Here is a 72,089-nt window from a genome sequence, read left to right on the forward strand (position 1 = left end):
CTCAAACAGAACGACAATTCATTTTTAGTTTAAATTTTTTTAAGGATCTCAATGTATCCTTTATATTTTGTGCATTTCTGTTGGAAACAACATACAAGCAAATATTATTTGTTGAATCATTTTTTAAAGAAGCTTTTGTTGCATTTAAAATGTAAATAAAATGGTAAAAACATTAAAATTTGACAAAATTAAAAATGAAACGAGAAAAAATAGAGTTGACCGTGTTAACTGTGTGATACCTGTGCGAATGTCTTCTATATAAATGATCTTTTATTCAAATTACTTTAGCCAATTGATGTATGAATAAATATTGTCTGTGGAGTTGTTTTGTAGCTAAGCTAAATAGCTGTTCAACTGCAACCTATTAGCAAACACGCTTATTTAAAATTTGAACATTGTAGTCCTTAATTTCCAATATTGAATCATTAATTTTTGAAGATGTATAACAGTTACAGAACGAACATACAGAAAGACAGACATAACTAAATCGACTTAGAACTCGATTCTTATCAAAAACATCTTCCTGTTCGTATACTTACCTCAGGCATCTATATCTTATCTAGCGTTACAAACGGAGTGATGAATTTAGTCTACCTTCTGAATATTCATTCCTGCGGGTATAAAAAATGATTTTATAAAATTAAATTAAAATTCATAAGCACGTACCAGTATAACATTTGCAATTTTGAATTCATTAAAATTTTCTTTAATTAAATATGACCGAATAAAGATGGTTTGTTCAAAACGAATAAATAGTATAAAATATGTTGTATAACAGTTGGTTGACATTCTGGTAACTTTTAAACTCTAATGTGCATTTATAAATGTAATTTTCTTTTAATATATTGTAGTTGAATTGGTTTTTTCTTTAGGTCACTTTGTTTTGTCATGCACAATATTTAAGAATTTTAATTAGATTAAAACATGTTTTTTTATATTTTGTCAAGAGAATTACGGTTTAAAAATCAAAGAGTACAATGTTGATGTCCAGAATTTTTGAAATAAGAAGTCCCGAGTTTTTATTTAATTTTCGTTATCTCATAATTGATGAAGGAAGAAAGTAGGAGAAGTGTTTAGCTCTCGAATATCAATGTGCTCTTAATAAGCAATGCATATGAAATTCGTTGTGATTACGATACCTCCCTTATTAATTCAATTCGTAAAATTTAACTACATACAGTATAATAGCTATAATTGTTTGATATCCCTTTTAAATAATTAATAAAATTTTTATATTTCGTAAATATTGTGATATTTTAAAAAATTAAAAATTATCATTTAAAATTTTTATGATTTTACATTTCCACAAAATTGAATTTTTAAACTGTTATACATTTTCACCTCTATAGTGGGACAAGCTTTATAAATTTCCATTGCCCTTGAAATAAATCCGATTTTTGCATACAAAAGTACCTCTTCAATCATGCCACCGACTTTATATTTCGTGTATCGGTCCACTATATTCCGTCATTTGCAATTTAAAGAAAACTCTTTTTATACTTGGTACGTGTTCGATGAAGGTTTTGTATGACCGCATGATTGCAGTTTTTAAAAAATTTTCAGTTTTTTAGGCTAAAATTTCATATTTAAGTGCAGTCATTACTCGAAAACATTATAAGTCTAATATCAATCAATTATATTACTGTTATAATATAGGGCTAGTGTCTGGGAAAAAAATTGTCAGCAATACAAATATTTTTTAATTCTAAAGAATCACCTCTCAAGAGCTTTAACGCCATAGTTCTGGACCATTTTGTGTTTAAAGCAACTGTATATGGTGACTATATTTCACTTGTGTTTGAGTAGTGGAAAAGAGTCACCTTATTGAGGTTCCACTGCATATAATGTACATATTATGCGTATGTGAATACTCGAAAATGTATAAAAAAAATTAATTTGCATAATAACAAATAAATTCTTGTTAATATAAAAAGAAATATGGTAGAAATTAAAAAATAGAATTGAATAGCCCCTAAAAATATGCAAAATTTTCAAATTTTTAATATCGTATAAAATATTTTCATAAAAGCAAAATTTTAATATTATACAGAGAAATGGCAAAATATAAAGGTGAAAACTTACTAAAACTTTTAAAATTGAATGATAACAGAAAAAATATTAAAACTTGTTTTAAAAAAAAAAGTTTTTTTTTTCTACAAAAATAATAAAAAATTTTTTAACACCTAGATAACGAAAAAAAAAGTCAATAAACTTTTTTTATTTATTTAGGGAAAATTTTTAAAAATAACATAGTAGAAACTATGAATAGGTTATGGTTTCCCTAAAAATATTCTCACATAAAGGGAAACTGAAATAAAAATTTATTTTTTTTCAAAAAACACGATTAATAATTAAGTATGAAGAGATTATAAACATTTCCCTTTAAATTCAGTGTTTTCTTTTTTTCATTCAACATTTTTATTATTTCGTCCTTTTTTAATAAATTATGCACGTACTTATAAAAGACACCATGAAAAAAAGGAGAGAAAAAAAGTATAAATTACACTCAACCGGACATTCTGTTGTTTGTCTTTTCTTTTATATATTTAGTTTTTTTTTGTGTAGTTGTGTTTGTAGTGCTACCCTCTATTATCTTATTTTTACTATATACATTAAAATTTTAGTGTTAACACATGTCAACACGTCAGTAACATTTTTAGATTTTCAGTGAGATATTATGAATAAAAGACTCTGGAACACAATAGAAAGCACATATAAATACCAAAAAGAAAAAATTCAAAATGACCAAAAAGACAACAAAACATTATTGTTAACTCTCTGATATCCTCATTTTTCTTCTATGCTAATTAATATGTTAGTAGATGCTACAGCTCTTTGTTTTTTTTTTTGGTGGCTTACTATAGACTATTTTATTATTATCTGCTGACCAAAAAAATCTATATGTAGCAATACACATATAAAATGAACAAATATATAGTTAAACGGAATATATGGAGTAATATTTATGGTAGACTCCAATATATTGGATCACATGCTTTAGAATGTACTTTGACAAACTTATTTTCATGTAGTGTTTGAAAATTAAATAAAATATAACGCTATAATAATTATAAGCAAGAAGATAAACTTTCATATATTATATTAACGTTAGACGACATATTTACAAATGTTACTGGTTGAGCAATGGGTGGTGAAGTAGTACATTTAATTTAAATAAATGAAAATATGTATTTTTTACTAATAATGCTCTACTTTATATTACTCACTCAGTATCATAACAAGTCGTTTAATTGCATACTTTTAGGATGAATATAGCATATTTTTGGGATGACTATTGCATACTTCTAGGATTTTACTAATTAAAAAAGGCATTTAACAATTAGTTATGATATTTTTTTGATTAATAGAATAGAAACTGGAGTAAAGTTAGGAAAAACTTTTGTTTCATCGAAGTGAACCAGCTCTTAATGACAAGGAGCTTCTCGAGTTTCATAATTTACTGATTAAGGGAAGAATTATGTTAAAAATCTTTAAAAAGAATTCGGCTAATTTGATGGTTATTTTGCATAACGACATGACAATACATATTTCTTTTTGCTTACATGATGGAGGAAGCAATCTTTTCATTTTTCTAAATGACATTTAAGTGTCAGAGCTTTCAAAGCGGTGTTTCTAGATAAAAATGTTCTTCTAGAGAAATAGATCTCTCGTTTTTATGTTTGAGTTTTTATTTTAAAGTTTACAGGATGTGGGAATACCTTCAACAGCCTAATATATAAAATAACTTACGGACGCACAGAATAAGAAACTATTCCAAAAAGATTTCCGAAATTTGTCGGAATTGCGGTAAAAAAAGGATATTATTTACAAGATTTACATACACACATTGTCTATATTTATTCATAATATACTCATAATAGCATATAGATAATTATAGCAGAAGAAAAAACAAACAAATAATTTTTTTCCTAAGTGAAATTATAATCCAAAAATTCTTAATATCCTTTGATAGAGCAACGTATTATTATAGAAATAACCTTGATTTATTATAGTAGATATGATCAAAAATTTAAGAATAATATTAAAAAATTTTCAATAGGGTGGGTTTACTCAGTTTATTTAATTTAATATTATGTGGGATGGTACGTACATGTAAATTAAGTAAATTTTTTCATAAATAATTAATTGAGCAATTAATTTTATATATTATGTACATATGTATGTACTCGTAATACCCCATATATTGCATTTTATTTAAAAATTTTAAAAAATATGAATGTAAAGAAAATAAATTTTTTTTTTTCTGTTTTAATGCTGTAAAAATAAAGTTGTAAAAAATTTATATTACCATTTATCTACGTGTTTATGAATAAAATCCTTAATTTCTATGAAAAAAATTTATGAGTTTTGTATTTTTTATTTAATTTGTGTAATAAATTTTTAATTTTATTTTAAATAATAATTAAAATTATGTTTGAGAATATAAAAATGAGGAATTTATTATAAAATATTTAGAAAATTTTATTTTTGCACGTTCTTAATAATAAAATGTTTAATTTTTTTTTGCAAAATATGAAATACTAATATGTCAGATAATTTTCACCGACCGCATTGCATATAATAAGGGAGGTTATGTGATGGTATCAAATTTCATATGAAGAGTTTTCAGTAGAAATTTGTTTCTCCATGATGAAAAAATGTAAATAAACAATTTTTAGAGGCATTTCGGTCTGTTTATCTACTTGTCTTTCTGTCTGCCTGTCTGACGGTCAGTCGGTCTGAGGTACGTCTACCTGTCGGTCGGTCTATCTGTCTATCGGTCTGTGTGATTCAAGATTCAAATAAAAAATTAAATAATTTTTTAGGCATTTTTTTCATTGCGTAAGTCTACTCCAAATAGATGGAATGTTATTGAATCTCGACCGTGGCAAAAAAAATTAAAGAATGTAATGGAATGAATTTCTCTTTTCTCCTTTTTTAGCACTTTTCCAAAAAATTTTTGAAAAAAAGTGCTTATTAGTTTCACTCTGTCCGTCCGTCCGTCCGTCCGTCCGTCCGTCCGTCCGTCCGTCCGTCCGTCCGTCCGTCCGTCCGTCCGTCCGTCTGTCCGTCCGTCTGTCCGTCCGTCCGTCCGTCCGTCCGTCCGTCCGTCCGTCCGTCCGTCCGTCCGTCCGTCTGTCCGTGTGTCTGTTTACAAAACTTCTACATTCTTAAAGATAGAAAGCCGAAATTTAATACGTATATAGATCTTTACTAGAAACTTATTTCCGTGGAACAAAATTTTTACCTATCTCCCCCCCTTTAGAAGTTATACCCCCCCCAAAACACTAAAAATGGCCTATTTTAACTATTTGTTGCAATGAAACCATAAGCATTTTTGAAATTTTGCAAACGCAGAAAGACAGTGGCTTGCTTCCCCTAACGCGGTATACTACAGTTAAACTTTAGAAAAACAAAATGGTCGTTCAAATTTACCGTTATCTTAAGTCGTTTTTTTTCCAAATTTTTGATGTCATTTTTCTTTAAGACCCCAGCCTGAAGAACTTTGAAATTTTAGGAGCTTTTAGACATTAACAAAAAATTCATTTCGTTAGAAGAAAATTTTTTTCCATCTCCACCCCCTCTCAAGTTATCGCCTCTTGAAATTCGTAAAATTTGAATTTTTGACACCTTATATTTCCGAAACCGCAAGCTTTTCCAAATTTTTATAAACGCAGAAAGCTACTGGTAAATTCCATGAAATTAAAAAATATAATTATTTTTCTTAACTCACACAATTAACCCTTAAAATCGAGCAACCCCTTTTTATATTAATTTTTGCTTTATTTCAAAGACTGCATGTATGTGTCATCCTAAATATATGCAATCCTAGAAATAGTACCGTTTATGAATGAAAATAATTTTAATAGTGTGGTAGATATACATAGAGTGTTTTTAAAAGCAGGATTTTAACTTGTTGAAGGGAAAAGTGCTACAATACAAACCATTGGTTTGACCCAACTTTATTTATTTCTCCATTTATTAGAGTATTTCAATTCTCTGTTGTTGACTGTTCTTATTGTACAAAATATTAAGAATAAAATCAATCGCATGTTCTGAAAATAAACAAAACAATAAATCAATCAAAACTTTTTGAAAATAACCTGATAAAATGGAAACTTTACAAGAAAAATTTTGAATATAATAGATAAAATAAAATTTTGAGGGCACTGTAAAGTGTCTTTCACTAAAAATTTTATTTTCATATCAATTCAATAACAAAAATCAAGAAACAGACGTAGAGATACAAAGAAATTTTCATAAAAAGAGAGAAAAATAATAAAATAAAATTCTTCATTCGCGTTTTTCAAATTTCAGTTTCTCAGGAATTTTCTTAAAAAAAAATATTTTTTAAGAACACTCACTTCTCACAGCAGACGTAAATACAAGCGCATATGAAAATTGTATAAAATGAAAAAAGGAAAAAACACAAGACAAAAAATTATTAAGAAAAATTTTCAATTTTTGATTTATACGCGTAAAACTTTCACTTTTCAAAAATTTATTGCAGAATACTTTGCTTGTGAAGTGTTATGAAGTGAGTACGTATACATATGTACACATTCAGTACTTGAAATGACATGAGAGGCAACGTGAAGTCTCGTTTTTATAGGATTGTTTGTCACAGTAATGTGATATGGAAGGTTTAGGACTGAGTAACACAAATTAAAAGCATCAGCGGCTTTCAATTTCTCACATGTTTGCACTCAGTCTGTTCTCTCTACTTTCGCAGAATCAATATTATCATTAAAATTCGAAACAATTTAATTTTAATTTTATAAACTATTATGAATTTTGCATAGCAAGTTTCAGTTTAATAATGGCCAAAATCAAATTTCAATATCTTCCCTACTTCTGTATTTCCCTACTTCTTCTGTATTGGAAACTAATATTAACGAATTCTCCAAATTTCTTATCTAAAACCATAAAATCTTGATTCGGTACAAACATTGAGTTCACAGTTTAAAAATTTTCATGAGTGAAATATAACATTGCGGCAATGGCTTTCTAATAGTAATTTCTCAAAACTATTTTTAAGAAATTAAAATAGCTAGAGAAGAGTAACACAAAAATCAAGAATTTGTAAGGAATTTTTTGTTTACCTTTATAATTTTGTTGTATTTTTTGTTGTTGTGAATTTTTTTTTACCTTCTCTTATAAATGTACAGGTATAGATGTGTGTGGTTAAATTTTTAGAAGAAATCGCCTATAGAATCGAAGCGCCTCGATTTTTCCATTAACTTGTTCGTTATATAAGCAGCGCTAAAATTATTTATGGCGCCAATGCAACATATTTCAATATAGAAATACAATTTTTTGGCATATAATTGGGTATGTAATGTGCCAATATTCTATTATGTGTGTGCAGGGATTAATTGAAAAATTACGGGTTGAGGGTAAAAGTTTAATTGTTTTTTTTTCGGCTTTCAATTACATTTTGTATAGGTATTGCTGCCAACATCCATTTTAAACTAAAAAAGCTATTCTCTTACTGGGTCCATAAAATAACTAAATGAATTGTCAAGGAAAATAAAAATTTTGTATTTAAAATGAAATTCAAAATGACATCAAATTATGAAATTACAATTATATAAGTACGTTCTTAATTCTAAATGTATATGAAATGCAATTTAAGGATCATCTGGGATCTCTTTAGCAACATTTTCATCACTTTCATTTCCAATAATAATTGTAGGGCGTATCAACATTCTTGTTTTTTTTAATGAATAATCACCATGCCAATGTTCCCATACAACACCAATATAATTATGTCCATATGGTGTATTATGATAAATACCATTTAAATTAGCTTCTGAGCAACTACAATAATACACTGTTTTAGTTTTTGACGCAATATTTATATTAATTTATTACTTACTTATCATACCACCATCCGCTACCATAACCAGTTGCACATGGACAACATTCATCAATTGATTTATCATTTCGACGATCATAAGTACTAAAATCTTGTGTATGATGATATAACATTGAATCTGTTACAGCGCCACGATAACCACCAATTATTAAATTATAATTATATTTTTCTGAATCAACTTGAAATATTGAATATTCAGCCCATACTTTAACATCATCAAAATCTTCAAGTTCTATTCTTAATTCATAGGTACCATTGTATGTTAAACGATTTATAAATTCATTACCAAACCAAAAATCTTTTGCTAAACTACCAAAACCATTCTTATAATCAATCCATGATCTATTAAAATTCTCTTGATGATCATATGGTCCACGTCTTTGTATAACTGTCCAACCAACACCATCAGTTGGAAATGCACAATAACGTTCATTAAAATCACGTCCAGCTTCATTAACATCAGTTGATCCAGAAAATTTATATACACCATCAGCACGTACTGTTAAATCGTGGCAACCATATTTTGATGGTTGAACATAGTCTGAATTGAAGAAAAAATTTAAAATTTAAATTTAAAGTTTATGAATTTTTTAATTTTTCAAGTTCGTATATTCACCTGGTTCAGCACTTTCAGTTGATTCCATTTCTTCAATTGTTTCCACTTCATACGATGGATTATTTGATGTACTTGTTGTCATTATTTCTTCATATGAAGTTCCCTCAAATACAACACTTACCAATTCTGTTGTACTAAATTCTTCAGAATTTCCATCTGTTTCTGTAAGTGCAGTTGTTGTATCACGTGCAATAACAACTTTATCAACTTTCTCTTGTATATTTAATACAAGTCTTTCAATTCGTTTCAATAATAAATCTGAACTTTCTGTAAATGTTGACAATTCATTCATTGTTGATGCACAACAATTCATAAATTTTTGACTATGTTCAGCTTCATTATTTGATAAAGTTCTACTTATTTGTGCGATATTTTGTGACAATACTAATATTTCATCTAAAGTTTTTGCATTTTTTCGTTCCGATGAAATAAACTGTAGAATAAAAAAATTAAAGCAGTATTAAAATAATTTTTTTTTAAAAATACAGTAAACTCTCTGATGGAAATTCGTTATTGTTTGTTTGATTTGATTGGTAATAAAACAAGATTTTTAGCTTTCATAATTCTACATCACAAAATCTGTGATATAGTTCTCTGTTTATAATCAATATTCGTGAAACTTCGGTTGTTCATTATATTGAGAATCTACTGTATTTAATTAAAATAATTTATACCTGCTTCATTTCTTTTGGTTTTAATGCTCCCATCAGTTCATCTAATTTTGATTCAATATTCCTTAATATTGAATCAGTATCTCGACCAACTGGTTTCATTAAATTAGCACTCTTTGAATTTTTATTTAATTTTGTTGATGATGACGATGAAGATGATGTTCGACAACTATAATTTTCAATACTAAGTACATGTCTTAAAACATTATTAAGTCTATTTGATATTTCCCTTTGAGTTACTTTATTCTCTTTTAACATTTTCATAATATCATCATAATGTTTAATATCTAATTGATTACCAATTTTAATATTTCGATTATTATTATTATTATTATTATTTGAAATACTACCATCAATATTTGTTCCATCAGTTTGTAATACAATTTTTGATAATATATGATTCATTAGAAATTCCATACTTGTTAATTTTGTTTCAATTATTTTACTTTCATCTTGATTATATTTTATTAAATCAATTTTATGTTCAAGTGATTTCATTTGATCATTCCATGCATCAATATGATGACGATATAAATCCCAAACATGAGCTTTCTCTTGTAATGCTTTAATATTAGCATCAATTAATATTACCAAATTATTAACTGTTGTAATTTTTTGATCTAAATCTCTACGGACTTCATGTAAATCTGATAAACTTATTGAATTTATTATAGTTGCAGATCCTGTATCTTTATGATTTAAAATAGAACTGATGCTCAAATTGATATAGAACAAGAGTATTATTGTAAGGCAATAAATTTTTAAAATCTGAAAATTTTATGTAAAATTAAAAAAATGACATATGTAAATTATTTTGACAAATAACATGATTTGCTCTTAAAATATTTTAAAATTTAATTACGTACCATAATGAAATTTTTTTAAATTTTGAATATTTTGTAGTAAAATTTGAATATGCGTTCCGATATTTTACTCAAGAATAATCGAATGCAACTGAAAAAATGTTTTGTATTTTCTTCGGGCAAATTAAGAAAGCAAAATTCTGCCTTTTTAAATTTATTTTTCTGTTTTAAACGCACAGTTTTATATAGATGCTGATTATTATGTAGATTGTAGATATAAATTTCTTTATCGGCAGTATTATTCGATTTAATTTTTTTTCTTCTTTTATGAACTTCATTAAAATAATATTGTAAACATGTGCCGCCGATCTTGAACACCAAAAAAAAAAAAACACCAAAAAAAAACAAAATTTTTTTCTGCTTTCTTCTTATTTTTTTTTTTTCTTATTACAATTTTAGTAATTGTATAATAGCATTCGCATTATAATTCTTATTCTTCCGTTCTGGGAGAATGAAAATGTTCCTGGTAGCCGGCAATACAAAATCTTTAAGAAACCATTTGGAAATACAAGAAAAAAAAGAAAACAAAAGTGTGTATATGAAAATGATGAAAAACAAAACAGACGCCTCAATTTTATAAACTCGGAGTTGTGTATGTACGAGTATATTCACAATAGGTGGCGGTATACGGTACAATTCACTCTTTCTTCTGTTTTATTTTGCTCGGCTATTATTTTAATAAAATTGTTATTACAAGTTTGATTTGGGTGTTGTGTTCAAAAAACATTTTTATATTTTTAACATAAAGAGAAAGTGAAAAAGTGTTTTTTTTTTTTGTTTTGCTTTACTTTTTTTTTGGATGATTTAAAATGGAACATAAATCTTAATATTATTTTATTATATAAAATACGATATTGCACATATGCACACACTCACTCTATATAGTACACACATATGTGTGTATAGAATTCGGTATAACAATAATGTTCAGTTTATTTTATTACAATATTGAACCAAATTGTATATAGTCTGGTCTATTTATAGGAATTGAGGTCTGGTTCAATGATCTATGTTAATGCCATTTAGAATTACAATGTTTTTCTATTATAAATCATTTTATAAAGAAACAACAAGGTCTTTCCGTAATATACTATAGTGCGTACGTAATATATAATGCGATTAGAAAATTGAATGTGTGAAAAAACCAACAACAATGAGAAAAATAAGAAAGGGTATAAAAAATCTTCAAGTGGGTTTCAAAATAATTAAAATATATTTTTTTGGAATAGTTTATTTTTCTTTGCAAAAAAAAAATCTAAATTTATAATTTTGCAAAGCGAATTTTGTATATTGTATGTAAACATATTTATAGGTGTGATTATGTATGTAGACATTAGCAATTCAAGTTAGTTTTTTTTTTGTATTTTTTAAGGCGAACATTTTTTTATTCCTAATGGACATTTGACGCATCAAAATATGATTAGTATGAGGAAGTGTATGTGATCTTTAGAGAAAAACAAAAGCAAAAAAATATTTGAAAAATTTTTTTTTTTTTGGTAAATTTTTTAGAAATTACGTAGTCTTTTGCTATACAAAATACTGAAAAAAATTATTTTAAGTGATTTTGTATTCTTCGAACTTGTATTTTTGAAAGTTTTTCAATTTCATTTTGTGTACATATAAATTTCTGTTTCGTATTCTAATAATAAAATGAAAATATTGTGAATTAAACTTTTTATTAAAAAATTTTCATTTTAAATTTAATTAAAAGCAGAATAGATATAAAGTTGACCCTGTCAACTCTCTGATACCCTTGCGAATAAAGATACAATGAAAAACCCCAATAATATCAATATTTCTTTTTAATAGCTTCAATAATTTCTGATATATAGCCAAATTAATTTTAAAGTTGTAGGGCAGCTACCAGAACCGAGATCGCGATTAGATGCAATAGGGTTCTATTCATTGACTATGATTTAAATGATTTATGAAAATTGAACGAGCTTGGCACAATTAGTTTTTGAGTTATGGTTTAGACGGACGGAGGCCAAACGAATAGACTAGCAGACATAGTTAAATCGACTCAGAATACGACGCTGATCAAATGCATACACCGAAAATGTATGTTCGCAAGGAACAAATATGTTGGTTTTTTCCTAAAACTAACTTCTAAACATGTCCGAACCATATTTGAATTATGTCTATAATTTATCTTTTCTGAAAGTTTTTGCCACATTCAAGCTAGTTTCTTTGTTATATTGATTCGAACAAACTATACCAACTGTCTCAAAATTTGTTCACTTGCTTAATAAATTACTTCAAATTAATTCCACGTTCAATTTTAGTGAATTTCTGACCAACTTCATTAATTTGAACGTAATATTGTTGCTTTCTTATTGAACACATATTTTACATAAAGTACCTAAAGTGGCTCAAAAAAAAATTTACTATATACCCGTTTAAACTATATTCCGAGAGTAAATATAGTAACTGCTTGAAATTTTTGAAACGCTTAGAAAAAAAAAATGGTTTTGAGAAGGAGACATGCTCTCATCAATATACACTTGCTTTTAAGCTCATTCAGCTATGTCAGTCTATGTCAGTCTACTTGTGTTAGCAATTACACAAAAGCTAAGTTTATAAAAATGCGGTCATTTATTTCTGTATTAACATTCCAGATTCCAATTTATTTTTGGTTTTCTAAATATTGAACTACCAGTTGCAGTTGTCAACCTCTATTTCAGAGCACTTGCCGAGATCAAAGAATAATTAATTCGTATGGTGATTAAAGCGGTGATACTGGCAAAGCTATGCTCTATTGCCGTTCAAAATCATTTCCACATAACAACACTTTGGTAATCTAAAGTGTTTTATGATCCAAGTAATAAAAAAAAGATCTTTAAAAACATTGAAGGAAAACAACTTAAAACTTTCCTAATTTAATTAAAGCATCAATTTAATAAATCTTTGGTTATCAAAATATTTTGAAAATCGATTCTATTAATTACCAATATAAATTTCATTATAAAATTTTCCCCATACAAAATCTTTTTATTCACCATCCATTTCATTTATTTTGAGATTCTGATAAATTACACTTTTATTATTTCCTTACCGAACAAAGTTCTTGTTTTTAGTTTTCAATATGCTCTAAAGTTTTCCAATTCAAATTAGAAAATTTCAAACAAATTTTATTTCAAAATATTTCTTTCAAACATGTACTTTGGTGGGTATAGTATGTTAAGGGTACAGGTATGTGTTGAGAAAATAATAAAACTTATGTGATTAACAAAAATGAATTAAAAAACATATCCTTAAAAGAATCCTTATATTGAAGACTCAATCCCCTAAAAGGCATACATAAAATATACAGAGTTCGTTAATATTCTATTCATTCACCCAATATTGCATTGTTGCATTTCAAATTTACTCATACTATTATGCGAATGTGTAGCTAATATGCAATCCTTTTGCATGTGTATGAATACTACTGATTCTATACATAGTATACCCATAAGCAAATATAATAAATGTTGAAATAATGCAGAGAAGTAGCAACATTTTCCACAGGTATAGCTTGAATGCAATAGTAAATGTATACTTAGGATATGACGTAAGCATATTATATAATATGGTATTCACAATGGGGTAATCAAACGAAAAATTGGTTGCTTCAAGGATATTCTGATGAGTATATGATGAATAAATTAATCTGATAAAAAAAAGGATTTAAACCACAAACAAGCATATAGAATTAAAAAAAAAAACTATAAAATAAATTCATAAAAAAATTGTAAAAATATTATCCAAATATTTTCTATATCTAATATAACTGATAAAATTTCCTTCTTTCACATATCCAAAAAAAAAAAAAAAACAGTCCCCAAGGGGTAATATTCTACAAACTTATCATCTACCATTATTGTATTGTATGTAATAGTATGTATAGCATGCAGGTGTAATTTCAATACACGCTGAAAATCTCTGATATTATAATCAATAGAACAAAAGTCTGTACAGAACGTGTGCCGCTAAAAGTTTGTTGAGAAGGTTTCTTGAATAAAATTATTTGTATTGGAATATTTTTCCAATTGACAAACAGACCGATGGACATGCCTAGCTCAACTTAGAATTCAATTTTGAGCAAGAATGTAAATACACTATAAAGTTACATATGTTTCCTTCTTGAGATTATATACCTCAAAAATAATATATCTGAATAGGCGTACGCAGTAATATCTGTGTCACTATGAACGCTATATTCCAAAAGTACTGTAAGGAGTTTTTTGGAAACCGCTTCAAGAAATAAGCACTCTTAAAGCAATCAAACAACAAGACGAATGAGATTTCAAAAACTATTCATTAGAGCTAGAAAGGGACTTTTGTGATAGGCCGATTTGAGATTTTTTGTTTTAATTCTTTTCATGTTTGATCCAACGGGCATTATTATCTAGGGAAAAGAAAGCTGGTAAAATAATCTGACATCAGTACAGTATACTTCCTGGCTAACAACTAATGTACTATAGTTGTTAGACTGCCTAATTTGCCTCACCTCCCTCTTAACCTCCTAATCATGATATAACCTATAAAACATTTAGTATCAATGTCCTTCGATTAAACTATCGAGGTCATTAGCCCTACTTAAGCTCAATTATCACGTCAAATTGGAATATCGTCGTGACACCTGTCCCGCTGATTCCAAAATTTCTATGCATAACTAAATAATATATTCATATATTCGAGAAATCAAACCAAGTTGATATCACATTTACTCATTCTAATATCATTCTAATTGAGGTAAGAGACATCCTGTATTTGAACTAAAATATTAAAATAAGAGCAAACAATTTAAATGAAATGAAAGGAAGAAATTTTAATTAAATATTAATAAAATGAATAAATTAAATAATATTGAAGAAATGATACGGAATAATATAATTTCTTGGGGTCATTTTGCTTTGAGGTTAATTTTCCATAATATTTGAAAAATTTAATAATGAAGTCTTTTTCAATCTATGAAATATTCATTTCAGAAGCATTTACAAAATTTTAATTCAATTACTTACTCATTACGTACTTACTCATATTCAATACATTTATGTATATGTATGTATGTATTTACGTATGCACATATATGTAATTTGAAATTATCTCAGTAAATATTTAAATTGCTTAATTGAAATAAAATATGAATTTAATTAGGAAAAGTCTGGACATTTTAAAGGATAATCTATATTAGTAATTTTATGAAAGATTTTGGAAAATTTCAAATTTAGAATTTACGTATTATAAAAAATTATTAAAGTATGCAATGACAAGTAGATTAAATTTATATTTAATATTTTTTAAATTTTTATACTTTAATGTTAAATAATGCATGAAATTTGTTTTTAAAAAATCTGATTTAACTGGCAAATATGCGGCCGAATAAATGTATTTTTTCCGAATTCCAGAAAAACATATTGTTTGTTATTCTAACAAACAGGCTACACAAATCGGTTTGCGTACTCATTTCAAATTTCAAGAAATTTATTAAATATTACCTATAAAAGCAGAAGTTCACTACCCCAAATGCAACATTTCTGAAAAATTCCCTGAATTTTCTGAAACTTTGACTATTTTTGTATATAGATATAATTATAAATTGTCTACAATAAAGTTCAAGTTTTTACTGTTAACTACGTTTATATTGCCCAAAAGCATCTTTGCTTGCCTTTTTTCCTCCAATTCGCTTCTTAACACCTCACATATCTTACCTGTTCCAATCCCACAAAAGGGCTCCATTCCAATGAAACTAAAATTGGTTCCCCGCTTCGCCAACATATCTGCTTCCTCGTTTCCTTTTACGTCAAGGTGTCATGGCACCCAGCAAAACGTGACCCGATTGTCTTGATCCAACCTGTCAAGCTTGGTGATACAGTACCACATTATCCAGCAGGAAATCTGGCAAGAATCCAGAGCCCTTATGGCAGTCTGACTATCGGACATTATCGCTATATCGCAACCGCAGTAACCATATCCAGGTTAAATTAAGCGCACTTTTCTATAGCGTATATTTCCGCCTGAAAGATACTTGGGTACATCCCAATGGGGCGAAGTATTTAGTCCTTTACCCAAATACCCCAGCACCTCTTCCGACAAACGGAATCGTATTTCTCTTAAAAGATCAACATTTGAGCCGAGTTTTGATAACAATATCAACCATATTCTATATAACGTAGTTGGTAAAAATTGACTGAATTGACAATATTACACAATTTAGTAATTGCATCAATAATGGCAATTACTAAACTGAATAAAAAAATTAAAATTAGATTGACGACAAAAATAAATTAAAAGCAGTAAACGACTGTCAACTATTAAGCAAAAACCATCCTTATTTATAATGTTTAGTGGGCACATATTTCATTTTAAATTTTTACAGAATGTACGTCACCTCCAGAGAAATGACGGAAGCTTCTCACAGAAGAACTGAGAAACTTTATTTATATAGCTTTTCTTATTGTAACCATCGAAATTTGAGCAGATATTGTGTAATTTCATTCTATTACAGAAATTTGAATTAAAAATAGTTTAAATATAAATAAAACATTAATTTTATTGAAAAGAAACAAGACTGGTCTATTACAAATGCCTTGTGTGGCTATAGAAAATTTAGATTTAAGCAATAATAAATTAATGGAAAAGTCATTTGTTTTCTTTTATTTAGAAAAACAAAAAAAAAAATAAATTAATTTTCTAATAAAAATTTTTTTATTTTAAAATTAATTAATTAATTAATTTTCTCTTTTCTTTCTATTTCTCTTTTATTTACATATGAAATGATAAATACTTACGCTTCTGGAAAAAATCTAAATAGGTAAGTGAAAATAACGCACATTAATGTTTATTTAAATTTTTTCTTATAAAATTTAATTGTAAAAAACAAACTTTTGGCAAAAACTTAAAAAAAAAACAAAACCATTCTTTATTTTGTTAACGCAATTTATGGTGATTAATAAAATTTACAAACTATAAAATGTCTAAATTTACGTATAAAAACAAATTTTTGTGACGCACAGATGTTTAATTTTTAAAATTGTTTCTAAATTTTAAAACACAATAAATTTCATAATTTTTTGATATAAAAAATTTCATAAATAAACAAATTCCATTCGGTATTTAGTGTTGTCGCTCAGCATCACTATATTAAATAATTAATATGAATTTTCTGAGAACTAAAATAAAAATAGATAATGATTATGATTGAATTATTAATAAAAAAAAACCTCTTTTGTTGTTTTTTATTTGTGAAATACAAACAACGAAACCAAAGTTTTCCAGAGTATTAAAAAAATATGATTTTTTAAGTTACAACATCTTCCTACATAACGATATGAACTACTATATTTTGCACCCAAACTAGTAGAATATCTTAATTTAAATATAGATGATTTGTATAAATTGGTTGGAGCCTTGATATGTGATTAATGAATAATAGTAAGGATTTGAATATAGAGTGTAACAGATGAAACAAATGAAAATGTACTTGGAGAACTGAGTTAGAGTGTTTATTAAAATTGAAGCCAAATCCAACACCTAGGTATTGTGGAAGTGTGTGCGGCAAATCTGGGCCGTTGTTTACCCAGATTTGGTTAATTTGTTATTAATTATTTTCCATGGTTCTGTGCCTTTATATTTACCCTTCCCTTTACCCTTATTACGTTTTATGTACCCTTATTCTTTTTGAAAATTTTTTATTACTCGTATTATTGCTTTCTCTAGTATTTTAATTATTTTATATTTCTTTGGGAGGGTTTTATTTTCTACTATGTTACACTCGAAAAGAATACGGAAACGATATCTTTCACTTGAATATATTCGCAATATGTGATAATTTTTCACTTTTCTTCCCACTTGTGTGGGTAATCGGATATACTAAAAATGTAAGATTCCGACTGCATTTTTTAAAGACAGTGAAGATTTCAAAGATATCAAATAAAATTCTACATAAAATGGACTTGTTTAAAAATTTTGACTGCAGTACCTTCGATACTTACTTGAAAAAATGTCCGACACAATATCTTATAGGAAATTTCTTTTTTAAGTAGATTAAATGTTTTTATAAAGATCAATATTGTTAATAAGAGTTTTTTTAAAGATTTTGTATTTATTTTCGTAACAACAGCTTTGCATGGGGTCTTCTTAAATTTAATATTTTCCATATTCTATATTTTGGAATATGACGCATATGCGTGCAATTTTTCAAAAAAAAAAAAATTTTTTTTTATTTATTTGTTTTTGTAAAATTTTTAATGAATCATAAAATTTACGCGATATTATAAAAAAATGAGTTTTCTTAAAATAAATTTTTTTTATAATAAAAAAATATAAAATAAAAAAAGAATTATGTGTTCCTCTTTTACAAAAATATTAATAAACTAGCTATGTTAATAAGTTTTTTATTATTTCCATTGAATTTTTTATTAATTTAAAACTTTTTGTTTGACTTTCATATTTTTATTAACTATGTGGTAGATTTAATAATTATATACTCCTTGTAGCATATTCTATAATCTTTTAGTTGTATTTGTTTTCGAATAATGATTTTATTGTTCACAAAATGATGAATCGACGGTAAGATAATGACTTATAAAGAGGACACAATGGAAATAACAATTAAGAATCGAAGTATGCGATTAATTGAATCAAGAACCTTATTAAAAGTAATTGGAACAATAGAATCAGTTTATTTGACGCACAGAGAAAATAATGGATTTTTTTTACTAATAATCATCGTTCTACCAATTCGATAAGGAAACAGTTAGGAAAATGTAACATCCGGGCATCTGCGATCTTATTAAATTCTACTAAAGTAAAGTTAAAGTAAATTTTATGCAAAATAAAATTAAGTGAACAGGACAAATTTTATATAAGGATATGTCAGAGATTTAATGGTCAATTAAATTTAAAGGAAGGAATTCATATTGAGTTTCTTTAAATATAGAGAGATCTATAATAAACAATTTTTATTACTACATGGCGGAAACCATTTTTATCATTATATTATACGTTTCTCTATACAGTATAGTTTTTTCCACACATCACTTTTCTATATTATTAAATTCTCCTAAATTTCACATAAATTTCACGTTTTCAATTTCTTATTCAAAATTTCCTACATGTAAAATATTTATAGCCAAATTCGTATACTAACATATTATAATTATATATGTGCACATTTATTTATTAAGGATGTAAGTTGAAATTATACAAACATGCAAACAAACAAACAAATAAAAGGAATAATTTTTCTTTCATAAACTGCTCATTAAATTACAAGAAAAGCGTACAAGAATACTGAAAATAAAGGATACAAAAAACCGAACGCATAATTCATTAAAAAAAAAATCGAAATATGAAATGAAATAAAATGAAAAAAAAAGAAAAGTTTCTTTTAATATTTTACAATCAACAAAAAAAAATAAAATCATATAAGAAATCAGAAAATTTTCTCTAAAAAAAAAATTTTGGAAAATAAACGAATTTGCTTCATATTTTTCCAAATATTTCCAAAAATCATCCATATAAATCATATTTGGAGGCTATATACGTGTAAAGTAAAAAAAAATTAAAAAAATAATAAAAATAAAAAACTCAAAATTTATTCACCTGTTGTTAAATTTGTAAAAAGAGAGCGAAAAAAAAATCATTTTTCTTTTGTGTACTTTTGTGTATTCAGACACTATAAACATATTATGTGTTTACTATTTATTTACTTACTTATACAATATACAAAAAAAAAAGTAATAAACCTCTTAAAATTCTACTCACTTCTACTATAAGAATATATTTGTATATATACATGATTGTATTAAAATATTTTATTTATATACATTCATACTCATGCTTTTATACATTACATACTGTAAATATATATGTATATAAAATATACATGCATATACCATTTACATAAATGATTACTCCCATATATATACATATATATACAGACAAAATACTTTATTATGTAAATAAATATATTATATGAGTTATATCTAAATATTTTTATAAATAAAAGCGGTAAATTCACCTGATGTTTAAATCCGTAAAAATAACAAAAAAAAAAACACAAAAACAATTATAATTTAAGTAATAAAATCAAAAACAAAACAAAAATATGCCGCCAGATTTTTATGAAAAGCTCCACTCATGCGCATTAATCTTCTTATACAACACAAACACATCAATAAATTGTTGAAATAAATAAATTCGATATTTCACTCAAAATAAAAATTTAAATTATTTTGTTAAAAAAAATTTCACTCAAAATTAGGGTTCCCACATTGCCATTTTTTTCTTTACTTCTTGAAATCTTTCACTAGTTGATGACTTGCAAGAGCAAATTACATGATTTTTTTAGAACACCAAAATTTTCTGAAGCCTATTCAAAGTGCTTTATAGGTCTAATTAATAATCACATAAATTTCCAATAAACTGACAAAATACTAAAATTCATAAAACTTTTAGAAATTATAAAAAACTTGTGTCCAACATAAAGCAATGTTACACTTATATTTATACACATTCTGACAGAATTAATGTGGTTGTATTAAGTTGTATTAAGTAATTCACGGTTGTATTAAGTAAAATTCCATTAATATTATGCACTTACATTTACATAATATTATATTTTCTGCTCAATTTTATTGTTTTCTCATTATTTAAAATTATACTCAAATACCGTTATTATTTATTGTAAATTTACCGTTATAATGTTTAAAATAAAAAGAGATTTTGAGAATTTTAAAATTACAAATACATACATAATGTATAATGAGTAAAATAATTTGTTAAAAAATGAGTGAAAAATGTGAGTGCAACGTAATCATTTTTAACATTCTTGTCTAAGGATTTATTCTAATATTTTTCACTCTATACTTAAACGAACACCACTAACTTATACATACTTTTGGAGATAAGAGAAATGCTTTTGTTAGAAAAAAAAACAACACAAAAAAGAGAAAATAAAAGAAATGCAAAATTGAGTAAAAACTTGAAAAATAAGTGCTTCATTTTCGTTTTTATTTTCTTGTTTACTTTGTTCTTATTATTTTGAAATATTTGCATGAAAAGAAATTTTTCAACAGTTGGTCGCCAGCTCGTATCATAACAAGGTCGTAATAAAAGTGTGAAATTAAAAAAAAAAATATAAAATTTAATTACAAGAAAAAAAAAACTATAAAAAACAAAACAAGAATAAAACTTTAAAAAAAATAAAGAATTTTTTAACAAAACTATTTTTTTTTTTCATGAAAACTTAGTCGCGCGCGCGTTCTTTTCTAAAATTTCATGTAATCTTATTATAAAATTGTGAAGTTATTAAAAATTATTACAAAATCTAAAGGAATACCTTCAAGAGGAATAGAGGAATACCTACATGAATTATACACAAACATAATTTAATATTTATATGTATATATATATAATTATATATTTGTACTAGAATATTAAATACTTGTTAAATTATTTACAGAAAAAAAAATTTATACAATACCATTTAATAAAACCTTTTAATTAGGCAATATTTTTATGATAAATAGTTAATTGATGATTAATTTCCGTTTCAAGTGAAATCAAATTAAGTACCTATACAAAATTCTCTTGAAATTTTTACTTAAAAATATTAAACTTAGTAAGAGTATGGTGTAGTTGCAATTAAGTGTACTTGAATAATAGTGTTATCTTCACCTCGTTTGGATATTTTTAAAATATTTCCTAAAAAATTAAATAATTTAATATTAATTTATTGTTCACTTTTAATTATACAAAAAAAAATATTACAGTAAAACCTAATTAAACAAAACTAACTACTAGCGCGCTCTATTATTAAGTAGTAAAAATTAAATTCTAATTATTAAAACAACTAAATATTTTGTTACAAGTACAAGTTCGCCTTGTACTTTTAATTTTTTTCTTGTACTTTTATTTTTTTTTTGTGTTCGGGTCTTTTATAAAATTTTCGTAATAATTACGAGTAATGAATTTTGTTTTTCGTAACTAAAAAAATTTTTTTTTAATATTTAATTCGAAATTTATTTTTTTCTTTTCAACTTACTTTTAATATAAAATACTTATATTTTGTGTACATATTAAATTATGTAAAAAATAAAATGAAAGAAAAAAAAAATTTCTCAAAAAAAATAAGAAACATTGTAAAATTCAAAAAGTGTAGGTATAGAAAAAAAAATTTTTATTAAAAAATAAAGTGTAAGAGCAACACAAAAAAAAAAACTTAACTCAAAGCAAAAATAAAAAAAAAAATTCTTTTTAGTATTTAAAAGTAAATAAAGGAAAATAAAATATTCAAAATAAGAAAAAAGAAGAAGAAGAAATAAGAAAAAAAAATTTGTATTTTAAATATAAAATTTAAAATGGCTTCTTTTCATCAGTTTTATAACTGTAATAAATAAATATAATAATATTTTTTGTGTTTTTAGTAAATAAGTTCTTATAAAAATTAAAATGTTGTAAATAAAAATATTAAAATGTAAAATATAAAAATACAAGAATAAATAAATAATTTTATTATAAAAATTAAAATATTTTAAAATTCATACTTAAAATTCAGAAAAATGAAAAATCATCATAAATACACAATATTATAAATAATATTAAAATTAATATAGAATAAATTAAAATATTCTATTTGTAAAGTGAGTAGATTTTGTGATTAAAATTAGTGATTATCCTTGAAAATTTAAAAATTAATACCAACATAGAATTTTAATAAGTATTTTTTACAAAATACACGTACAAAATATTTCACTATATTATTTAAGTAAAATTAAATAAATTTATTACAGCTTCCAGCCAAGAAGATGAAAATAATTTAATAATTGAAAATATTTAATTTACTACAAGATTTTTTGATTGCTTGTTTTATATTTGATTACTCTTGTCTTCTCGATTAAAAGAGGTTTGAAAGTGCTCTTAACAGGCTTCTAAACTTTATTTTTAACTTAAATACCGTAGCGTAAAGAATTTACAGATTTACTTACTATACTTTCATTATGGTATGAATCTGAAATTTAAACTATTAAAATCGTACATGATCGTTTAGTAACTTGTCATAAAACTTACCAATTTTATTATATAACTTATGTAGAAAATAACAGAAAACACACTAAAAATAAATAGTTTATGATCAAGAAATAATATGGCACATTTAAAATGTACTAACAACTTGTAACATTGTATTCTGAAACTTTATAAAAAGAATTGAGATTTTTTTCGAAGTAATCTCTGATTTTTCCTGCGTTTTCAGGACAGTTTTTAACAATTTATAGGGAACCGAACTGTGAAAATTTCCGCACAAACAGTTATGGAATACGCTACTGTACCTTAGCTAACGCAGTTCTTTTCTCGAGTTTTAAAAATTCCTTACAGCGTTCAGAAAGATGTATGGATAATTAAGTGCGGGCAACTTCACTAACTACATGATCATAAATTTTGATCTGTAACTGAGCCACCAACTTGTATGAATAACAGTTGTGGAATACATTTACATTAGTTTATTTTTCATTTTTAACTTTTTTTCCAAAATATCCGGACCGGAAAAAGGCCGGACAAGTGATATCCTATTTCAATTTCTGTACACACCTCACCATAACCGAATAACTAATTTTTTTTTGAGACAGATGATACAGATGTTTTACAACTTTTAAATGAGTTTTTTTGCTGAGCTCGAATAACTTATTTGAAAATGTTTATGGTATCATTTGCCTTATATCACAAATATTCTTATATTTCTTGGTAATCCACTGTGTTCCTTCAATAATGAACTTTAATAATGTTCATGTTTAATAATTTTAATTTCGGCAATAATTTGTTATAAGTCTCTAATTATAATTAATATTTTTGTTTTCATACAATGAATTTTTCATAACTAAATCTCGTATTTATAGTTTTTATATACAAAGAAATAAATTACCGTATTATTTATTATTTAATAAATTTAATATTAACAAAGTATTTCACTTGATTTTTGTATTAAAAAAGAAATTTATTTGTTCTTTAATTTTTGTGATTATTAATAATGAAATCACAAACTGTGCCATATATAGAGAGTGAAGCGAATTTTATAATAAAATAAAAAAAAAATTCATTGACCGCCTCGGGTAGTTTTTATTTCAAATAAAAGCGATATTTTAACATACGTACATACACTGTAGGTACACAATACGAACAATATATATGCTAGGTCGTAAAATATCGAAAAAATCGATCGATATTTTCATTTTTAATAATAATGATTTTTTTGGTTTTTGTATTTTTAGTTTTCTAATTTTATTACTTTTAAATTATTAATTAATGTAGGTAGTTTTAATTATTTTGTTATTTTAATTTGTTTTTAAATTCATATTTTTTTATTTTATTTTTTTAATGAATACTAAATTAGGTATATAAATTAATAAAATAAATTTATTTAAACGAATTAATAATAAATCAATGTTTAAAATTTTGTGTGCATGTTCGACCACTTCATATGGTTTTCAGCTGTTTTTGTATTGTAAATTTAAATACAACAACATTATAAAAAAATTACATCTACCGTAAAGGTAGAAAAATCATAAAATATATTCCAAATTGTTAGAATAGAATATTAATTTAATTTCACTCAACTTTTTTTTGTAAAATCAATAAAAACTCTGTTAAGATTTTAATTAATTTCTATAGAATAAAATTTTTGGTCAAATTTTAAAAATCATCTTCGTTATATAGGGTGTTTCGCACAAGGTAGCAAATAATTTCTGGGATAATTCTTTAATCAGCAAAAAATCGAAGGAAAAAGGGTGCAGACGTACTCGTTTTCAAGTTAAAGTCTGTTGAGAAAAAAAGGTACCAGATTTTTTCTGCTCGAAGTTTCTCGAAAATATGTCAGTGATATTTCTTTTTCGATGCGCTACAATCAGAGCTAAAAGTTGTTCTGGAAGTTTAATAACATTTTCCTCTATCTGTCATAGTTTTACCAGTAAAACTTCTAAGTGTCTTTAAAAAACATGAAAAACATATAGTACATAGATTTCATACCAATTACTTATTATAATTACATAATAATTGTTTTGCCACAAATGTAAATTGTTGTGATTATTCAATGACAGTTTGTTTTCCAATTAAACTTCAAAATTCTTAAGTGAGTCAACTATTGTTAGAAGTTGCTTGTTTATTGTATAATCTTATATGGCCGGACGTCTTTTCCTATTAAAATACACCAGCGTACACTTACTCGCATTAGCATCACGTTTCAACAATATTTAAAATTTATTAAAATAAAAAATTTATTTATTTATTTATTTATACAATTCATTTAAATGTTTTAAATTAAAAATATTTATGAATTTAAAAAATGTAATTTAAAATTCATGTAAAGTCAATATTGTACATAAGTATTATGTTTTAACAATATTTTGTTCATATAATTTTCCCACATTACATAAAATATGTTTATAAATTTTTTTGTATCATTTCTTTAAAAAAAAATAAAATAAATTTTATTTTTATTTATTTCTAATGAATAAATTATTTCTATTAAAATTCATACTTATTTTTTAGCATTTTTGAAATAAAATTGGGAAAAAATGCTTGTTAGTTTCATATTCTGTCAGTTCAAAAAGTTACTCTGTATTTATTTACTCTGTCAACTAGAAGAATAAGAAAAAGCACTGAATTGTTCATGGAACCAGTGTTTAATGCCATATATATTTAAAAAAAAAAACAAGAAATAATGGAAACTGAACAAAATATGATATATGAATATGCTAAAGTTAATAACAGACTCTCAATTTCGCTGTGGTCACAGTTTAAAAGCCAATATTTTACTTTAGTTAGGAAAATATTCTTACGCCTAAGCTAACGTATTGATTCAGGTAATATGTTAAACAAACGAGAAGACATCATAAAATATCATATAAGTTCCGATAGTTTGTAGTTCGAAATGCTGGAGTAATTACAAAGAACTTTTGATTAGAACGCAAGCCATAAGCATTAGATATCCTACTTTTAAGATAGCAACCTTTCGTAAAAAAAATCTTCAATACTTTGAAATAATATAGCTGTCTTACCGAAAGAATTTTTAAAGATCGAAACAGTTCTATGCTATAAGAATATCTATTCATGCCGCATATATTTCTGATGACAGATTTTTGCAATATCAAAAGTAGGTTAATTTTATTTCTGTAGTCGCCCACCCCCCCCCCCCCCGCAACTCATGCCGTGCTGCAACTGAACATAACTTCTTCACTTTGATAGAAATGTCGTGATGTACAGCGGAAATATGATTTGAGCTTAGAAGTATGTTGTGACCAATTAAATTTTCTATCGATAATGACAACAAGATAGCTGAAATTTTCAACTTTTTCAATACAAAAACACCCATTACTGCAAATGAAAGTATCATCTAAATTCACATTAAGCTCCATATTCCCAATAAAACGTCTACAATTAGAATCAAAATTAAACAATTTTATATTTTTTTGTTGTGTCTCATCCTAAAAGTATGCAAGAATTTAATATATTTAACTATTTTTAATTAAATTAATTTAAATAATGTAGTACTAAGGCTATTTTCAAAAGTAAAAATTTTTACTAGTTCAAGGGAAAATTGCTTGTTAAGAAACCTTTGATTTCATGCAATATTTATTTTTATTGAAATTCGATTCTAATACAAAAGGTTAAATTATTTTCATTGTAACTGATTATAAAAAACATGAGGATACTTTAGAAATTATTTTTTTTTATTTACAATATTCCATTTAAAAATTATCATGTAAAATTAAAAAAATTAATAAAATTCAGTATTAAAAAATTATAAATTTAAATAAAATTTCATTTTAACAAATCAATTATTTCAATACGAATTATTTTGTAGTACTCAAATACTTAAAATGGAAAACTTTGTATGTAGTATACAAAGGCAGAAACTACATAAATTACAAGATCTAATAATATTAATATTTTATATTTACTCATGAAATATAACAAGGTGTACAATAAATAATGATTTTCTGCAAAAAACATATTTCATTAAAAAAAAAACAAATTTTTTTTTTAACTTCAAATGAACATATGAAGGAGAAATTTAATTGCTTTAATACAATATTGTTGTTGTAATCACTAATATCAGGCATAAAAAAAACTCCCCAGAGGACATAGAACACTTTATACTCTTGAAGTTAATATATCGCTATTTAAAATCAAGGAAACGAAAAAGGATATTCTGAAAAAGAAAACAACCGCCATACAACAACATAATTTAAATCAATCAATAATTTAAATTATCCAATTAAAATATTTTCCATATTTTTCATTTTTTCATTTTTATACTAGCCATTTTTTATTTTCAATTTTTTTTTCCAATTTTTTTTCAACAACATAAAAAATTATCTATAGACATGAAAGTGAGGTTATAAATGAAAAAGTATGGGAAGGAAAAAATCGAATTTAACACCATGGTATAGTACAAAAAATTTAAATTACCTTTATTCTAATTTTCTATATAGCTAATAATTAAGTATAAAAATTTCAACCTTCTATAATAACAACGGTAACAAAACAACAAAATATTGAAAGTGCTGCAAAAAAAAAAAAAAATAAAATTGCTTTATAGCTTTAAACGATTTTCATTTTTAACCATGTTTTTCTTTTTTTTTTTGAAATTTAAATATAAGGAGGAGTTTTTCATTTAATCAGAAGTAAAATTATGGTGGTAGAAAATAAACTAAACTGTAAAATATTATAATTAAGTTTGAATATTTACGCGGCAAGAAAAAATAAAAGGAAAATCGAAAAATTTAAAAAATTGAAGAAAATTATTCCTTTTTAACTTTTTACAAAAAACAACAAAAAAAAAATTTAATTTTATCGTAATTCAAATAGCTGTACTTGTTTATTAATTTTTTTTTTTGTGTTTTCAATTTCAATTTTCTTATAGCCTTCGAAATGTTTCTTAAAATTTGAGTAAAAACTGGAATAGCTTGGTAATTGAACATTTTTTTTAGTGAGTAATTTTAAAACTCCCCTAGATTTATGCAATTTTATTTGGAAGTTTTATTTGAAAACTTTAAGATTGTGATTAAGAATATCTTAATCGTAATATTTTGTTTACAGAGTGCAGGGTCTTGGCAAAAACAAATGACCAAATAATTTTCTAAAATTAATTTGGATCATAAATTTAGAGAAAATTTTTAGTTCCTATTTTTTTTTTACGTATGTACCTAAATATTTAAGCTCGTACTTAAAGCTACCATCAAATTTTATTTAAAATATTTTTTTTATACACATATACATATATACATACAAATTGAATTGCCTAAAAAAAAATAATTTAAAATGTAAATAGCTAGCTAGCATAATGTAATTGAAATATTTCTCGGAAAATTAGGAAGTAAATTAATAATTTAATAATTTTTTAAGAACGTAAAAAATTACTAACAAAATTTTTGGTTCTCTTATAAATTATGTTATGTTATCTTCAATACAATAAAATAATAATAACGGCATAATACGAATAAATAGAGTCCTTAAGAAATTCATTTTAAATATTAAAAAGAATTTAATATTTTTGAATGTTTATTCAAAAGTTTGATAAGAAGTTGATTGTTCTAAAGAGCAGAAAAGATTATTCTTGATTTTTATGAATATTTTTAGAAATCTACTCTTGTTATTATTGTTAACTGCTCTGCTCAATAATTATTAAGGTTCACAGCTTAATAATATTCGAAATCGCGATCCAAATGCATTATAAAACCGGTACAATAATCTTGTATAATAATTTTATCTTGTATCACAAGCCAGCTCGGTGAATAAAGTGAGAAATTCGCTGAATCGGGTAATTATTATTATAGTCATTTTTAACAAAATTTGTAACATTTAGTTTTTACGATAATATTACGATATTAATTTGTGTGGCACAAAACTAAAACGTATGTACTACAATGTTCCTTTTATACTTTAAAATCTTACTCATAAATTTTTTAACATACTGGTATTACAAAAAATTTCTTCCAAATTTGTAAGAATTGTACAAAAATCCAATTTGATTCTTCGTTACAATTTAGTTCTGTAAGGAATATTGTTATTGGCTCATTAAATTATTGAAATATCCTTGAACTAAAATTATAGCTTATTATTTTTTTTTTTTAAATACAAAATTAATTATAAAGAAACTGTACAAAAGTATGTATGTTACATGCATACTGGCATACATATATACTGTTATTGCCTTCGAGATTTTTAAATGTTTAACATTAAAATAAAATATCCTTTTAATGTACATAATAATGAATACGAAACTAAAATTATTATAAACGAACATTGTATGTAATAAATTTTAATATGAATGTATACATGTATAAGTGTATGTAATACTCGCTTAAGTCTGTGATTAATAAATTTATGAAAATCCTTTCGAATATCCTTTTATATATTCTTGATTTTTTCGAAAAAAAAAAATGACAAATTCTCACATGTCATTTTGAAATTTTTAGATTTTTATTAAAAAAATTTTTATGTTTTTGTTTTTATATTCTAAAGTTCCACAGGTTTTTTTTTATTATATTTTTATTTTGTTTTCTTTAGAGTTTTAACCAAAAAAAAAAATATAATAAAATTTGTTTTTATTATAATGTCCTTTTAGATAATAAAACGAAAACATATAATTATTATAATAAAAACAAGAAACCAAAAAAAAAATAAACAGTAAAAAAATATTAGAGTATTGTTTCTTGCCCTGAAATTTGCGTGTTTCGAATTACCGTGTTTTCCGATTATTAAGATCGCGTGCAGTTTAAATAAGTTTCTCCTTCTGGCTCAACATATTTAAGCAAAATATCTCATATATGTATAATGGTAATAACAATAATATTAATATTAAAATATACATATATAAAAGAAAAAGGTCGAACAAAATGGTAGTAAAGAAAAAGAGAAAAATTAATATACCAATACAGTTATTCTGAGGAATTTTAAGATATCAAAAATATTTGGTATGGATCCGGTCGTGAATCCGATTTTATTAAAGTTGAGAAAATTATTGTATTTTTTGTGAATGCGAACAAGAAAACAGAGTTCTCAACGAAAAATTTTTAATTTTTTAATTTTAAGTAATGCAGAATTATCGGACATAACAGCTGATTTATACTGGCAGTAAAATAAACAAAATTAAAATTAGCGTTTTGCAACATATACAAGTACGATATTATTTGATATGATAATCCTTAAAAATATAAAATTTTAATCTTGTTCGAACTTTATCAGCGACGACAACTCAACGAGAACAGAACATGAAAGCACCTCACAGCAGAAAGCCAAATTAAGAACATTTCAACATAATTATTAATTAAAATCTTATATAGATGAACCTTAAAATTAAGACTGTTAATGAATATGATTCCATGATCTACTATTGCATTAACTCCCTTGAGATCATTTTAGGCTACCTGGATTTCTTTTTAAGGTATTGATGGTTCGCGTTTCCGGATAACACATTAAAAACCTAAATTAATATAAAAGCACAAGAAATTTAAAATGTTCCCGTCAAAGGCGAGGCAATCACTTCAAGGCCAAACAATCACTTCATAAGAGTTGATTGAATACTAGCAAATTCATTCGAATTCATTTAAGGAGTTTAAAGTTTGCTAATTTTATAATTCTAATTAATTAGTAAAAATTATTTGTATTTAAAAGCGTTTAATATTTTATAGCATTGTGTTCGATTGTCTGTATGTGAAGCTCAGTACATGTGTATTATTCAATATCCTTTCAAAACCAATTTTATCACTAAGACCGTATGTATTTAAAAATATTAAAAAATTTCCATGCTTTCAAAACGAATAATCTCTTCCTTTATATTAAAATTCAGTTAAGAAAATTGCAAAAACAATGGTTAAAACCTTTTGCTATATTTTGCGTTCTTGCTTTCTGACAATATAACCTTTAAAAGTATAAAAAAAAGGAACTGTAACAACCGCAAATTTTAGTCCTATCAACTCTTTCAAAAAAAAATTTTTTTTTGTTATTATTTATAATTTTTATTATGGGATTTTATTTGATTTTTTTTATTACGTTTTTTATACACATATTTAGATTTTTTTTTTGACCAAACTTTTTAGCAAAATGATTATTATGAAAAAATAATAAAGTGGTATATAAATAAATGTAAAATATGTTACGTGAGTATGTAGAATATACTAGATTTCCAGGAGGTTTCAATACGCACACACGTATACATATTTCCCTCGTAAAAACTTTTATGTGGCTAAAGTAATAAAAAAATTCGTGAAAATTAAAGTTTAATTCTACAAAATTTTTAATGTTGAAAAATTTTATTATTTTACTGCCACCATTTTGTTTACAGTAACATGAATATTCACTTTTATATGTCAAAATTTTTACAATAATTTTAATAGATTCTTATGCATAAGAGTAACGTACTGTCTATTTTAAACAAAATGTTTGACTGTTAACATATTCTGTGATTTTTTACATACATATGTATATAGATACTTCCTTTAATTATTACTGTTTTTGAACATTTCTTTAAACATTTTTCTCAAAACTGTTACGAATTATTGTTAATTTTTGGAATGAAAAGCTTTTTCAACCTGCAATAACCCCTAAAAATAATATTTGACATTAATTTTTAATTGAATCGATTCTTAAAGCAACTGAAATACAAAATGATATTTTTTGAGTTATGCCTTTATTCTTTTCAATAAGCAATTAATGTGTACGTGTATATACGTAATATTTTATTCAGTTAATAATATTACTTGCAATAAACTATCTTTGATTTGTAATCAAAAAAAGAGTAATAATAATTCAGGACAATTAATCAACACATACAAAAATAGTTTATTATATAAAATAAATTTTATTTACTATTCACAACAACACCATGATTTTAACCTATACCTGCATGTAAGTGGGTTAGAAGACAACATATAAATTATTTTAAATAATTTCAAAATTTTCTAGTTTTTTAGTCCATCCTTGATAAATAATATCAAAAGTTTTTGAACTAACGCTATATTTTAGACTTAACTTGTGACCATGCTGTATATATAACTATATTATCTGAAAAATAACAAATTTGTATTGTTTGAATCAGGACCGGCTCTCAATTGTTCGATGCCCTAGCGATTTCTAAAAACTACGAATCTCTACACTGTCTAGCCAATCCTTTATTAAATTTTTTTTTTTTTTAAAACTTATGCTTTTTTTTTTAATCTGTCAATAGCGCCCATTGCAAATGTTTACTTTGCATATACATTTGGTAGATGCGGCGCTGATTGTCATATTGATTTTAAGCTCCTGTAACTCCGAACCTGTTGAGCTGTGAATATTCGTCTCCATACAAAAGTTTTGTCTACTCATGAGGGTCTATGAAATGGTTTATAGCATTGCACTTAGATACGAGCCACCCTGTATATATGTGTATGTTTATAAATATATACGCAAATAAATAGCAAAAATAATAATTTTTAGTAGATATTATAATATATACCTACATAAACCTAAACATATATACACAGTTAATTTAATACTGATTTGATTAGTATTGTTAATATTAAATTTTTTGATTATTATAAAAGGATTAGTGAATTAATATTATAAATATAAAATATTCAACATATTAATTATGAACGTATTACTCATACTTATACGTATACATATATATATATATGAATTTATATTAATCGATATTTATGTATGAATTTGTGAATATGCATAAAAACATATTTCGTACCTTATTGTAGTCGCATGAAATTCATAAATGAAAAATGTGAAAGAGGAAATGGCTCTTAAAGAATACTTAAATCAACATTTCACTACGCATTACATATTTATTATAGGTAATATAATGTACAAACCTACATATTATACAGGGCTCATTAGTAGCGAGAATATATCTAAAAAAAAACATGGAAAACTAGATGGTATAAGTTTTCAATAAAAGCGGAATTAAATTGCGGAATTATTAGAAATTCGAACACAAAACATTTTGATGCAAGGCGACTTATTAGTAAATGGAAGGGAAAAATTTTGCATTAAATAATATTCTAATTAAAATTTAATTCACTTAATAAGTAGGAATTGTATACATACATAAAATATTATTTATTCATATTGTACATTGAGATATTAAAAATATTTTTATTTTAAAAATAGAATTTATTAAAAATTTAATTGCTTCCGTTTTTACAATATTTTTTCATAAAATTGAAAAGTTGTGTATACCTTATCTAGATCTAAATGTTTATATAGATCATTATTCATTGGATTTATTTTTGGCAGTTACCATATAGTTCTCAGACAACAATCCTGATATTTTCAATCTGATTGTTTGCAGATTCTGCAGTGAAAAAATATAAAACCCAAAATTAGCAATATTTATTAAATTACTTTATCATTTATTTGTGGAGCAAATATCGGATCTTACTATCTTGATTTCTTCCAGACTTGAGAAACTGATCTGCACAGATCGATCGATCTGGTAGAATCGATTTTCAGCGAAATTTATATCTGAGTTAGTTTTTGGAACGAAACAATTTCATCAACTTTTAGGATAACTAAAAGCTTACTGGCGTCCTCAAAATGTAGAAGAGTTTATTATCATAATCTTGTATTGCACTTCCGCTTAACTGGACAATATACCTTAAAGTCGATTATGTGCTAACCAGATCAGATTTTTTCCATTCAAAATTTATATCCAGTATTATTTGAGTAGTATTGAGCTGAACAACACTGAAAAAACGCTGAAAATGACATACTTTTTGAGTGCTATTCAAATTATGATTGTATAAAAATATAACAATACTATAATTACACCCAGTGGTGGGCATTTCAATTTCTCCTTCTTTTATACTTACAATCCTTATTAAGTAGTTTAATGTATAGTCAATAAACTTTTAGGTTTCTATATGTAAAGTGCTAAATCATCATTTTAATGCTTATGTTTAATGTTTTGTAATATTTTGGGGGAAAATTTGAATAAATAAATCAAAATAAAATTAATGAATCTTAATAACTACTTACTTACATCTATAAATTATATGTTCATACATACAAACATAAGTAAAAAATATTTGAAGCATAATAACTGAAATTCATGAGTTAATCTTATTTTCATTATAAAAAATTTGTGTATTTAAGTAGCTAACAACATTATGGTTAACCACATTGTAGGAAAATAATTTTAATTATTTCAGAAATTTTTAATCGATTGAAATTTTAATAGAGTTGATATTAAAGAATTTTAAGTATTAATTAATTAAATAAATATAATAATTATTATTTTTAAAAAATTTAAAATATTTTGTATATCAGCGACTCATTCATTTAAAAAATTGCATATCATGCACTCATTAGTCAAGTAACGCCGAATTTCATCAGAAACCATAAAGCCTAATATTTATACTCGTACTCCATGTCAAAACCAGTTCCACAGTCCTCACAACAAAGTTTTACAAAGTTATTGCTAAAAATTTCTGCCATTATTATTAAAAATATTTTTTTGTCATTAGACTATGATTCAACTAAAGATAATAATTTGCAAACAATAGCAACCAAATACCTTTTAAACGACTAAAAGGTGGTTATATTTTCATTAATCAAGCGTTAATAACAGGAACAATATATTGTTTGAACCACTGACTTTTAATATTCCGCAAATTTCATTATTAAGCGCTATAAAACTATAGCTGTGACATGCAATATAATATTATTGTACTTTTTAAATAATTAATTCATTATGATATTGTCATTGGTAAATTAAAAAAAAAAAGTAAAATAAATATACAAAATTTATTCAAGATTATTTTTATTTCTTACGAGGTGCGTATGTAAATGAAAATATTTGAATATAGTTTTAAAAAAAATTTACATTTCCTTCAAAAGTCACCAGATTCCCTTGCGTTCTGAATTAGTTCAAATAGTTTCTCATGACTTTTTCACATAGCCTTTTCGTGTTAATTATTAAAAGAAATTATCACTCACACTTGACAAACGGCACTTACTTCTGGCATAAAATTTATGTATGAGTTTTAGAGGATAATTCGACTCGGAAACTTTCTGCGGAATCGGACCAAATACTATTCGTTGGGAACTAAGAAAGAAATCAGAGAGGAGGCGGTCGGAGTACTGGTGGAGTTTTCCTGGGTTGTGGCAGAATAAGGAGCTCATAGGAGATTATGACCAAAAGCGATTTAAGAAAATTATCCGGCGTCTTGTCAGTCGGCTTGGTCTGGAAATTGGGGACGTTTACAGATTCTGTGGCGAGAGCTCGGTGCACATTCTGGGCATGTGAAGTAGTGGGGGATTTTGCCCTCACGGTGGCAGATTTGCAATCTTCCGGACCACACGAGGAGGGTGGGTTTCGAGTGTGCGCTGTAAGGCCGCACTCAGATGGGGGTCACAAAATAGGCCCTTTTACGCGTCCGCGGTGCACTGTTGTCCCGTTCGTGCTTATCTACAATTTAGGGTATAATTTTTAAATATATCTTAAAATAGAAAAGTATTTGACACCAATGATACACTGCTAGAAGAAGAATTCTTTGAGCTTTAAAATAAGTAAACTAAATTATTTTTTCTTGTTATATTTCTCGAGTTACCAGTAAAAATGTCACCCTACATATATAACCCTCATTTCCTATACATTTCACTATTTAACGTACTCACCTCGTATATAATTACATATAGATAATAAATCCATTTAAAAAATAATAAATGTCAGGAAAAAATAATTGTCATACCTATATGGTTTTATAATTTTCCATTTTCATTTTAAATTTTTTTTTTGTTTGTGGTTTATAATTTTTAATTATTTAAAATTCTATTTTTAGTATATATACATACGTATATATTTAAACAAATAATAAATTTAATGAAACAATTTGAATTATTAAAATTTCAAATGAATTTTCCACATAATATTCATCTATTCCCCATTCCCCCCCCCCCCCCCCCCCCCCCCTCCCCACCAATCCTTCACATACCAAGGTACAACTTTGCCACACTATCATATTTAAATTATTTTAATTGAAATAATTCCCATGAAAATGGTTATGTTTTTGTTTCCGACATACAAAAACACACACATATACACACTTATATAATAATTATGAATATTTATGATTGTTTTAGATGTTTTGTTACTTTATTAATCCTTTTTCTATACTATTTTCGCGTTTTCTGGTTTTATTTTTTATTGTTTTTCAATTTTCCTGAAAAATAATGAAAAATAAATAATAAGATTAAAATTATAATAAATAAGTAAAAATTTTTGACAAAATGAAAATTTTTCAGATATTTTGTTTTTTTATTTTTTTTTGTAAAAATGAAGTTTTTTCTTCCTCCCCCCCCTAGAAATATTTACATAAAAGTTTTGTAAATGAAAATATAGCTGTGTGTATCATATTTTATCTGTATATATTTGGAGTATATATACATGTATATAAAGAGTACTTATATTTGTAAATGAAGTTGATAATAAGATAAGATTTAAATAAATATTTTGATAATTTTTGAAAAGGAATAAAAGTATTATTATTATTTTCTTTATAATAGTATAGAAGATTGAGAATTTCTTGGAAATTAAAAGTGAAAATAAAAATATAAGAAAAAAATTGAATATTTAAAAATTAATATTTTATTTAAATTGAAGTTTTCATGTAATTAATTATTAAATAAGGAAAATGAGGTAAAAAATTTTCCTTAATTATTGAAATGCATAGCTTAATAATTTTATATTTGTGTTTTAAAAACAAGGACTTTTTCGTAATTAAAGAAAATTATGAGTTTCAAATAAGTTTTTGATATTTTACTCTATAAATTGAAATATTTAACTCTAAATCATCGGCAAATTTTTGTAAGTTCTATGCAAATATGTACTGTTTGAATATGAGTATGGGCCACCCGAGTTTTTTACACTACAGACTTACAAGAGAAATAACATTGTCAACTCACTTTATTGATTGTTTTGCTTTGACAAATAAATATATATGGAATTTTATGTTTCTATACCTATCATCAATGATTGAATTCTCAAAATTTTTTGGAAAAATTTTAATAGCCGCAATCGAATATATTTTTTCTTGCAAGTTGAATGGGCCGCATGCTGCCCATAAGCCACATTTTGCCGACGACTACTCTAAATTATGCTTATTTTGAAAATTTTTTCCCGAAAATATTTTAAAATAAAAATTTTTTCCTTGTTTGAACACACTTTGTGGGATTTACAGTTCTGGTATTAACGCAAAATTCATATAAAAATGAAAATTTTTTTCAAAAATCATTCTTGCACTTAATTTTTTTCCATAACTCATTATTTTCGGTCAACTTTAATGTTATAACTAAACCTATTCCAAAACACTTTTCAAATTTGAAAAAAAATTTTTTTTTGGCTTTATGGTAAAATATGATAATCATATGAGAATATTATTAAAAACTGCATAGTCATATTTTAATTAGTTTAAGTGGCAACTGGAAAATATTTCATATATAGTTTTATTCTTTTCTCTACATTTTTTTCATAACTAACAAAAGAATAAGTATTTTAAGAATGAATTTTCGATTTTCTTTTATAATAATATAAATAAATTCAAATGCAAAATGATAAAGTCACTGTGGTGGTAAGGTAACGTAACACACATACCCTGAATTCACGGAAAATTTAATATATTCTTATATATTATAATAGAGAAGTTCATTTGTCCTATACCGCATATATATACAGGATTGTTGTGACCTTCAAATTATGATTGACGTTAATATATATGTATATAGAATGCTTAAAATGTAAAAGAAAAATCACATATTAATATTTCTAATGCACACATTTATGTTCTGAGAAAATCGTATTTACACCATCCTTTTTCAAAGCAGCTTGATAATGAACATGAAATTATTTTCCATTCTAATGGGTTATATAATTACAGAAATAATACAAGCTAACTCTTCAGTTAACCCAACGTTAAGTAGCAATATTTAAAAAAGAAATTCACATTTTCATTAAAATAAATTATTTTTAGTTTGATTTCTTCTGTACTTATTTAGAAAAAAAAAATTTCAAATTAAAATAAGAATTAAATTATAAAATTTAATTTAATTTTATTTAATAGTAAAAGAAAAAGGTTTTGATTAAAAGGTCAAATTAAATTTAAAAAGGAAATTTTTAACATTGATTTTATTTATTTATTATTGAAAAGTCTTGTCTTTTTTTATAATCTTTTAAAATACATAATATATAAGGACACAATAAATACCTATATATATACATGTACGTACAATATATTATTTATTTAACCCAGATTTTTAACGTATAGATTGTATAGGTATTTGAATTCCAATAAATACCAAAAATAAATAAAGAAAAAATTCTGAAACCCAACCTTTATAATTAGAAAGCATACATAATATATAGAAGATATTTTAACATGAAATTGTTCCAGCAAATATTATATTCCGTAACAATGCATATATATATATACTTTTATAATAAAAATGTGTAGGTTATTCAGCCTTGACGAAAGATTTTCCCATGATATTTTCAAAATATCTTTAAATTTTTTGTTACTAAAATCTATTTAAAGAAAGATTTCTTTAATTCTTGTTCTTTTTTTTTTTGAAAAATGTTCGAGTGAAATATGAATAATATATTAAGTATATTGTGTCATATTAAGTAATAAGTGAGCCCTTAGAACATTAACATCAATGAACAAATCAATTTTTTAATTGGAAAATTTGTAATCTTTGTTTTTTTTGGTTTACTACTTAATTTATTTTAAAAAAGTTGACTAGAAAATTAAAGAGTGTGTTGCAATTTGTTATTCAAGCCCGACAAACAATTTTACTTTTTGTTATTTGAATTATTTTTAGTCAAAATTCCAATTTGTCAAATTATCTTTTGCCATTTTTTATAGTAGTATTAAGTATAATAGTCTTTTATCACTTAACTAACATTCTTCGACCACATTTTTCGATCAATTATCATTAAGTACAAATACCTACCTATTTAGGACCTTTATCTTTGTAAGATATTTTAAATAAAAAAAATAATTTTTAAATTCCTGTTAAATTTATTAATTAATTTAGTTCAAACCGTTTACAAAAGTTATTCCAACCGTAACACTATTCACAATTTATTTAAACAGCTTCTTAGTTTTTCGAACGGATGACGATTTCATGGCACTATGAAATTTTGTATAAAACTGAACTGCTTAAGTTATTGAAAAATAATGTATTTATACTATTTCCCGACCGCATTGCATACAATAAGGGAGGTCATTAGAAGGCAACAAATTTTGGATATCGAGTTTTCATAGTGGAAACGCACTTCTCCATAGTAGGGAAGCGTAAATAAACCATTTTTAAAGAGATATCTTTTTGTCGGCCGACACGCGTGTATGTTAAGATCGGCTAAGCCTATTTTGATGAAATTTTATATGCGAATTCTTTGATTAGACCTCTTTGCGGGCCAATTTTACATTTTTGCGCATAATAATCAACCAATTTCCTTGAAATTTAATTTTTTAAATTTGGAGTGTTCAAACAATTAACATATAAATTTTTTGGCAAAATCAGGGCTCGGAAATCAAACTGGACGCCAATTCCAGTTTTACAATTTTTACCATATCTGCCGATTACATAAGCTTTATAATTTGAAATAAGTAGCTTTACTCGTATACCAGTGACATAAATCAGTAAACTTAAAACGGAATTCCTATATACTCAAACTGTAATTCGAATTCTTTTTTTGTAAGGATTTTATTCAAATTGATCCAATCTTTAAATTGGCATTAGATTTATATGAAAATGTATTTATAAAAAGAATGGAAAAAATTATGAAAATATCCTTAAGTATACTGTTTTGGCATCTTTCTTCTACTTACATACCTAGTATGTATATAAATTTTTCGTATACATACCTATACATAAATATTTTTTTTTCCTTCTTTAAATCCAATCAAAGTTAATATTCATTAATATTTTTATAATTCTCTTTCATCTTTTACTGAAAGATGATTATATTTTCATCCCAAAGACATAAAATATAAAAAAATACAAAAAATAAAAATAAAAAAATTCCTAATTTTTTTTGTATTTTTTTTTTCATATACTTATAACTTTTCCTATTATAAATTTATTATATTAAAAACTAAATCAAAAGCTAAACTGAATAAATCCTTCAAGTTCTTTTTAAAACAAAAAAAAAAAAATTGCTTCCATACATATTCTATTTGATATCCTTTTCAAAATACCTGAAATTTATGCAAGCATATTTAAATATGCAAAATCCCAAAACTTCAAAATCATAAAATTTTTGCAAATACCTTAAAAATTACCTTATAAAAATTTGTCGCTTCTTTGAATTTAACAAAAATTCTCATTTATTTTTCAAAAGTGTATGCAAAGTTAAAAAAAAATCTTGTTTCCCACTGTGATTTTTTTAGTATAACAAATTCCGAAACTCTTCGATGAGGTGCTAATAAATTTCGAACAACGAACAAGACTTGCAATTTCCTTATATGATCAATAAAAATTATTCATTAAATGATCTTTAAAAACTTGAAATTATTCAAAGTTCTTCGAAATTTTATATTTTTCGGTGTTATTTGACTACAGTTCCTTCTCTTACAGATTAAAATCAATTTTTGATTGATTTGACAGAAAAATTTCATGATTTAATTGTCGAATACGAGCACATCTGCAGCTTTCTATACGAAAATCAAAATATTCAAGGATTCGTTCATACATTATTACATGAAGGGTAGCAATCTCGTTCTGAATGTTGGCTTTTAGCTCTAGATCTAACTGCAATTGACTACTTTTTGTGTGATTTTTGGAAGAGCAAAGTCAAAGTAAATGATCCAATAACAATATTTTTCATATAAAATTTCCCAGCCATCTATCGGAATAAATTTGAGATCCTCTCTCTCTTGTCATTTACTCTAACATTTATTTCTTTTCTCATAAGTTGAGAGTACTCCCGTAATTGAATACGGAATAAAAAATTTGGTCTATCAAAATGACATTAGTTTCATTGACTAATTGCAAAATACACTAGCTTGTACATATAGTATGAGTAGTCTATTTGTGACATTATTAATTTAAATTTTAAAAATAAACTATATTACAGATTTTTAGCACATTTTCAAAAATTTGTATGATTTTGAAATATTTTTGTTACTTGCATAACAACAATATTTTTGTTCAACTTGAGCTACACAATACCTTATGTAATAAATTTCTTATATTTATCTAGCTACTTACGAACTTGTTGAAAGAGATAACAAAATTTTTAATAAATACACAATGTACCATACATATTTACTTATGAGAACAAAATATGTTATTGAAATTTTGTGTAAATCAAAGCGAGTCTTTAATTTTATTTTAAAAATTTTGTTTTTCATCTAAAACAATTTAAGATTTATCAACTCTTCTGAAAAATTTTTGTTTTAATTTTTGTTTAAGAAATTCTATATAAGACCTAAAGGAACAAAAATGAAAATGAAAAATTCAAACTTTTTCTTTACGTTTTTGTTTTTAGTACAAAAAAAAAAGGAAATTCTAAGACCTTCTGACTTTAAATGTGTAATTCTATTCTTTTTTTTTGTATTTGTTTAAATAACAAAGAAAATTTTCACATATGTGCGTAGTGTTTGTTTTCAAGAAATTTCAACCGATATTTTAAAGAAAGAGAAACGTAATCAAGTATTTTTATATTTGGATGAGTCTTTAATGTCATTATACGCCATGTAAAATTAAAACCAGTAACAAAATTGTTTTTTATTCTAAAAATTGAAGGATTTTAAGAAACTGAGAGCTTATTTTATTGTATATGTCCTTATTTAATGTATTTTGTTAACTTCAGCTTGTATATTCAAACAAATATTAACAATTATAGTCTTAAATATACTCAAGAAATATTTATTTGGATTTCAAACCCGTTCTCTACTCATCATGTATCTTAAATCATGGGAGCACGAATTCGAAAGCGAGTTCATGAAAAAATTTTGCTTACGAAGCCAAAGCGATACTTCGGAATGGTATTCAAATTTAATTTTGTTTAATTTGCATTTAATTTGGTAATTTTGAGTAGAGCATAAGTACCTGAAACACAAAATATATTCACAACTGAATATATATATTTGCGATATATACTCAGTTGTGAATTCATGCCGAATTACATTATTTAAATTTGTTCCAATTTCATCATTCTATGGAAATCTAGTTTTATTTTTTACTGAAAGTAGAGAGTAAAATTCTAAATCAAACACTATGCATATTGCACATTCAAACCAAATTCGAACTTAGTAAATTATAACACATCCAACTTGAACATAAGGAAATATTAAGGCCACATTAAAAATTTTTCAAAATTCGAAACACTTTAAAACTCGAAATTCATAGTTCATATTTTGAATTTTGAAAAGAAACTTTTACATGTCCTCATTTGAACCCTTAGCACAATTTGAGCATATCATAAAAATCAAAATTAATTGTTATTGATTAAAAATTTTGTTTTCCTTTTTTGAAAAGTCACCATCTTCATTTTTTATTAATAAAATATTAAATTTGTGTAAACAAAAAGACATAGTATGCGATTACAAAAGGCAACTACATAGAACCCATACAACTACTTCAGCATGTCAACATTTTTGATGAGTTCAAGTTATTTTAGGGTAAACCAGTCCGGAAATATATTCATTGTATGTGGAGTAAACAACTAGTATTAGTTAATAATAAAGTACCTACTTAAATGAAATGTCTATTCCGTTATTCTATTTATTTTCTATTTACTTAAAGTTGTTTATTAAAAAAAATTAAAAAGAATTACCATGAATTATTCATAGTACAATGGTAATAAAATATACAAAAATAGAAAATCATTTTTTTTGTTTTTGACTTGACAACTTTTATTTTAGAAAATATACAAAATTCATTTTTAGGTCATCTGTCTGGATTGACACAAATTTTTCCAAAAAAAAAAAAAAAAACAATAATTTTATGTGCTTGTACACTGTTAAAAACTTTAATAAAAAGCAAAACAATTCATGCATGTTTTTTTCTCTATTTTTATTAAGTCTGTAGATTTTAATCGAAAAAATTTTTCATTTAATGTAAAAATGCTTAAAAAAAAATGTTAATGTAAAAATAGTTAATTGAAAGAGCTGGCATAAAAGAACACTAATAAAAAATTTGAGGCACACTTCAGGACTGACAAATATTTACTCCTCGTGTATAATTAATAATAATTATACTCTGTACATTTTATTGTACATACCCTATACACATACAAATTTATGCTATTTAATATTGCATAAAATTATTATTAAAGGCAGACATTACAGAACAGAAGACTAAAATGTTGTATAGGTAACTAATTTCAATGGTGTAACAGAAAAATAAAATTGTAATTAATTTTTTTTAATTTTTAATTTTAAAAGTTTTGGAATAATAAATTAGTAATGGTTAAATTTATTATTAAAACAGAAGCTTTACATTATTTGTACTCTTAAGTTGTTAATATTAAAAATTAGTTGTAATAACCACAGCTTTTTCCGGTAAACACTTTGCAACAAAAAAAGTTTTTTCAGAAATTCAAATTTAATTTCTCTGTTAATTAATTTTTAATTTTCTCTTGCCATAATGCTATTTGTAGTAGAACCAATTGTTGTATAACAGAAAAGTGAATATTTAATTTTTTCGTAATTGGCAAGAGTATGCTCACAAGATCTTATTGGATTTGATTTACGGAATAAATCTTATACGCATTTATATAGGGAAACAGAGTGAATTTTGAATTATGAGGCAATAAGAGGAGAAGGAAAATAGTGAGCCTTTTATCTAATTTTCTAATTTACAAAAAAAAAAACGTTATGTGAACGATATTTTTCAAGAAATTTTTAAGATTTTTATAAAAAAAATATTTCTTGTGCATTATTTTCAGAGCAAATGCAAACAATGCAAAGCAAACAGAATTTTCATAATTACTCGCTCCATTTCACTCATTTCTGTTCTGCCCGAGTTTCTTTTTAAATAAAACTCAAATTTTTAATATAGGCGAACGACATTTTTGCAAATTGAGCACTTGTGCTTAAATTTAATAAATATTACTTAAGCAAGCAGACTAACTTTATTTATTAGAACTTATATAAAAATCGAATTTAACCGAACTTCTGAATATTAAATTCGATTTGATCAGAAAATATTGTAGACCTGGACTGAATACTATAAATAATTAAATGTTTTCTAACAATATTCCCTTAATTTAAGAGAAAGAACCGGAATAATTATTTAAAATATTTTCTCAAAATACACCCAGTAAGCAAACCATAACTAATTGAAAAATATAAATTTAAATTTTTAGTAATTATAGCCAATTTAAATATTTTACTACACCCTAAAAATATTATTATTGTTTGCTGTAAGTAATTCACGTTTGTATAATTACTTAAAACTTTAAACATAACCAAAATATGCCAAAGACAAAATTGAATTTTAATTTAAAAAAGTTTCTGAATTCAGGAAATATTGTAAAAGAAGATAAAAAAAATAAGAATTAAATTGATCATTCAAATCATTTTCATAAGAATTTGACGCACAATATACCAGAATTGAAAAAAAAAAAACAAGAACAAGAAAAACAACAGATTATTTTGCCCTTTGGGTCTGTTCTTTTCTTTATCTCTTAATTTTATCTAAAATACCTTGACAAAAAATACCCATAGGCAAAAATTCAAATATACGTATAATATTTTAAAGGATCATTATTATTATTCTATTCGACAAAAATTAATTAAACGAGAGAGGAAAAAAAAAAATCCCAAAAATATTCTGTAAAAAGTTTTTCAAGAGATCCTTTTTGTTTCTCACAAACAAAAGAAGACGAAAAACCAGAGAAAATTGTAATGCCAAAAAAGAGAAAGAAAAAAACAAATTAAATCGCCATTTAATTCAAATTAACTTTTAATTATTGTTATATTTTTATTTTTCTGTTTATTTTAATTTCGATGTGAATGACCACCTTGCATTCATAACTTGGATGAGCTTTGAGTAATTTTATTGCCATAGAAGGTAACTGCAATTATAAAATTTTTCAAACTCTTCTTAAAACTTATTAAATTCAATATCAATTTGATCGTCACTAATTTCTGTAATATCTACATTTTTCCTACGTAAGCATTGACAAGAAATCGTCCAATAAAAATACGCAATTGCTTTAAGTTCCTGCATGAACCATTTTGACCCTTGATAACGTTTAATTTGACAATTTAATTTGTAATTATCATTTTGTTTATAATTTATATCTGGCTATTACATTTTATAGTATAGTCAAAGTGGGATATTTCATAAGAGTGCTATTTCAAAGGACTTGGTTGCGGCAATCTAGCCTAAATTACGACAAAAAATTAAAATAGAAATTTCGACATGAGGAACTTCTTAGCGACTATGACTAGAAACGTTAAAGCAGAGTTGGTAAAATCAAGTGAGGGTCCTCAGAGGTCTCTTAATTGCTTATTGTTGGCTCAAAAAAAGTAGTTGCCTAATAGCTTCGCCTTGACGACAGGAGAGCTGCGGAGAATTGACCCATATACAACATACTCGAATTTATTGAAAAGAAAGCTCTTGACGAATGTACTCTAGGCACTTTAACTGTTAATTAGTTGGGACATATAATAATATACAATAATAAAGGGTGAAGGTGCAAAGTACTAATAGCGGCTCAAGGTGCAAAGTCACTCTAATGTTGCAAACCGATTATTTAAAAATGGTTCTGCATTAATTGCAAAGACTACATATTCCCAACAATTTATCCCAACAATTATAATGCAATAAAAATTACTGAATTTCATAATTAAAATCACATTAAATTCCAAAATAAACCAGTTAAAAAAAACAGAGGAAAATTCCTCTAAAAACACAAAAAAAAAAACAATAAAAAATTTACCAACTTTTACCGCATAAAAAATTCTTTCTCAATCTACAGGTAGTAGTCTTATCTACAGGTAGTATAGGAGCGGTTTCTCCTCTTAAAACTTCTTTCAAGTAATAAATGAGGCAATTTAAAATTTACCGAAATATTTAAGAAAACGTTTTTTTGACTCATCCATTTGTTGTTGTTTTTTTCTCTTATTTTTCTGTTGTCTTTTTTTCTGAACAATTAAGAAAAAAATATTTTGATGGTGAAAAGAAAACTTGACGACTTTTTTCCTCTCATTCGTTGTTTTTGTTCTTCTTTTCAATCTCAAGTTTATAGAAATTTGCTTATCTAAATACCCGTGCACAGAAAAAAAAGGGGTAAAAAAAAAATAATTATGATTACCCTAAGGATTCATTTTTTTCCTTTTTTTTTGTAAAAAGCGGTTATTTATGTTTTATTTTTTTCTTTCCCTAACTTTAAGAAGAATTTCTTTTTTTTTAACTGGGAAAAAAAATGGAAAGAAACTCCTCAAGGAAAACTAAATCAAAACAAGGTACCTAATTTTTTTTTTAAATTAAAAATTCAATCTTTGGGAGAAGTATGAAGTGTACATGTGCATACATAATTTTGTGCTATAAATGTGTGGACACCTTCTTAATATGGTTGGATTATCTAATACCACGAGACAACTCATTTCTTAACACTGTGGATAAATCAATAAAATAAAGTTGGGTGAAACCGATGGTTAGTAAAGTAGCACTTTCACCTTCAACTGCTCGAAAATACAGTTCTTAAATTATGTAACAGTCTGTTACGTCATTTAAACTACTTTCATTCATATACAAAAATATTTCAAATGATTGCATATATTTGGGATGATTAAAAAAAAAACTGAAAGAGCCGTTACCATAATGATTGAATTCGAGAGTTAAGTACGTGAGTTAAAATAAATACGAGTAATTGTATTTTTTTATTGCATGGAATTTACCAGTAACTTTCGGAAAGTAACCAGTGGAAAAATCTAAATTATAAATTTCAGGAGGTTTCACAAATTCTTCTAACGCCATAAACAATTTATTTATACCTTAAAGCTGTTAAAATTTCAGGCTCCCATAACTTGTCGTGTATAAGGAAAAAACGATTAAGCTTAAAAAAAGCAGTTTTAGATAACGGTTAATTTTAGCAGCCATTTTGTATTTTTAATTTTCAATTATGCTGTACTGTAGTAGAAGAAAGCAGCCACTACTTTACTGTATTTACAGAATTTCAAAAATGTTTGTGGTTTCATTACAATAAATAGTAAAAAATTGCATTTTTAATGATTTTGGGTGGCTATAAATTTTAAGGGGGGCGGGGGAAATATTCTTCTACGAAAATAAGTTTCCGTTAAAGGATACGTTACAGAAACTCTTTACTTATTCTTCTGCGGAATAAGTAAAGATCTACGTATATATGAAATTTCAGCTTTATATCTTTATAGAACTAGAAGTTTTGCAAATATGCCCGCGGACCGACGAATAGTGTATTAATGAATAATTTCAAAGTATTGGTAAAAGAACAAATCTGTATTTTTAATTTAAATTTGCTTAATAATCTTTAATATTTTGCATAAATTGCAACATTGAATAAATTTTATTTTATGCAACAATTTCTTACTGAAAGTAAAAAGTTTTTTAATATCTTACAGTTGACTTAATAAAATTAAGTTTCCGTCACTTTTAAAAGCAAGAAGCAGAAGAAAGAAAAAATAATTTCCTCTTTTACTAATTATTTTACTAATTCTTGTCTCATTTTTTTGTAAACTGTCTTGACATTTAAACCTTTTTCTCTTATTATTATTAAGGCTGAAAAAAAGTGGATCGTTTTTTTTTAATATCTACTAGATTCATTAGAATTTCTGATAAGGAGTTTCCTAAATGGAAAAAAAAAGTCAGAAAGGTCGAAGAAATTTCTGTAAGATGTTGAAAAAGAATAATGAGTACAGCAATATTTTAAAATTACCAATAGAGAAACAAAAATTAAAAGAAAACACAGTGTAAATAATATCTGCAATTTTTCTTGTTCTACTAAATACACTAGTAAGTCCTAGTGAGTGGTGGAGTATCATGTTGCAAGGTTGAAATTGTTGCCAGTTTCACATCCCGTATTTTCAAACAATTCACTGTACGGGCTCGCCTGAACTTAATATGCGACTAGTAAGTATAAACCAATTGGAGCAATATTTTGTGTTTTGTTAGAAATCTATATTGGCAGGAATAGATATAGATTCACAAGTTGTGGTATCAGAAATTTTATCTGATTTTAGTTTGATTTAGCTTAGATTTTCGAGTTTCGATACGAAATACGATTCGGTTAAGAAAAAACTTGTATAACAGTTTAATAACATTTTTTAAATTGCAATAAGTATAACAGTTTTACTAATTAAATTCATATAAATAAGTTTTAATCAAAATAGCAGAAAAATGTTAGTAACAATTTTTGCACCCATGTAGATTGTAGATTGTAGATTTGTATAACGGGGGCAACAGTGCACCGCGATCGTATGGCACCTCACAGATGGCCTGGCACCCAACACAGTGTGACCCGGTTGCATCTGCCTAACTCATTGAGCTTCTCAAGACAGCCCCATACTGCCGCGGAGGATACTGAAAACGAGTTCAGCGCTCCGACCGCAGCCCGGTTCCTGTCATTCCCGGGTCCAAACATTATCTCCTGTCTCCGATACCTCCTTTCCAGACTCAACCGCACTCATAGTCTGATAGGTATTCAACCTGGAATATTTACTGCTTCCGTATCAATCGAGAATATTAAGAGAATACAATCATTTACTCTCCTTGTCTTTCTTTCATTTTTTCTCATTTCAGCTTACCTATTTTTAAAATTATAGTTTTCTTCATTTTTACCTGTTAAAACTTTTATTACAATTTTTTGTTCTTTTCTTCTCTTCTTTTTTCATTACCTGCCCGAACAAAACTTTTCAGTGTTTTGTTCGGGCGGCATTTTTTACATTTTTATTTTTTATATACAATGTATTCGAATTTCTTATCCCTTCATTTAAATATATTGCTATCAACCAATATCATTTTATTCTGTTGACTGTTGTATCGCGAATAAATTATTTTACTATATTATTCTACAGCTTATATGAAGAACAGATGATTGAAAGGGAATGGTTAAAGGCTATTAAATAATGAGATTTTAATATGAAGAATCTTTGAATATGCATGAACCACAGAAACAAAATATTTTAATCAGTTAAAAAGAGTGAACGGAACAGAAAGACGGGAGAAATTAAAAATGAGAGTTTATAGTAAAAATACTAGTAATTTTTTACTCACCTATTTGTGGTTGTTAATTTTTCTAAGATAAAATTTTGAAGGTAAACTTTTTTAATTAATAAATTGTAGATAATAGCTGTAAGATGATAATCAAAAGAACGTGTTAAAATTTTTAATGATGAAAAGTGTTGCTATTCAGAAAAGAAAAACGTAGACGTTCCTACAAAAAGAATAATTTTTCACTTACTCAACCATGATTTTTCTCTTTCTCTCTTGTTATTCTTCATCATTATAATAATTTTCTCTTTTTTCTGTTTTATTATAATTATTATAATAAAACCAGCTATTTTGCAAGTTAAAATTTGAATTGCCACCAAAAAAAAATTACGTCTTTAGAACATCGTTAAATATCAATGATTGGTATGTCATAAGGTCTTCAATTTCTGTCAATTATATCACAGCCAGGGAGTACATTGATACCGTTCTCTATAATTGGTTGTGTTTCATGGAACGAAAGAAGAAAGGTGTATGAACGAAACTATTTCTTTAGAAATCTAAATTATAGCTATCAGGCTATTATTTTATTGAAGACTGGATGTATAAGAATGAGCCGATTTTAGTAACTGAGTGGGTCCCCTAAACCAATTATTCTACTACAAATGTTTCTATAGGTTGTAAGGTCTATAAGATAATATCAGGTGCTATTCCGTAAAATTAAAAATAGAATTTAAGAAAAAACGAAACTGATAAAGAGAAAAGGAGAACGTAAGCTCATCTCATGACCTCCTTGTAAAAAACCTCCTTTTTTAATCTTCTTCTATCTGATATGTTAGATTAATATTAAAATTTTAACATGTTTTTCAAAATAAAAGTATAAAATTCTTTAAGTTATTAGTATTTACCATACAAACGTTCATTATAGTTAAGAACAACAATTATTAACGATGTAAAAAGTTTCCTATTTTGCTAACAATGCTTATATTCTGTTGCTTAAAGCATAAATGGATAATGCACATACCTATACAAAATTACGACATAATGGTATAATTTTCATGATTACATAATTGGTTGTACGGAATTGTATACTTTTCTTAATACTTGTATATTTTGTAAATAAATATGATAGTAAAAAATTAAATATGGCGTTGTACTTTAAGAATATTCTATATATGAACAAGATTTATTACATTCTTTATAAATATGTTCAAGAATTATGTTTCTAGTAAGTAATTATGAAAGATACAACAAAATTTTCTTAATAAACTCTAAAGTTATTTTAAGTTTTTATAATTTTGTTAACAAATGCAGTGTACATGCTAGCATAAATTTCATAATTTTTAATGATATTTAGTTCATAAATAATTAAATAAATTTTAAACATTATGCTAGCATAATCTATTCAAAATATTGAGCTCGTTTAATAACAGCTGAAGTAATTTACTAGCATTTAAATATTAACCAGTTGAATCTAGACAACAAAAATTAAAGTATTCAGCTGACCAAATCAAATGGGTTAAAATGCAATTAATTTTGAGGGTAAAATGGCAATTAATTAAATAGAAAAATTATAGCCTACACAAGTATTCTACTTATGGAACGTGAAAATGTTAGAAAATTCAATTGCCCCACATGACACGTCTTATTCTGGTTCAACTTTATATTATGTACTTCGGTTCAATTGATATTTTTCCCGAATAAATTTATTGATATGGTAAGAAATTTTTATTTACCAAATTCCCAATAAAAAAAATCAAGGTAATAACAATAAACATTATTTCCTGAGTATTCAAATATATCTGTATAGAGTTTGTCAAAAATTATTAACAAACTGTGCATTACCGTAATTTTAGAAGACTATATTATTTTATGTTCTAATTAAATTGCATATACATCTGAATATTTTAAATGAAGAAATTTAAGAATAACCAATTAGATTTTATATCTCATTCAATAATTTTGCATAGATTATCATTGATTATCCAATTGAATGTTACCCTCATAATATTTTATTAAAATTGACTTTGGTAATTAGAGCAAAATCTATGAGTGACAATTAAAACAATTAAACACTAATGGCGATTCGAATTTGTGTCATTTAATATTTAATCTGTAATCATTTGTATGTGTATTTTATATGAAATGAAATTATCATTTCCTTTATAAAGATTGTCAGAAAAGTCATAAACATTTTTATTAATCTATTTTAACAACTAACATTGTAATTTATTTATGTAGGTATTATGTAATTTTAGAATTTAATATAAATTCTATGATTACTTAAAATAAACGAGAATAGCTAGAGTTAATCGTGTCATCTCTCTGGTAGTACCCGAATTGATTGCGTTAAATTAATTCGTTAAGAATTTTATGATAATCACTACATCGCATTACCGGCTCAATGCTACCTATTTTCCAGTAGACGGTTTGATTATATAATATAGTTCGTTTTAAAATTATACTAAATTTGAAGATGTTTAACGGCTGCCACAAGAATTAACGCAATTTTAACGTGTTTTAACGAAAAAAATGACCCTATTATTGAACTCACTTGTGTATAATCACTACTATCTGTTGTCAATCTATAATCTGTAGTTATTACTATCTGTAGTCTGTAGTCAATATCTGGGTAGGTTTGCCTGTATATTAAGTCATATAGTAACTACGGGAATCATAACACTATAACCACTTTAAATCTATTTCTATAGTAATTTAATGAACTTATCTTAATATTTTTCAATTATGATGAATGAACGGATGAACACACATGACTACATATATTATTATTAATGTAACGTATGTGTTTGTATATCACACCGTAATTTCTCAAAATTATAAAAGAAATAGCAAATTTCTAATACCGAATACAAACATATTTTTTAAGGTGATCTCCTTTAATTACTGACAATAAAAGACTCAATATATTAATTATTAATTTTCTAAAATTATTTCTCAAAAATATACTTAACATGAATGAAACCCATAATTTCAGAACCCTTGAATTTTATTATATTCTATATGTACATACTTAACTGTTCTACAATACACATAAATGTTATACATTATATTGTATGGGACATTTTATTGAAGGTTATCAATATTATATAAGTAAATTCTTATATATATACACCTACTTATATTTTTATTTTTGATATTTAATATCGATTTCATAAAAAATAATAAAGAGAATAATAATAACGTAGAAAATTGTTGAAACAATGGAGCCATACTTTTGTATAATACAATTTTTTCCATATATTCAATATGCCTGTATATAACTATTATACTTTGAAGGACATCTTTGAATAAATCCAATTATTTCGTTGTTGTTTTTTTTTCTAATTTTTTTAATTTTACTTAATATCCTTTTTTATACACACATAATTTTCTTTTAAATTTTTTTTTCAATTTTATTAAATGTCCTTCTTTTTTTCATTGTTTTATAAGTGTATTAACAAAAAAGTTATTAACAATAGTCTATTACTATTCAGGTGTTCCAAAGTTTTAGAAAACTGTTATACATTTTATTTTTTTTTTTTTAATTTTCTTTTTCTTTTACTTTGCATTTTGGTGCTCTTCATTTCTTTTTTTTACAAAATTAAAACGGAAGAAAAAAAAACGAGTATGAACAAGGAAAAAAAAATGTCTGAAAACCAACAAGTGTTGCTCTTTGACAACATATGGACAATTAAGAATAAAGTTTTTTACAGCAACAAAACTGAAAAATTGGATTATTGAAAAAAAAATGAAAAAACGTTGATGTCCTTTTTTCGTTCTCTTATACAGAAAGAAAAATTTTCATTCGTTTTTTTCGTTATATTTTTGCTTTTTACCATGTCAGACATTTTTAATATAAATATCATTTATATTTAAATGGCTCTTCCTTTCTCTAATTTATTTATTAAAAATGGCTTACTTAAGAGAATGTTTTATTTTTCAGTTGTTTTATTGAATAATCGATTGTAATGTCTTAATAAGTAATGAAGGTACAGTGTCATACACCATATACTAGTATTTAACATTGTTATACATTATAACATTATTCGTTATATATTGTTATACTCCTTGTTCTGTTTTCCATGCTTTCATTTCTCTGCCCGATATGCATACGTCGATAGTTTTGTTAAATGATAACAGTTGGAAGTTACACTTTATATGATAAATTTAATTTTGTTCTCTATTCAATGGAGAGTAAAAATTCTATATAAAGGTTTTACAAAATCTATTATTTGATCAATTATTTGTTTAGAAACAAGATATTGAACTTGAAACCTACTTAGTCGACCTAACTTGTAGAGCTTTTCAAGAACTTTTTCAACAATATGTCGCTTGACTGTACATTTTCGCTGAAACGGCTAAAAAAGGAGTTTTTTTAAAAACAAAATCCCAAACAAAACTTGTAAAGCTTTCCAATTCCTTTTGTATAATAGTCCACAATATCACATTTTGTAAAATTCTTTTCAACTTCCAGAAGATCTATTTCAAGACCTGGGATTTAACGAGATCTTACTGTATTAAGATCAGTTGTCATACTTCTAATTTTACAAAATTTTAATTAAACTTGATTGGATCTCGTGGATCTCCTAACATGAATTAAGGCGATATAACAAATGGATATCAGGCATGCAATCAAAAATATTACAATTACGGATATTCGAATAGGTTCTCGAGTTTTAACAGCTACTCCTTCAACTGCAATTGCTTGAAGTAGGGTGTGTATTTTATAGTTAACGTTAAATGAACCATAACCATAATTTCTTTTGTTCTAATGAAGAATTTTTTTTGTTTCTTACTGTTATACTAAAGGACGTTTTCTTTTATTATAATTAAGTATATTTGTTGTAATAACTTTTCTTTTCTTTCAAGTATATGCCCTTGAGGACGAAAACAAAAAAAAAAAAATTTTTCTTTTTTGTTATTTCCGCTCTTACTGGAATTTGTCTGCATATTTTCTTTTTTTTTTTTTAATATCATTTTATGCTTTTCTTTTTTTGCTCTTTTTATAAAGGTCATAAAATGATTGGCAATGAAAATCCATAATGACGGACAATAAAAGAATTTGAATGAACATAAATTTTTTATGGTGTTGAATTTAATCGAATATTAGATATTATATAAAATTATAATTTGACAGAGTGTTTCATTTCCAATCATATTTTCGAGTTATAAAATTTCATAAGCATAGATGAATATTAATGATTTAGATCGTAAAAAATATTTTTTTTATTAAAATAAATTAAAATTCTTTAATGGAATTAAAAAAAGAAATGTGTGTTTTTTGGTTTCATGTCTTAATTTAAAAAAAAAATATCGAAGAAAGCCATTTGATTAACAAATAAAATTTAGTCATAAGTTATGCACGCAAAAATTTTGTAATTATGCAAATGTATATTTAAAAAAATTATCAATAAAATTTCAAATATGATTAAATACACGGAAATTCCGAAATCATATGAAAAATGGATAACACAATTCAAACGAACATTTTTAAAATGACATTTCTACATTTGCATTTTTAAAATAAAGAAACTAGCAAAGAGGATCATATCAATGCTTAATAAATAATCTTCCCTTAATTGTTCATCTATTAAGGATCTAGAATCTACAATGTGATATCACAGTATATTTTCCAATTACTAAAGCGCTACTAAACTATTAATTTTTTATTTTATACTCAGCCCCGGATCTACCATCTTTTGAAAAGTAAGCATTTGTAATGGGCACCGGAAAACAGGGGCGACATTTAAATTTTAAAAAATTAAAAAATTTTCCAATTTTTTACATAATGTCTTTTTTTGAAAATTTCTTGTGATGGAAAAAACGTAATTATCGGGGCGCACTTTTTGAACACAGAGTAGGGCGTCGAACAAAATAAACTCGGGTCTGTTTATATTGCCACTTCCAGTATAAATTTATTGCACTTTTATCTTCTAAAAAAAAACAAAAAGGTACACGCATCAGTAGAATTCGAAATTTTTTATGATTGTGAACAAAGAAAATGTCAACTTTAATATTGTAAATGAAGTTCTTTGAAAACCAAAATAAAAAAAGGTCTTTAACTTCTAAATGCATTTTAATCTTTTACTATCTCTCGCAGGACATAATTTTTATAAACTTATTAAAATAAGGGCATAAAATCTCATCATATAACATGGGAATTTAATTAAACTATAAAATTATTATAATAAAATTCAACACTTGACAATTATAAGGTCATTCACACTTTATAATATTTATATATTACATTGTCTACTTTAATACAGATGTCAAACAAATGGCAATTTCACATTTACTTTATATTTAAATTGAGCATATCTAAAAATATTTTTTAATTTCAAAGACATTTTTTTTTTCAATTTAATAAAAATATAAAATTACTTACCTTCAACAGTTTGTTTTTATTTATAAAATTATTAAAGTGTATTTGTAAATCTCCCTTAGGACATGATGTAATAAGTTGACCCCTTTTTATACTAATTATATTAATGCATTGCTTTTAAAAAGATGAAAAATATATGCTTTATTTAATTTCATAATTGAATTATACAAGTTTTTTTTTTATTTGTTTTTTTTTTAATTTTCAATTAAAAGTGAAAGCCAGAGTGTTATTAAATGTCACATTTCTTCATAATGACGTACATGCATCCAAATGAAAACTATTGTTAAGTAGAAAAATGCCATTGTACGTGCATTTGTTAAGTTCACTTGGAAATTAAAAAAATATTTCAATTTTTTTCTAAGAATTTTAGACGGAAGAAAGCCATTTTAAAAATATTTTCTTTGTATAGAAAGAAAAAGCAATTTGACACAAAAAAAATTTTAAATTAATTTTTAAAGTTTTTCTTCTAATTACGCACATACAGACATATGAGAAAATTTTTATTTAAAATTAAAATTTTTATTAAAAAGTTTTTTTTATTGTTAAAATTTTACTTTGCTTTTCCAAGAAAATGCAGTTTGAATGGCTGATAATTGTCAAATCATATCAAAGTTGCTGTCATATTTGAAATATTTTTTCCATTTTCTTTTTCGCTAAATAAGTTCTTTATTATTTTCTAAAAGCTTTTAGAATCATTAACGAAATTAATTTTCAAATATTTTGCACATAAATTTAAAATATTGCACTCACAAAATATTTTTCAATAATTCTTATATTGCATTGAAATACTCGTGTTTTTTTGACTTGTTTTTGATTTTTAATTGAATTTTTGAAAATTTTATTTATTTGAAAGAGAAATTGAAAGCATTTTCACAAATTCGGAAACCCAAATTAGCTATTCTACTCCTTATTTAACTTGAGGCATATTTAAAATGTAAGATTTAGATTTCTTAATCCGTTCTCATAATGATTTCAACTAAGTGAAGACACACAATGTCTCCCCTACTTATCGTAATTTTGGTGTTTTAATTAATTATTTAATGGCTAAAAATTCATAATATTCAAAGAAAATTTTCTGTCATAACTTGTCATAAACTTGATGACATTAGCTGTCAAATTCAAAATTGATTCATACAATTTTTTTAGTACATGAATATTGCCTGTTTATTTTTTCTAAAGTTAGCGAACTTCTCTATGTATTACAACCAAATGGCACTTAGTTCGATATAAAGAAGTTTTACTGTTTCTTTTTCTGAAAATAAATTTAGTTGGAATCTTCTATTTTGACATTACTATAACTATGCTAAAATTTATAAACTCAAAATTTAATTTATTTAAAACAAAGAAATAAAAATTTAATAAAATGGTGTAAAAAATTCAAAGTAACACGATAACAAACAAAAAACAAAAAATTATTCATAATATTTTTCATCAAATTAAATAAAAATTCAATTATTGAAATTAATCTGCATCACCTGTCAACACCAAATGCTTTTCTTTCCATTCAATTTATTGTTTTCCATTGAAATTTTCCATAATTTTTTCTTTTTGATAAAAACAAGAATTGTATATTTTTTCAAAGAATTAAGAAAAAAATAAGTAAAAAAATAAATGCTTTTTAAATATAAAATTTATTTAATTTTAAAATTAGGTGCTCCTTTAAATTATTAAATACGTTTGTATAGGTGCAAACCTGTACATAAACACTATGTTTATTCTTGATACAAATATGAGAAGTTAAGGCGACTATTTGAAAAGAGAATGAAAAAGTCATTCTAATAAAAGAATGAATAGAAGTAAAAACAATAAAAATATTAAAAATCGAAAACTATAAAGTCATTATTGCAAAAAAATTTGATAGACATGTTAAGTTAATCGAATTTCGAATTGATATTGAAATAAACAGGGCAGCTGTTAAATGGTATAAGCCAGACGAAACTGAAACTTTATCACTTAATGTCTTCTGTGTTATCAATAGGAGGACATTAAGTAATATAGAATGGTGTATGTATACGGATTTTGTCGGTGTCGCATTTTACTAAAATAACTCAGGTCTCTCAATATTGCAACACGTCTCTGACTTTTGTTCGATTATTAGTTTTAAATTATCAAAATTATACAAATTTAGTTTTTAATAATCTGACCTGATAAATTTTTTTGTTATTACCGTAAATATTACCGTAAAATTTTACATAAATAAGATAAATAAATTTTTATATAGGATAAATTGCTGAAGTAATAATTTGAAAAGAAGTTCAATTTCCATGAGAGTTGACTAAAAATAGCGAGAAAAAAATAGAGTTGACCTTGTCAACTCTGTGATACCCGTACGAATTTGTTATCCTAAATATGGGGCAGACTATGACTTAAAGTTGCCGTATTACCATATTAATTTATGCAAAATTTCAGTGCTATGTATTTTCCAAATTCCGGTTGTGTTAAACTACTATTGAAGTTGTATGGCAGCTACGAGAAAGAGCTAAGAAATTTTAGCGAATTTTATCAAGCACATCGGCCCTACTAATATATTCACTTGTGTGAAATCTCAATATCACAGCTTTTATAGTTTCTGAGATATAGCCAAATAACTTTTGAAGTTGTATGGCAGGTACCAGAAGGAGCCAAATAATTTCAACGACTTTTATGAGACACATTGGCCCTACCAATATATTCGTTTGTGTGAAATTTCAATACCATAGCTTTTATAGTTTCTGAGATATAGCCAAATAACTTTTGAAGTTGTATGGCAGGTACTAGAAGGAGCCAAGTAATTTCAACGACTTTTATGAGACACGTTGGCCCTATTAATATATTCGTTTGTGTGAAATTTCAATACCATAGCTTTTATAGTTTCTGAGATATAGCCAAATAAATTTTGAAGTTGTATGGCAGCTACCCGAACCGGTACCCCGATCACGTCCAATTTAAATAGGGTTCTGGCAATTACTACAATAAATCATCTGTGAAAATTTGGTGAACTTAGCTCAATTAGTTTTTGAGTTATCGTTGGGACGGACGGACGGACGGACGGACAGGCAAAGCTAAATCAACTCAGAATTTGACGCTGATCAAAAACATACACTTGAGTCTATATCTACCACCGTTATTTCTTAGCGTTACAAACGGTAAGGCAAATTTAGTATACCCTTCGAACATACGTTCGTACGGGTATAATTACTGAATTATTAATAAAACGTTTAATGAATAGGTGTTGTGCCTATTGGTCTAATAATATTAACTCAATGGAAACTTCTTCATACAATTGCAGAACAGATGTATGACGTAATAAAAAAAAAACGAATTAAAGGCAAAAAAATTAAAAAATTAATTAATTTTTTCTCCTCGAACTGGGCTCGAACCAATGACCTACCGTTTTCTAGGCAGACCATGTACCAACTGAGCTGCAGAGGTATTAAGAAATTGAAGAAATTGTTAAATTTTATTTTTGGAAAAGCTTATAGAGCCGTATAAGTACCATAAAATTAATATACTATATAGAATTTGAGAGATTATAATTAGAATGGAAAAGAACCTTTTGTCTGAAAGAAAGAAATTTTGTTCTAATGATTCTTTGTACTGATATTACAATAAATTGTTAAAATTAGAGAATTTTCCGAGTTTTCTTCGGTTATTAGAGAAATTATTTTAAAATATATTTTTATGGTATACGTGGATAAAAAATTTGGTGGATCAAATGATGAAAGTCGAAAGTTATTCATTAACTGCTAATTTGACCTTTCAAAAAATCGTTTTCCATTCAAAATTTTAATTTGGACGTGTTAATATTTTTCAATATTAACACATTCGCTACCGGAGCTTGAGAAGAAAAGCTTGTACCACAGACTGTGGAAATTTTTCTTATGAAATGACTTTAAATGGCATTAGATTTTTTAATATTATATTTATAACATTAGAATAAAAAAATGTTATTATCTTCAGATCAAGAATCATTTGTAGTTATTTCATTGTTCTATAACCTATTAAATCAGTTTTTGCCACAAAAACAGTGAAATATCGTAACAAAAACTGATAAAATAGTCAAGCCACACATTTGCGACACCGGGCTCAAAAGCAAGAACTGATGGGGCGCATATATACGACGTTGGTAGCGAACGTGTTATTTTTAATATTTTAAAAACCAATTCCATTTACTTCAAATACATTAGCATATCCTCTTTTTCCCATATTATTATCATTAGCATTCTTTTCCCATAGCAATATTTTATAGCTTCTACCTTTATATATTTTGTTCATATCTTAATTTTCATTTATAAAGTTAATAAAATGTTTTCCCAAGTTTAATAAGCAAAATGTCTTCATATTTTTATTACCCCCCACATATTATTTAAAAAAACAAAAAAAAAAAAGTAACTTGAATTTTTTTCCAATTTCTTTTCACCAAAGGTTATGACAGTTTCTCTATAACTTTCTATAAAATATAAATTTCATTAGTCCTCAAGGTATTTTATATTTTATTTTGAAAATATGTAAAAAAAAATGAAGATAACACAACATTGTAAATTTATTTTCCATAATTTTTAATATTTTCTTCTTCTTCTTATTCTTGTTTTTTTTTTATGTTAAAACAAGTGTTCATTTAATTTCACTTCAATTCATTTTAAATGACGTTGTCTTAATCTTTTTGTCGCTTACACGATTGCAATGATGTTTTTGAGTTCTTATACTTTTCATTTTTCTATTATGTATTTTGCATAATCTTATATATATATATTTTTGAAATGGAATTATTGTATTATGTCACCTGAAATATCTTATTTTTTACCGCATTTACCCATTAGATTGCAAGAAAATAAAAGAAAATACATTGTAAGTCAATTTAAATAGCGCTATAGTTTATTGTGTATGACATGATTTCAGTAGAGAATTAAAATATCATGAAAATTTTTGTTGTATCTCATATGAAATTTTAATTTTTATTTATTAAATTAATAATAAGTTTCATACTAACAATAATTAGCATATTAAAAATGAAATAAAAAAAAATTAGCCGTAAAGTATGCAATTTTTTGAATTTTTCGAAAAATAAATTTGTCACTAATCAGTACCATTTATCTATGGCATTAAATCAGGTTTCACGAAGTATAAAATTAATTATTGCATTCATGTCCGTCTTATTTGTGTTTGTCTTATTATTCAACTGAAAATTTTTGCTTAAAATGCTGTTCAAACTGAGTTAGAATGAGTAACACATTTGGAAAAGTACAAAATTTAAACTACAATATTATTAAAATTTATTTATTCAATAATTTCCTCAAAATTTGCCAATATTTTAAATTTTCTCAATATTTTACTTGCTTCTCTAAAAATTTAAACGTTAAAGTTCTTATATAAAATATTTTATTTTGCAAACCTTATTAGAATCTAAAAGCCTTTCTTATTATTTTATGTTCGATTAAATAAATTCCTTATTCAAATATGCCATTTTATTTAAATATTTTTTAAAAAAAATTCCTTATAAAACTTTTAACTTAAATTTAAAAATTTATTTTATAATGATGGTGTATGTAAATTTTATACATGTAATAATAGAGCTATTATGGTAAATATGTATTTGATAAGTTAAAAAATGAAAAATTTAAAATCTTCGTAAATAGAACGAAAATATTAATGTCTTATTTATATGTACATAAAATATATTATACTTATATGTATATAATGTATTATTATATAGATATTAATATCAATATAACATATAGAATTTCCTTATCCGGTACACAATATTCTAGAAATTTAAGTGGGGTTAATTTGAATATCAATATACACAGTATATTGTAGATATACATATATTCTTGTATATAACCTATGTATGTACAAATTTTTATATAAATATAGCAAAGTTATTAAAAAAATACTTTCGAACTTTTACACTCCCATTTATTTTATATATAAAGATAAGGAAAAAAAAAATTCTATTACTTATAACTATGCAAATATCTAAGGTTTTTACCTTATATATATGGCGAACTATCAATGTATATTAAAAACCTCAAAGAAAATTTATTGTAAAAATTTAAACGTATTAAAGGTGTTTATTCCCTCATATTATATGCAGTATGTAATGTATGTTACAATAAGTAGTAAAATCTCTCTAATTCATAAGAAACGGGAATATTTTTTTGAAATTATTGTAAAATTTTAAGATGTCAAATCATCATTACAGACATAAATAAATTATTTTTAAAAATTTAACATTTTACTAAAAATCAAAGATTTCGCTTAAGTTCAGGAACTACTAGCATATGCCACATACGTTATACATTAATGTGAATACGCAATTCAAAGCAATAAATGCAACACGACGTTTTACGTAATGTGAAGCGATGGAACACCACGTAATATAAGGCAACACAATACGAGGCAACGCAAACTAAATCAATATAACCCAATATAACGCAACTAAACATAATATTATGTCACACGTTGCGACGCGACGTAACGCGACATGACGCGATGTGACGTAACATGACGTTAAGAAAGTTTCGACAACAAAGGTTTGAATTTCATAAATTTAAATATTTCATAATTTCTCACTTACATTTTCAGTTATTAAATAATTTTCTTACTCAAGTGATATGAGACGCGATAAACAAGAAATTTGAAAGGTATGATAAAAAAAAAAACAAGAACCAATGATTTTTTATACAAAAAAAAAAAAAATATTTAATACACGTGCATTTTAAATCTGATTTAGAAAGGGAAATCTTTAAATTTATGTTTTCTTAAAATGTTAACAAAATTGTGTAGGTTTTTCGAAAAAAAGAAAAAATTTTCTTACTTACTTGTACAGAGTGTTCCAACACTAAAGAAAATTGCTTTGCATGCTTTATTATGCGTGACAACGATATAGTTCTTTGCCGTCTTACTTAACATCTCGTTTATTAACTATTTTGGAAATTTATTAGAGCAGATTGGCATATTAACACAAAATATGTCAACATGCTCTTAAAAAAATTTAAGCACAATATTTTAGCAATTAGAAAGTTTAGCATCCAATTTGGTGTCTCTGAATGGGAGGTACGGTATATTGTACACTGACAGACAGAACTCTTTAAAACTACACTTTCTCGCACTCTTTTACACGGATATATGCATAGTTTCTTGGAATCTTGATATATGAATTTTGAAATGAAAACATTAAGTTATTAGAATTCAGTAGTAAAACAACTGTGAACTTAGCTTTTACAATTTAAAGAATTTTCTTAATTAGAATTGTGCCTGTCTTTCATTTTGCTATAGACTCTTCATAATATAAGCAATATGTGTCAAACAATTTTATTATTTTCCTCGAAAATCCCGAGTCATTAGTAATTTTAACAAATTTATTCTTTCATCAAATGATTTCGACATTTTCATAAATAAAATAAAATGTGATGTCCTTTTATTAGAAGACCCTTTAAATTTAAAGAGATAACGAATAAATTTATGCAAAATAAAAAATCAAAAATAAAGGCAATGAAAAAAACGTTTCTCATTCTTTATTTAATATAGAAAATAACATACAATACAAATTATGGTTGCTATCACTTGGTAATATACAAAAAAAAAAAAAAACAAAAACTGAACACATTGAAGTCCCAAAGTGATAATAAATTTTCCGCAGTAAACCGAATAATTTACACCTTATTAATATCTTATATATATACAACTTTGCATATACCTATACTCACATATATGTATGCATTGTAAAATATTTTATAAATTTATTTATCAATGGGAAAGGAAAACCTAGACTGAATGTTTATATGGTAATAGTTTAGAAATTGAAATTTATATTATAGAAATATTTGGTTTACTCCGTATAGACGAGTATGTAATTCATTGTGGATTTCTTTGGTATAAATTTTGCATTTTAAACACACATACATATATTACTAAGTATATAGAGTAAAAAAAAACAATGGCATTTAAAATGAATCCTTTTTATTCATGCAAGGATAACAGAACAGAGACATACCATAGAATATCAAGTATTACCACCACATAATATTTCATTGTTGCTTCTACATTTTTAAGGACATCATAATAAATTAAGTTACTCAACGGAGTCAGTCAAACAGAAACAATAAAGAAAAAGAAAAATTTTTTTTCCTTTTTTCAGAATTTTCTCTTCAAACTTCAATTGAGGTTAAATTTCATTCCTTTAAACAAAATAAAATAAATTTAGAAAATTATAAATTTTATTTGCTTTATAAAAGGATACTTGTATATTTGAATATTACATGATTTTATATAATATGCGGAATGCAATAAGGTTCTCAAATAAAATTAAATTTTATTTAGTAATCTTCTGATTACAATCTAGTTTTAACTCATACTCATACATCATTTAGATTAATATTATTAGGATCTAACATCCATATTACCAGAATATAAGGGCAACATACATAAAATCGACTCTCATGATTTCGATTACAAATTATTGAGTTCTTGCTTAATGCTTATAAACTGTAAGCACCACTCTTAATCATAAACAAATTTTAAATTTTATAACAAAAATCAAAAAGTTCATTAAAATTTACTTATTTTTAGTATCATTACTTCTTAAATAATTTATTTTAATAATAATTTTGTTTCTTATAAAATATTTTATAAATATAGAAATAATTTTTGACAGAATATCCGTTTGTTTTGTTAATTTCCTAAAATTTCCATTAAAATATAGGGTAAACTTCTGTATTCTGTGCATTAAAACAAAAAAACCAAATAAAGAAAAAAATTATTAATATTAATGACTCTTGGCATTTTTATGCCCGCAGTTAAAATGTAAATTTAAAAACTACATACATACATACATATATATATACATTATTTGTTTTAAAAAAAAGGATTCTTTTTTTTTTTAAAAAAAAAATGTCATTTAATATGCCTAAAGGAAAACAAAAAATAAAAGGAAAATTTTCATAAAAATTAAAGAAATATCGAAAAGAGAGTCCAACACTCCACTCCGAAAATATAAATGAGTCTAAAACAAATATTCTAATATCACATTTTTTTTTTGAGGCCATAATATTACTATTTAATCAGTTATAGTTTTTTATGCTTTTATTAAAGTTGAAAGTTGAAAAATATAAAAAAATAAATTTATAAACTAAAACTGAAAATATTTTTATTGGCTTGCAGCATATTTCAATATCCTTTTTTTGTTCTCTACAAACATTATTGAAAACAGATAAAAATTGAATGACCAGTCTTTTTAAAACGAAATTGAACTATACGTACTTAAAATGGTTAGAAGCTATTCACAATCCTTTTTCTGCTCAAAAACTCTAAAATAGAATAATGATTTTTGAGGACAAAACAAAAAAAAAAACAAATTTTACGTAAATATTTTTTGGGTATTGCCAGGCATTCCCAAAAAAAAATAATTTTAAAAATTAAATATTTATGATTTTACTTTGATTCACAATGGTTGAATTCGCGTTTGCAGTCTAACAGAGATCCGCAACGCCAGCAAGTTTTTGTAATTTGCTACAAACGCGAAGATCTATAAAATCGACATCATTTGCAGTTCTGACTGAGAGAGATCTTTTTAGTTAAAACTGCATTGCAATAGAACTATACTAAAGCAGCATACTGCCAACAAAATCTCTGGTGTAATTTCAAATATAGTTCTATACTCACTCAATAATAAGTTAACAATTACTAATTACTATAATTGAGGTTATGAATATAAAAATAGAAAAATTTTATGCTGCCAATTTGACAGAATATCTTTTGCAGTTTGAACAGAACGTTTTTTTTTGCAGTAAAATATACAAAAACATGTTGCTACTGCAGAACTTTGTTAGAATAGATTATTGTTAATCTTCAATGACTTTCTGTTTTTGGATATTTTTTCCTGCATTAATAATTTATTTCAAATGAAATCCTCCTCTTCTTTTAGTTGTGAATAGCTTAATAAATTACTTAGTAATAAAAAATTAAAAAAATATTTAAAATTTCTCAAGTTGTTCCTGGAAAAACATCTGCAAATAACGTAAATTATTACAACATCAAGGATATTAAAATTACTAAATAAAATATTTTAAAATATGCACTTTCAATTTATTAGATATTCTATGTAAAATATAAACACGCGCACATACATCGAATTTCAAACACACACAGCATTCTTGTTACGCTACACTTATTACCGTAAAATAAAAAAGTACAGAATGCATTTAAGGAATTTAACACACAGGGTTCAAGAATTGTACAGGAACAGAATTTTTGTAAATTAATAACTAGAAAATCATTTATTAATTATATAATTATAAAAGGACGTCGACTTCATTTGTTGCAGTTGAGATCTGAGTTGGTTCTACGGTTTCAATGATTGGGTTAGCAGGAAGTGTGAGTGATTGAGTTCATGTCTTGGAATTTCGCACCCTAAACCTGTTATAAAGTTTGCTCGAGAGCTAGGGAAGGAGCTCATTGAGTCATCGAGGTTTGAGGCTAGCAATTCTTGCGGTAGTTAGGCTTTGTGTGTCCAATGAAGACGGACTGTTGCTGATTGCTCCGGTATGTGAACCATTCGTCCTAGTTTTTGGAGCGCTTACTAGATATTGCCTCAACTTGCTTAACCTGAGACGAATAGACAAGCTGGTGACTAAACTATATCGTCTCGATTAGAAAAAAGAATGAAACACTAAGCATCTGTTGTGTGAGTGTGAGTTTTTTGAGGTCTCACCCGTCAAAGAACCCCGTCGAAGGCGTCACGACTCAAAGCAGATGAATTATTGTTACTTCCTAATAAACAGTTGCTGACAATATTATATGCTGTGATTGAGCTCAATATAATTGTAGAAGACGAGCTTCAGATAAGCACACCCAAACCATACACGTTCATTATACTGTTTGAACAATATAAAAGTATTTAAGTGCTTGTAAATATAAATTAATTTTACGGTTGAATTATTGTTCATCATTTCATAATTAATCGTATAACAAATTTACAATAAATTTCCTGTGCTCTTACTTGTTTAAATACACAGAACGTATAAATTAATTATTACAATGCCATGCAAAAATAATATTATTTCAAATATCTATGGTAATAACAGTAAAATAAATTTGTAAACTTAATTGAATAAACACAATATTTAATTTAATTTTTTAAAATATTTTCTATTGTTAAAATATTATGTAGTTGCATTTTACATTTATGAAAAATAAATAATTGTTGGGTAAGGTTAATTTAGAATATACGAGTACAAACAATTTACAAAATTTTATTATGGAATACTCAAGCATAGGTTAGTTATAGGGAAGGCTAATTAAAAATTTTAAAATAACAATTGAAATAATGTTATACATAAAATATTGCAAAATAAATGTTCAGATGTATGACCTGTTTGTTCATATTCTATAAATTTACATAGATCTTTATTTCCCTATTGTGATCCCAATACCAAATTTATTACAAAATATTATTGAAAATATTATGTAATTTTTTTTATTTTCTGTAAAACGGAAATGGTAATATTTGCGTACACGATAATAAAAGAAAAAAATTAAAAACATAACGGTTAGTTTTGAATAAAAAATTATTTATTGAAGAATGCTATTAAAAAAAAACGCTTAAAAAGTTAAACTAAATGGCAAATTCAGTAATCTTGTTCGAATTTCTTTACCGACCGCGTTACATGCGATAACAGAGGTGATGTGATGACACCAAATATCGCATGTCGAGTTTTCAGTCGGAAAGCACTTCTTTATGGCAGGAAGTCGCAAATAAACTATTTTTATAGAGATATGTATCTGTCTATTCGTCGGTATGACAGTCTGTCTGTCGGTCTGTCTGATGTCTGTCACTTTGTCTGTGCAGATCTGTATTTCAGTTTCAACTGAACCGATTTAAATAAGATATTATACGTGAATTTATTTGGGCTGTGTCACGGATTGACCAACTTTTAGGATATACCAGGTTTGGGGGACTGGGTCTTTTTGCGGGCCGATTTTACATTTTTGCATATATAAGAAGAAATAATCAACCAATTTCATGGAAATTTAATATTTAAATTCGGAGTTTTAAAACATTTAACCTAATTTAAAAATTTTTTGGAACGATTAGGGCTCGGAAATCGAGCTTAGGTTCGATTTTACATGTATTATCATATCTAAGGTACTAATTGACGGAATTTGTTTAGAATTTAATATTTGAGTTTTGTTTCGTATCGGAAGTAACTTTTACAGTTTTTTTTTGGTATATTTGGTAACTTTTCAGGGCAATTGAGTGGCACAAAGAGAAATTTTTTTAAAAGACAAATATACATTTTTCTAGGTAAGTTAACTAAAAGAAGTGTTCAAAACGCATTATCATAATCCTCTGTAACACCTCCACTAAACTATGCAATACATATTGCGGTCCGGCGAATATATGTGCGGATTTTTTATATGCTACTATAAATTTGTGAATGAATATTAATTTCGCGCTAAATAGTTTCCGTTCTGAACGAAATATGGTTTCTCTTTACAATAAATTGTTCTTAATTTCTAAAATATTTAATTTATTCTGAGCCCAGTAAATTTACAGAGCTATTAGTTACTTTTAACTCATGTAATAACTATTTCTTATTAATATCTTTACAATATGTATAATACTCCACCAAGTAAAATTCCTTGATTTTTTTGCACATGTTTCATAATTAAGTTTTATAAACATATTATATGTAAAATTCTGTAAGCCCTTAATATGCAAATTTATGATCAAAGTACAATTTTTTTAAATTTGATATTGAGTTCTTCTTTTAATTCCATTTTCATCCTTATATGAATTATTATTGACAGAAACCCTTACATATATTCCATATTTTCCAATTAACTTTACTTATACTTTATGGGAAAAATCATATAACATTTTCATATTAATTACCAATTAATTCTCAATTATATTTTACCATAAAATTGGAACAGAATAAATTTACAACATTTTTGACATTTTCAAGGTATTCTATGCCCCATTCTGTGTTATACTACATTGGAATGCATCAAATGGTAATTTAAGTAAGTTTAAGGGAAGAAAAAATTAAAATTTAATTTTAAAAAATTTTAGAAAACTTTTTAATATTATACATGAAATTTTGAAATTATATGAGATAAAATCAAAACTGAGTGGACAGTGTGAGATTTTTAATATGAAATAACCCACATACAAACGTACATATTTTTCTTATACTAACAAACATACGAATTCAAAATAAATACAAGCTTTTTGGAATTAAATTATTTTCTTTTTCTCGATATCACCTGAAGACTTCACTATATACCGTATGTGAATACGAGTATATACCGAAAAATTCCTATTAAAACAAAGAGAAAAAAACGTAAAATTGGCATATGGTGGGTTTTTTTTTTGCTTATTCAATTTTAATACCCTCAGAGTCAAACAAAAGCAACAAAATTAAATAAAACAAGAAAAAGGAAAAAATTATACCCTAGATACAGTCTTGTTCTACATTTAAACACGAGAGTTCAATTTAAAAAATTTCCTGCAGTAGAAATACAAAAAAAAAAGACCAAGGAAGGAAACGAAAAAAAAATATAAAGAACATGGGGTTTTTTTCTTTTTTAAACAACATGTCTACTTTTCTAATATTTTTTTTTTATTTTATTTTTTCCAAAAGGATATTTAAAAGTCCTTATACGACCATGTTTTTGTTACGTATTTATTTCAAAGAAAAACAAAAGAACATGTGAACTAATTTTGGTTTTTTTTTTATGTTAAATTTCATCGAAAGTTGTTAGAAAAGGACTCATATGCGTAGACAAGTACAATGATATGTAAGGATACGAGTATTAATTTTAAAAAATTAAAATGAACTTATTATTTTTTTCTTGCCTTAAATTTTTTATGTCACTTTTGCATATTTAAAGGGATTCATTTTAAAGTAGAAACAATATTTTGTAAATGAACCAATGGTAAAGACTTCATAACGGGAAATGATATTTTCAATTTACAAATAACTAAAATCCTATGTCGTGAGTGATTTCATTTCCAAAATGAGTCAGTAAGTTGACTGTTAACAACTAAGATATTTGAAACTTTCAAGAAGTATTGAAATATAATAATGTTTGATTTAGTCTTTTTCTCTAACCTGCCTCTAATTTGGTCCTTTCTCCTAATCATTAAAAATATTTACTTTACTGAAAGCATGTAAACGTTTTGCTAATCAAATTATTACCACAAATTGACTAACGGACAATGCACATATTGTTTGCGTATTTTTTACAAATGCATATCTTGTAGACTCCCGAGCTTAAAATTTTAAATAAACATTATAGCGTTTTGTAAATTTAAATGACAACTATATTGAGTTTTTTATGTTTTGTTTGAAAACATTAAGTTTTTTACACTTCACGTAAACAATATTGAGTTGTTTACCTTTTATATGAAAATATTAAATTGTTTACACTTTACGTAAACAATATGAATTATATGAAAAATACGTTTTATATGAAAATATTGAATTTTTTATACTGCACGCAAACAATACAGAGTTATTTACGTTGTATATGGAAATATTAAATTTTTTACACTTCACGTAAACAATATTGAGTTGTTTACGTTTTATATGAAAATATTAAATTTTTTACACTTCAGGTAAACAATACTGAATTATTTACATTTTTTATTAAAATATTGAATTTTTTACATATTACGTAAACAATATTGGTTCAATGTGATTTCTGTTAATAATTTAAAGTAAATGAGCTTGAGGAAATTCTGTTAATTGTATACGACCCATTAATATTTCCCTACAAAGATCGAAAAGTAATGAAAAATAGTGTAACACATTCACAAAATTTAATAGCAATTTTTATACCAATTTAAAATTTTCTTATGTAATTCGCGTTAATCTAATAAAATTTCCATTTGAGAGTTCAAAACAAGAATGTCTTCCGATTTGTATATTATTCAGAACCCATTCATTACGAAAAAAGAAACCAATAATTTCATTTCATTATCCTGTTAACTATAAATTCGAAATAAAAATCAAACAAAAAAAAAAATCATTTTCAAAATTCATTTTGATTGATCGATTGTCCTCCAGTTTTTGATTGAATTCGATTTTTTTTTCCTCTCCATCTCTTTCTCTTTAATTTAATCTGCACTTAAATTTTTTTTTACATGATCTTATCTTATTTATACCTTAAAACCATATCAGCTTTTAAAAAGAAAACAATTTTCAATTGAAAAATACTGAAATTTTCAAAAAAGAAAAAAATCATTTTTCAATTTTCCTCCTTTTTTTTTCTAAAATATTACACAAAATATCAAGCTTACAAATCCATTAAAAGTTTACAAATTTTATAATATAAAAAAAATGATGAAAAAATAAAAAATTCAATAACATGAAGAAAAACATAAAAAGGACATAAAAAGATTGAAATCATCGTTAGTAAACATTTAAAGGACCTTAACTTTTAAATAAAATAGAAAAAAAAATAAGCAAGACATTTGTTTTTTTTTCATATTTTTCATGTTTAAGGACGAAATGTAAACATGTCCATATAATATTATGGGGCTCTCGTTTCCAGTATTTCTAGTTTGGTTATTATACAAGCATACAGTATGGGTTAATATACCCTAACTGAAGGATAACATACAAACCATATACGTTGCATGTATGGCACAAAATTCTTTACATAATTTTTTCTTCCCTATAAAATTTTCTGGCCCCATATAATCTCTTCTATGTGCACAAATTCAAAATTAAACCTACTGAAAATAAATATTTTTGACGTGCTCAATGCTTATACAACATTGAATATTCGGACGTACCATCTGTCTTAAAAATCATTTTCATATAATCATCATTTACAATCAAAATCATCATCATCATATCATTATCATTATATTATCATACATTGTGTAAATGATAAGAAAGGAATTTAAACGCTATATGAATCCTCAGGATATTTTTTTGATTCACCTAAACTTATAATACAAAAGAACTTCAAAATTAAATTCTATTTTAAAGGTTCGTCCACTGATACTCGTAACACAAGAAACAATTCCTTCATGGAAGTTTAAAGGATGTAGACAATACAATGAAAAATTTTACAATGAGTGGGAACAATAAAAAAAAAAAAACAGAATGAAAAATTTTTACGCCTTTTACATTCGCAATTTTCTTATTCTTTGTGTAGCAATGAAAATATTACAAATCTTCTTTAAAATCAAAAATAAGAAAAAAAATCCTTTAAAAAATATTCGTTTGTCTTTCTGTTACCTTTAGAAAAAGTACTGAAAACAAACAGCTTAAGATCAACGAAAAAAAAAGAATAATGACAATGAAATCAAACATTGAAAATAAATGGATAGAAGGATATTTTTAAAGGATAATAATAATTGAGCCTTTTGTTGATTTCATGGTGGAACAAGAAGAACAGGAATTTCTTAATTAAAGATTTGTGTTTTTTTGTTTTCTCTTTAAAAATTCTGGAGAAAATTTTAAATATGATTTCAATTTTTCTCTAAAATGATTACTCTGAAGGACAT

General features: G+C 25.4%; 1 protein-coding gene across 1 annotated transcript; it reads right to left on the bottom strand.

Moving 5' to 3' along the window:
* Positions 1-7,631: 7,631 nt before the first annotated feature.
* Positions 7,632-53,051, bottom strand: LOC129614006 (angiopoietin-2-like). The gene is made up of 7 exons (XM_055528373.1): positions 53,040-53,051; positions 51,758-51,868; positions 9,517-9,934; positions 9,170-9,453; positions 8,496-8,928; positions 7,880-8,420; positions 7,632-7,821 (listed from the first exon to the last, which is right to left on the bottom strand). The coding sequence occupies exons 1-7, from the start codon at positions 53,049-53,051 to the stop codon at positions 7,632-7,634; spliced, it is 1,989 nt and encodes a 662-aa protein (XP_055384348.1).
* Between the last annotated feature and the right edge of the window lie 19,038 nt (positions 53,052-72,089).

This window comes from Condylostylus longicornis, unplaced genomic scaffold (assembly GCF_029603195.1).
Source record: "Condylostylus longicornis isolate FDR11 unplaced genomic scaffold, ASM2960319v2 ptg000098l, whole genome shotgun sequence".
Taxonomy (NCBI): Eukaryota; Metazoa; Arthropoda; class Insecta; order Diptera; family Dolichopodidae; genus Condylostylus; species Condylostylus longicornis.

What these genes read in the sequence shown, in the direction of transcription:
- LOC129614006 (XM_055528373.1), bottom strand. An exon ending in ATAGTAGTGATTATACACAA is followed by an intron (nt 9,935 to 51,757) that starts GTGAGTTCAATA and finishes TAAAATTTTCAG; the next exon opens with ATTTTAAAAATTTATTGCCT. An exon ending in TGATGGAACAAATATTGATG is followed by an intron (nt 9,454 to 9,516) that starts GTAGTATTTCAA and finishes GTAATCAATTAG; the next exon opens with ATATTAAACATTATGATGAT.